Genomic DNA, 72,089 nt, shown 5'->3' with positions numbered 1-72,089 from the left:
ACAAAACGTGTTTTAAAATGAGTCTTATCTTAACAAAAAAAATCAAAGAAAATAAATGATTGGTTGGCTATAACCAGTCCATAACTAAACTTAAATAACACTTCCTCAGGTGCTCGTCATTCCAGTAATTTTTTATCAGCTCTCCATTCAGTCGAGAAAGTTTGTAAGTGCTTGGAGGTAAAACTTGCTCTATCTAATATGGACCTTCCCAATTTGGTCCTAGCACTCTAGCAGTTGGGTCTTTGATGAACACTTTTTTGAGGACCAAATCTCCGACCTAGAACTTCCGATCTTTAACTCTGGAATTAAAGTAGTGGGGCACTTTTTGTTGATAGGCAGCAACTCTCAAATTTGCCTTTTCTCGTTTTTCTCCAATAAAGTCCAAGGATTCTGTTAGCAATCGGTGGTTCTCTTCCTGGTCGTATGTGCTTCTTTGATGGGATGGGGGTCAATCTCGACCATCAACATAGCTTCATATCCATACGCCAAGGAAAAAGGAGTATGACCAGTTGTTGTCCGAGCAGTGGTTCTATACGACCAGAGGACTTCTGATAATTCTTTTGCCTAAGAACCTTTAGCTTTTTAAAGGCGCTTCTTTAGAGTATCCTTCAACGTTTTGTTGACCGCTTCAACTTGCCCATTCGCTTGGGGTGAGCTACCAAGGAGAAATGTTTTGCTATGCCATGCCTAGCACAAAAATCAATAAACAAGTCATTATCAAACTGAGTGTCGTTGTCAGACACTATTTTATGCAGTAGACCATAGCGACATATAATGTTTTTCACTACAAAGTTTAATACTTTACTCGAGGTGATTGTTGCTAGTAGTTCAGCATCAGTCCACTTGGTGAAATAATCCACTACAGCTACCGCAATCGATCAGATCAACTCCCCACACTGCGAAATGCCATGGACTTTGCATCTGTTTCAAAACATTTGGCGGTGCTCTAGGTATCTTCAAAAATCTCTGAAATTTATCATATTTTTTCACATACTCCATGGAATCTTTGTTCATTGTAGGCCAGAAAAATCCTTGTCGCAAAATCTTTTTAGAAAGACTTTGCCCCCCAACATGGTCTCCGCAAAATCCTTCATGCACTTCAGCTAGCAAGTGTTTTGACTGGTAAGCGTTACACATCTTAGTAGCGGTAGAGAGTACCCTCTTCTGTATAACACTCCATCCATCATAACATACCGAGTAGCTTGTCTCATCATCTTCTTTGCCTCATTACGATTGTCTTGTAAAGTGCCTTGTTTGAGGTATGCAGTGATGGGTGTCATCCAAGTGTTAGCGATTGTGATGGGCATTGCTTCCTGCTCAGTAATACTTGGTTCAGCAAAGTATTCGAATGGTACAATGTTTAGAGTGTCAACATCTTTTGCACTGGCCAATTTTTCCAAGGCATCTGCATTGGAGTTCTGCTCTCATGGTACTTGCTTGATTTAGTACTTTTCAAACTGTGCTAATAGGTCCTTGGCTTTATTCAGATAGGCCATCATTCACAAACCTCTTTCCTAGTATTCCCCCAAGATTTGGTTCACAACCAGTTGGGAATCGCTGTTTATTTCGACCGACTGGGCATGAACGTCTCTAGTCAGTCGTAATCCTGTAAGGAAGGCTTCATACTCTGCCTTGTTATTGGAAGAATTGAATCCGAACCTTAATTCACAATGGATTCGATGTTGCTCGAGTGTGATTAATATAAGCCCAACCCTCGAATAATGTTCATTCAAGGATCCATCCACAAAAATTTTCCAAACAAGAATATCTTCTCTCTGCCGAGCTGCATCCCAATTTTCTTATTGTTCGGGAATATCTAGGATTCTAGTACATTCAGCAATGAAGTCCGCCAAAGCTTATCCCTTAATGGCTGACCTGGGTTGATACTTGATTTCAAATTGGCCTAATTCTACTGCCCATTTAAGTAACCGACCAGAGGTTTCAGGTTTTTGCAAAACTGGTCATAAGGGTTGGTCGGTAAGCACTTTAATGGGATGAGCTTGGAAGTATGGGCGTAATTTTGGCAAAGCGTGCACTAAACAGTATGCCAACTTCTCGATCGGTGGGTACCTCAACTCTGCTCCTATCAACCACTTGTTGACATACTAGACCGGATGATGCACTTTAGTTTCTTCTCGTATTAGAGCAGCACTGATAGCATGCTCTGTGACTGCTAAGTAAATGAAGAGGTCCTCTCTATCTATTGGTTTTGAGAGAACTGGAGGTTGGGCCAAATGTTTCTTTATGGCTTGGAAAGCTTGCTTACACTCCTCTATCCATTCAAATTTCTTGCTTCCTCTAAGTAAGTTAAAAAGCGGGACACACTTGTCCATTGATTTGGAAATAAACCTACTTAGAGCAGCAATCCACCAAGTCAAAATCTGCACGTCTTTAGTTCTTGTTGGCGACTTCATTTCTATCAGCGCCTTAATCTTCTTAGGACTGGCTTCTATCCCACATGAGTTAACAATAAACCCAAGAAACTTTCCAGAACTTACTCCAAATGATCATTTCAAGGGGTTCAATTTCATGCAATACTATCTAAGTATGGTAAAGCACTCCCCTGGGTCTTGTACATGCCCCCCCAGCTTCTTTCAACTTGACTAGCATGTCATCGACATATACCTCCATATTTTTGTCGATCAAGTCAAGAAACATGCCATTCACTAAACACTGGTAGGTGGCACCTGCATTCTTCAAGCTTAATGGCATGACCTTATAATTGTATAACCCTATATCTGCACGGAAGCTGGTATGCTCCTCATCGGGAGGGTGCATACTTATTTGATTATACCCAGAATAAGTGTCCATAAAAGACAAAATTTCATGACCAAAGGTTGCATCAACCAACTGGTCTATCCTGGGCAGAGGAAAACAGTCTTTGGGACATGCTTTATTCAAATCAGTAAAGTCCATGCAGGTCCTCCATTTTCCATTGGGTTTGGGTACTAACACGGGGTTGGAAACCCATGCTGGGTAGTAAGCTTCCCTAATGAAGTTGTTTTCCTTCAAGCACTCGACTTCTTCTTTTAGAGAATTTGATCGCTCCTTGACAAGCAACCTTCTCTTCTATAGCATTGTTGGGTAGTTTTCATCCATGTTAAGCACATGGTTGATCACAGTTGGTGAGATACCCACCATGTCCTTGTGAGACCATGCGAAAACGTCTTGATTCCTTCACAAGAATTCTACCAGCTGTGCTCTCACTTCCACCTTTAGATTCTTTCCAACCTTGATCACTCTGGTTGGGTCATTCTTATCTATTTAGACCTCATCTAAGTCTTCCACAGGTCCCACTCCAATATCCAAATCCCCAAAGCGAGGATCAATGTCTACTCGCTCACTTTGGGCAACACCCTATTTGGTGACTTCATCACCGGATGGGGTTTGCTGCTAAATAATAACAGGAGTCATTTCCTTGTCGATAAATTCCAAAATTCCTTCCTAGTCGGTCATTTCTGAAATATCTGCCTGGTCGGTCATATTTGCATTACCCCTCTGGTCGGTAAATTTCACAATGTCATCTTGGTCGACATCCATCTCCTCAACTACTTCTTCTTTCTCTCCACACACAATCATATTGAATCCCTTCTGTGCCTTAACCACTAAAGCATTGTAACACACCCTAGCTTCCCTTTGGTTTCCTTGGACACATCCCATGCCTGCACTGGTCGGGGATATCATAGAAAACTGCCATATGGACACCGCTGCATGTAGAGCCATGAGTAGTGGCCGACAAATCACCACATTGTACGCCGATGAGCAGTCTACTATCAAAACTCTGTCATTATTGTTTCATGCTTAGGAGCATCTCCAGCTGTGACTGCTAACTTGATTGTTCCAGTCAGTGATAAACATTTTTCGGTGAACCCATAAATAACTTGAGAACAAGGCTTCAAGTCATTGACGGACAACTTCATCTTTTCGAAAGATGACTTGTAGATAATGTCCACCGAGGTTCCCATATCAACCAAAAACCTTTTTACTTTCATGTTTACGATTTGTACTGTAATTATGAGTGGGTCATTGTGAGGATACCTGATGTGCCTAGTATCATCCTCTGTGAAAGTGAGAGCCTCACTTTTATACCGAGGATTCTTTGGAGATCGCTCCTCAACATTCATGACCTTTGATGATGCATCTAACTCATGTCGAAGTGTCCAGGCATACCTCTCCCTTGCTTTGTTACTATCATCAGCCAGGTGTGGACCTCCACATATAGTGTCTAAGGTAAAGTCCGCAGGCTCAGGTTGTAAGGGAGGAGATCGTTGTCGTTTGAACCCAAGATTATTGTTGCTTCCTCCTCCTTGGGTTTTCTCTGCCCGGAAATTTTTTAACTTGCTCGACCAGAGAAGAATTCAATCTCATATTTAAGGTGATTGCATTTGTTTGTGTCGCGACCATAATATCCATGGAAACAAAAAAGCTTACTCATATCCCCCTCACTCATTTCTTATTTTATAGGTGGAGGTTTCTGGTAGGGAACTTTTTGGTGAGTGGTGAGATAAATTTTTGCCAGGCTGGCTGACATAGTTGTGTGATTTGTGAACCGAGGTTCATACTTGGTTGGCTTGTTGTTTGGTCCCGACTTGGCCTTTTTCTCATCATGGCGGTCAGACATGCTATTCCCACATTTCTTTCCACCATTTTGGCCATTCCCACCAGCCTTGGGGGGATCAGATGATCCGCCTGGATTATTTATGTCTTTCTCCTCTTTCTCGATATCATCATCCAATTTCATATACTTGTCCACCCAGTCAAGAAATTGTTGAAGTGTTGAAATTGGGTTTCAATGAATACTATCCCACAAGGGGCTTCGGTAAGTGATTCTAGAGGAGATGGCAACCATCTTTCCCTCATCTCCTATGGCCATCGCACTGTATGTAATTCTTCAAAGATTCATCATTTCCTTGCTTGATGTCTTCCAGGTGATTTGCGTAGATTGGTGGGGTCCGGGTAGCGCTAAATTGTCGACAAAACTCTTTCCTAAATGTTTCCCGTAATGTAATGGAATCTGGTTTAAACTTCCAATATCATTCCTGGGAAGTATCCGATAGCGTAGTCGGGAAGAATCTGCACCGATAATCATCGTTTACTCCGAGCAGCTCCATCTGATCCTTGAGTTTCCTGATGTGTCTAATTGGATCTTCTTTTTTTGTATACACTGGTAGCACCGGTGCTTTATATTTTGTTGGCGGCTAGGCCGATCTGATCCAAGCACAAAAGAGACTGCCACTCCTATGATCTACTTCATCTAGCCCGGAAGATCGTTTAGATAATCCTTGCATTGCGGCTGCTAGTGCGCCAAGCTGGGCTTGGATGATTGGTGCAACTGATGAAGTTCCAGTATTTTGACCTTCTGGTCGGGCATTTTCGTCTGGTGCACTGCTATTAAGTATTTCTACTAGATCACCAGGGTTGGTAAGATCTTGCCCTTTGACCTGGACTGTCTTCCTCTTATTGCTGATGACATCTCTTAAATCCTTCTGGGTGGCATGTCCTCCTAGCCGGTCGAAGACTGTACTTTTCAAATATTCCTTCTCATATGGTTTATTGTGCGGGACCAACTCTTTTCCACTACGCTGCTAGCCGGGATGAAGCAGCGACTTTTAGTGGCGAATTGGGTGGTCTTTTCCTCCTTCCTGTTAGTCATTACCCTCTCGATCTTTTGATTGGTTGGTTTGATGATTGTCAACCATGTCCTTCTTTGTACTGGGGAGTTTTCTTATCTCAAGGAGCTTTGATCTGGTTTTTCCCAAGCGGGGTTTGCTAACTACTCGATCGGTGACTTCCTGATCGGGAAGTTTCTGACCGGTGGTTTCTCGTAGGGGTTCTAGAATTCTGTCTTTGCATTGATGCAGAACTAGAGTGGGTGTCATCATCTGTCTGACCAGTCTGATTACTTCGACGCTGATCAGGTCCTCAAGAGTTCATAATCCCAACAGGGGACTTTCGACCAGCATTGTCATTTTGTGCTCCCTGGACAGCAGTTCATGCTACGGCTTGAGCATTGGCTTGGGCCAACTAGGTAGCCGCTTCTAGAGCAAGTGCTACCTCATGATGTTGTCAGTTGGCCTCCTCTTGTCGTTGTCTGGTTTCTTCACTTCTGGCATCCATATCCCATTTTTGCTGCTCGAATGCAGCCTTCTGCGTGGCCATTTCTTCAGCGAAAGACTCCTGTCAGGCATTGAATTGCATCATTGTTAGGAACAGTTCCTAGTGAGCAGTAGAAACTGCAGTAATGGTAGTATTGTATTGTAATGCCCTAGATAACCAAGACCATTACACTCTGTATTTGAAATAGTGCAAGACTTGCTAATAAAGTCATTTGAATAAAAATATGTTCTTAAAGTCAACCATCAGGTTAGGGTTAAAATATTTTGAACATAAACAGTTCATTTTCATTAAAACGGATGTTTAATACATGGGATCTCAAAAAAACAGGGTATAAGTGATAATTTACAACCCTCAAAAGTTTTATGCAACCAAAAGCCACTCTAATGGAAAAATATAAATTTTAAGGCTCTGTTCCTGTACTTTCCCTTCACCGTGGTGGACGAGCAGCTGAAAAAGTACACCTCGCCCCTAGAGTTCTCCAACTCATGGATGGTCCAACTTCCCTTTACCTTTACCTGCACCATGTCGCACCTGTGTGCCAAGGCTCAGCAAGAAAATCAAATAAAGCAGCAGATACATGTAGCAATAATGGTATTCGATCAAGCTTAACTCAGTCAATTCAACCACAAAATAGAGTACGAACATTCAACTAATCAATGGTAAACACATAATTTCAAGTCCGCAAATATCCAGGGTTAGCACACTTAGGTCGAGCCTCCTGTTGATCTTACTGACCCCGGCTCGCTTAGGCCGAGTTGCGTTCAGTACGCTTACCGTCAACCCCATCTTTCTTAGGTCGTTCATTCTCGTATATCACATCAATCTTACAAACACACAGTACATGAAATCAATAATTAGGAACTTCAGTCCCGTTCTCAACCACACAAGGGTGCAGTTTTCTTACCTCAAATCCCGAGCGAAGAATACAGAACGATCCCGAGCACGATCCTCAGTCCTGAGCCTTAACATAAAAAATTATAATTAAAACACTTTTAATTGTATTGGGTTTAAATAGGCCTAAATGGATAATTACAAGTCCATTAGGGTTTGTATGACACAAACCCTAATGGGTGTGTCAATGGTGGGCCGCGGCTGGCAGCCATGAGTGGCTGGCAAGGGTGCGAAGTGCGGGCAAAGAGGCGCGCATGGGCACTGGATGCAAGCGCGCAGGTGCGCAGGGACGCTACGCGCAGGCGGTGGCTCGACATGGTATGGGGCAGCGGCTCAGGCCCAGGATTCATGCTCGGGGCTCAGGCCATTACAAAATTTTATCCATAACTTAAATAAATAAATTACAAAATTCCTATGCCCCAAAATGGCTTACAATTTTTGTATATTTAGAAAAAATTAAGAACTTTTCCTAACCCAAAAACACCATAAAAAACAACCCTTAAGAACATAAACATCCATTCATTCATACATTACACATAATATAAAAAAAAAATGCATATGATACCCACACAGTAATTAACATATGCAGGGATTAAAGATGGCTCTGGTACCAATTGTTAGGAACAATTCCTAGTGCGCAACGGAAATTACAGTGATGGTAGTATTGTATACAACAAAAAAACTTCATATAAACAACTTTATATGAGGATCCTTTAATATGCAATATGTTAATCAATATATAATATGTATATGGAAAAATACTACGAAATAATTTACCTCTTGTAGCCTATCAAAAATCCCTGAATCTCTTCAGATATATTTCAATCTTTATATCCTCACTAGAGTACTCACACCTAGATCTTCCGAGACGTTCTCTACATCTCAAGATGTGGGTGGGCACATAGAGAACAAGAATCAATTTTGTGAATCAAAAGTATTCTCAACACATGAGACTCTTGATTATAGGCTAGAGAGAAAGATTTTTCTTTTGTAAAAAATACGATAGTTTTTCTTCTCTGTAAAAACTTGTAGTTTCTATTTTCTATCATATAGAATATGCATTATTATCATAATAATAATAATAATAAAATCATTTTTAATAATAATAATAATGATAAAAGACAAAGTCTTACATTCCATTTTAAAACTCCTTTTAAAATGTATTATTAATTAATTAAAAATAAAATAACTAATAACTGATCACATTAGTAGTGCTACACGCATAGAGCAGTCCAAGCCCTATGCGTGTGGCACTATCCCTAAAAAATGGGATTTGATTTTTCTTTATTATTTTAATTAATTAATAATTAAAATTTCAAATAAGGCATCATCTTTTTAAGGAAAAGATAACAACTTAAATTTTAAAATTCAAAATTTGAATTTCCATTATCATCTTATTATTAATTAAATAAATATAATAATCAAAATCAATTTTGACTATCCATATTTATCTATTCACACTTAAATAAAATAATTAAATAAAATCAACTTCTTCTATTTCTACACAATTTCAAAAATTTCACAAATGCAATAATAAATTGTGCAACTTGAATTATCACATAATTGCACATTTATCCCGAAAAATAAACATTCTCTCAAATAACTCATTCATAGTTTGACCATTGTATCAACTCTTACCTTGATTTGTGTTGATAGAGCCGCCCCGGGGACCTATGAGTCAATAATTCCAAGCTCCAATAAATAAAATATTATAACCAAAACTCTTTAATTCAATAGTCATATTTATTAATCTCATGATTATTCCAATATAGATATGAGACTGAACTCTTGAGAATTAAAGACATTTTTTTTTGAGTGCTTTATTGTAACCATAAAGTGTCCATTGATATAATCATTATATAAAAATTAATCCTCTATTGATGTTTCATAATTAAGTGGGAAAAAAATTACCTGTTGTACCCTAATTTTAGCCCAAGTTCATTCACTCAGCTCGGGTACAGCTGACAAACAAATATACGGAGAAATAGCCAAGGGAATGATATATGTTTATTATCCACGTGGACAACACGAGCGGGGGCTACGAAGGCTGTGAACCACGAACTTAGAGGAGATATCCAGCTTGTGGTAATTCTAGCACATTGCCTACTCAAGGATCCCCGGAGACTCGGAATTCCCTTATACGTTTATTTATGACCAGGTTGTCATATTTAATATCCCAGCTATTAGGAGTACATTTACTTTGAGATCAAATCATATCCCAATATAAATGAGAATTATTTGTATTAAATGTAATAATTATGTAAATGTGTGATTGACTCATGCGGTTACCCAAACCTATCCATGGGATTCCCTTATAAATACTGGGAATATTGGACAGGAAAGAGGATGATTCTGTAATACCGATACTCTGCCACAATAGAGAGAGAGAAACAACAATAATATAGACTCGTGGACTAGGTGGATTTCAACCACTGAACCATATAAAAATTCTATGTTCTTGAGTGAATTCATTTATTTTTCATTACGGTTTATTAAGCACTAATCTACCTTAATATTTCTTAATACACTGTTGGTGAAAAAATGCGTCAATAGTTTGGTGCTTTCATTGAGAGGGAAATCAGTGCTTCATCAAGATCTCAGTCGATTCTCATCATGGTGCTCACTCGCTCAATGCATGATGATGGGATAGAATAGCTTGGTAGGCAGGAGGTCCATCATGCCGCTGTTTCGAACGAACATGGCCCTGAGATCCAGCAGCGTACAGGAAAACAACCGGCGGGTCATGATGACACTGGGAGTTCGGCGTCATTGCCACCGAATCCAAAACCCGACTACTTAACTACCGTCGAATTGGAAAACATGTAATTGAGAAGCCATCTTGCTAAGGAAAATAGGCAAATTGAGGAAGTTTTGGCTCGGTTACCCCCTCTTGCAACAGACGTTAATGTCGGAAAGAGGCTAAGTGAGTCTCACAAGTCCCACGGGAATAATCAATCCAAACCAAGTCGATCAGTCAGAACTGCCACTCCAAGTTCTGTACCTACAGGGCGTGATCGCCAGAATGCTCAACCTAGTGGCCCTCATAGGGGTCATCAGCATGTCAATCGGTCAGTTACAACCGCAACCCCAAGTTCGGTGCCTCCTTCACAGGTCCCTAGAAATGCCCCTGGAAATCTACGAGAAGGGACTGGGACAGGCTCACAAAGACAAAATATTCCCAAAAACCCTCCTGCGTCACGATCGAACTGTCAGGCGCAGAGAGCTAGAGACAATGGAGTAGAACATAGGTGGGCTAATTTAGTTCGCCCTGATGGAACAAGGATTGCCTCACCAATAAGGCATCCCTCATCACCTATAAGACATCTGACGGCACCTCGTCCTACATGGAACATTCCAGCTTATGGAGACAGTAGGAGAAATCCTCCCCCATCTGCCAATACTCACATCCCACAGACACGTGTTGAAAATCCAGATCCTCGGCCCCAACTGCGAGCTGTAAGTTTCACAAATGGGAGTTATTGGACCAAAATTCGTCGTAGTGGTAGGTCCGAGGGCGACCTAAGAAATCAATTGAGTTCAGCACAAAGCCCTCGGTACGATCCACAACCCAATTTACGTGATCGTCTGAATTCGTAAAGGAGGAATCCAGCTCGGAATGAAGGTGTTAGTTATACTCGACAAGAAGGAGGTCCATCCATAGTACGCGATAATGGGAATAGTGTCCCACAAAACCAAGCTCAAGCTTGGAGGGACAATAACCCATCAAACGCATACGATAGGATGAGAGTTGTTGAACAGCCCCCAGGTAACCTAGGGACCAGAGACCAAACCCTCGAGAGACTAGCTTTAATGGAAGAGCAAATGAAGAAGCTTTTATCTGGAAAAGACAAAGACAATTGCGACTCAGAGGATGAGCTTGAGCCTTTCACTCTGAATATTGCGGCAGCCACATATCTGGTAGGCTTCAGAATGCCACACTTATTAAAATTTGATGGAGATGGAGATCCGTCAGACCACCTCGGAATGTTTTACACCATGATGATGGCCCACAATTTTGGACTCGATCTATGGTGTATTTTATTCCCGGAAACCTTGGTCGAGCCAGTCACGCAGTGGTTTAAGAAATATAAGAAGCATTCCATAAGCTCGTGGAAGAAGTTTTCTTTTGATTTCAAAAAAGCATTTTGGGCTTCATACGCAGATCGGGTTAATTCCGATTCACTGGCCAATGTAAAGTAGCAACCTAGAGAGACGTTGAAGGCATATCTAAGTCGGTTTTCCAATGTCGCTGGACGAGCTAGGGATGCTGATGATAACTCCAAGCTCATGGCACTTAGGATAGGAATCCTCGTCGGGGGCGACCTATGGCAAGAACTCCAAAGGAAAGGAGTTAAGAGTGTTGACGAATTCTTGGCCTGAGCTCAAGAGTGGATTAACCTAGAAGAGGCATGAGCTTCCATCGCGGGAACCAGCCAGCCCCTGTCTAGCCCGTTGGAGCGGTAACGGACGTTGTAGCTGCGACTCAAACCGTTACCCAGAATAACCAAGGGGGAAATAACAAAAGGAAGGGAAATGGCGAGGGCGACCAAAGCGGGACGAAGAAAAACAAGTCTGGGGAGAAATTCAAGTCTGTTTACGCCACTTACACAGACCTAATGGATACTAGGGAGTGCATCTTCTTGGAAAATTCTACTCGCCTTCCGTGGAAGAACCGTTGAAGAACTAGAGGGCGAAGAGAGATTCTTCAAAGTTCTGCTGATTCCATAATGATATCGGTCATAACACTGATGACTATCGACAGCTGAAGGATGAGATCGAAACTCTCATTAGAGCGGGACCTTTGGCCCAGTACGCCCGAAATCGGGTGGTCCCTAATCAGCCCGCTAGACCAAACCCTCTGTCAGTCCCCGAAGCTCCAGTAAGTCAAACTAGAGCTCAAGCGAATCAGGAAGACCCTCCTTCGATAATAGGGGGAGATATAGCCACCATTTCGGGAGGACCTCATCTGGCAGGCACGAGCAGTGGGGCCTAGAAGAGGTACATTAACGAACTGAAATCCCATAACGGAGTGGAGCTCATCCCAGAATAGCGATTATCGAAACAACAATGATTGGAAAAACAACCAATCATTTTTACAGAAGAGGATGCTAGCCACGTCCAACTCCCACATAACGATCCCTTGGTCATAACCGTTCAGCTCGCCAACCGAAGGGTCCGGAGGACACTAGTAGATAACGGGAGTTTTGTGAATCTACTTTTTAGGTCCACCTTGGAAAAAATGGGGTTGTTTGTAACTGACTTGAAGGCAACCTCAATGACTCTGTATGCATTTTCTAGCGAAGTGTCCGCAGCCATCGGGACGATCGAATTAGTGGTAACATTGGGAGAAGATTCTCGAATTATTTCCAAGTTACTTGAGTTCATGCTAATCAACTGTCCAGCTGCATACAATGCGATTTTGGGTCGGCTTGCGCTGATGGCGCTTGAAGCTATAACCTCTATCTGCCACTTAGCTATAACCTCAGCTGCATACAATGCGATCAGAGGTGATCAGCTCGCTGCCAGAGAATTCTATAGCATTTCTATGAAGGGAAAATCACAACTCGAGCAGCAAGCTATGGTCATAAATGACGGAGGTGAGGAGTCCCGGGAAGTAGAAGTTCTTGTGGGACGAAAGAAACTCAGCCAAAAGAGGACAATAACGACGCCCAATGCGATGACATTGACCCACGGATAGGCGAAGACAGGTCAAAACTCCAGGCCATATAAGAGCTCAAGGAAGTAAACATTGACCCTAAAGAAGCTTCAAGAGTCGTAAAGATTGGGAAGAACCTGGATGATAAAAGGAAGAAGGAGCTGGTCAATTTCTTACAGGAGAATATGGACGTTTTCGCCTGGTCACATGAAGATATGGTGGGAACAAGCCCGAGTGTAATCATGCACACTTAAAATTTGGACAAGAACGTGCCTGCAAAATCCCAAAAATGGAGATGCTTGGGAACAGTCCGAGCTAAAGCTCTTGAGGAAGAAGTAGCTCGACTATTAAAGTGCGGGTTTATCTGTGAAGAAAAATACCCGATCTAGGTCGCCAATCCCATGCTGGTCCTGAAGCCATATGGGAAATGGAGGACCTGCATCGACTTCTCCGATCTTAACAAATCTTGTCCCAAAGATTGTTTCCCATTGCCAAGGATTGATCAGTTGGTAGATGCCACGACTGGTCACGAGCTCATGTCCTTCATGGATGTGTATTCTGGATATAACCAGATCGCTATGAATCCTGTGGACCAGGAACACACTAGCTTCATGACCCTAAATAACGTATATTGTTATAAAGTTATGCCCTTCGGGCTAAAGAATGTCAGAGCTACATATCAACGCTTGATCAACAAGATGTTCGCTAGTCAGATCGGGCGAAATATGGAAGTGTATGTCGATGATATGCTTGTTAAATCAAAGACTGTCGATAACCATGTGTCTGGTCTAGAAGAATGTTTTGGAATATTGGGAGGTATGACATGAAGCTGAATCCTCAAAAGTGCACTTTCGGAGTGGCATCTGGAAAATTTCTGGGATTCATAGTCAACATAAGGGGGATAGAGGTGAATCCTGATAAAATCAAATCATTATTAGAAATGCCCTTGCCCAGGTCGCGTAAAGAAGTTCAAAACCTAACTGGAAAGGTGGCAGCTTTGAATCATTTCATTTCAAAATCTACTGACAAGTGCCGGCCATTCTATAACTTGCTCAGGGGAAGTAAAAAATTTGAATGGACTGAGGAGTGCGATCAGGCATTCCTCGACCTAAAAACACACCTAGGCGAGCCCCTAGTGTTATCTAAGCCTAAGTCTAGAGAACCTCTATTCCTTTATTTGGTCGTGACAGAAAATGCAGTCAATGCCATGTTAGTTCGAGAAGAAGACCGTGTTCAAAAACCAGTATATTATATAAGCAAGAGACTTCTCGGAGCTGAGTCACGATACCCACTGATAGAGAAGCTGGCATTTTTTCTGATGTTGGCTTCCAAGAAGCTCCGGCCATATTTCCAGTCCCATTCAATCAACGTCATGACCGACCAACCTTTAAGGTAGGTTTTGCAAAAACCTGAAACGTTGGGACATTTATTAAAATGGGCTATCGAACTTAGCCAGTTTGAGATATTGTACGTACCATGGACCTCAATCAAAATTCAGGCCCTTGCTGATTTTATGGTTGAATGCACCAGATTTCAAGAGGAGCTCTCGAAGGAGCCGGTACAGAAGTTATGGAAAATCTTCGTGGATGGATCATCAAACGAGAATGGATCAGGAGCTGGAATCATCTTAATCTCCCCAGAAGGGCATCAATTTCATACAACTCTGAGATTCGGATTCGAGGCATCCAACAACGAAGCCGAATATGAGGCTTTACTAGCTGGGCTGAGAGTGGCGAGGGAGCTCAAGGCAAAAGCCGTCCAATGCTATAGTGATTCTCAACTCGTGATCAATCAAGTATTGGGAGAATATCAAGCTCGAGGTACCAAGATGGTGGCTTACCTAGCTAAGGTGAAGGGAGAACTATCTGAGTTTGAGTACAGTTCTGTTGAACAGATACCTCGCGAGCAAAATTCAAATGTTGACGCCTTAGCATGACTTTCCACCACAAAAGAAGCTGAGACATTGAATGTAGTGCCAGTGGAGTTCTTGGAGAATCCGAGTGTAACAGAAATGATAGAAGTCGAAATGATCGACACAAGACCGACCTGGATGAGTCCCATAATGGAATACCTCACAACAGGAAGGCTACCTCACAATAGAAAGGACGTAAGAAAAATACTTTATCAAGCTCTGCAGTATGTAATAGTGGATGGGACCTTGTACCGACGTGGTCATTCAATGCCTCTCCTATGATGTGTTCTGCCCGAGGAAGCTAAAATCATTTTACAAGAAGTGCACGAAGGCTTTTGTGGAGATCATGCTGGGGGGCAAAACTTAGCACTGAAAATATTGAGGCAATGCTATTTTTGGCCTACTTTAACAAAAGACTCAATCTCGTATGTTCAGAAGTGCGACAAATGCCAGTGTTTCGCCATAGTTGTCCAGGCTGCTCCAGTCGAGCTAACGATGATCTCATCCCCATGCCCATTCGCGGTATGGGGAATCGACCTAATAGGGTCCCTACCTTTGGGAAAGGGAGGAGTTCGTTACGCGGTGGTGGCGATCGACTATTTCACAAAGTGGATAGAAGCCGAACCCCTGGCAACCATCACTTAAAAAATAATCCTAGACTTCATGGTGAAGAGTAGTATATGTCAATTTGGGCTTCCAAAAAATATCGTGTTAGTCAATGGGACACAATTCGACAGCGATCTCTTTACTGGTTTCTCTGAAAATATGGCATTATGAAGAGTTTCTCCTCAATAGGATATCCGCAGGCCAACAGGCAGGTTGAGGCTGTGAACAAAACCTTATAGGCAAGCCTGAAGAAGAGGTTAGATGAAGCTAAAGGGTTGTGGCTCGAACAACTCTCGCAAGTACTGTGGGCCTACCGAACTTCTCACAGAACCTCCATGGGGAATACTCCTTTTTCCTTAACTTTTGGAAGTGAGGTCATGCTTCCAGTCAAAGCCATGGTAGCCACTCACAGGCAAAGGACATTCAACCAAGAGAATAATGATGGACTACTTAACGCATCCCTCGATCTGATTGAAGAAAAACGAGAAGAGTCGCAGTTATAGCTCGCCCATTATCAACAAAAAATCACTCGCTATTTTAATTCTAAAGTTAAGACATGTAGATTTGGATTGGGCGATCTGTTTCTCCGAAGGGTATTTCTAGAAAATAAGGATCCCAAGGACGGTGTTTTAGGCCCGAATTGGGAGGGACCATATCAGGTCGTTGAGGTTTTGCATGAAGGAACTTTCAAGATAGCTCGGCTGAATGGGAAAATAGTCCCATGGACTTGGAACGCCCTACATCTGAAAAAATATTATCAGTAGTACCACCATCAATGTAAGGATTATTTATAAAAGTCATTTGATTAAATAATAGATGGATTATTAAATAATTTACTTTTTAGATTGTATTAGTTCGTGTTCTAGATCGGGTTCCCGGACTAATGTTTGTAAAAGCAACCAAAAAGTTTCTACATTCTGGTTACTTGGGGGCACATAACCCGAGGTTGATAAAATTAAGCCTGCTTGATAAGATTTGGAAACTTAGAAGCTTGGAAAATTGAATATTCAACAGCTTTTTAAGCTCGAATGTTCAATAAACCTAGCGTGAACTAAGTTTAAAATCATTTAAAATTCTGGACGTAACCAGGTCCAATTTTTAGAAGCATGGAAATATTGATTATTCAATGGCTTTTTAAAGTTCGAATTTTTAATAAACCTAGCGCGAACTAAATTTAAAATTATTTAAAACCATGGACGTAACTAGGTCAAAAACTTGGAAAGTTGGGGAAATTGTTATATCAAGGGCTTGTTAAAGCTCGAGTTATCAATAAACCTAGCACGAACTAAGTTTAAATTAATAAAAACCTTGGATATAACCGGGTTCAAGGCTTGATTTTTAACAGGTATGATACAAATCAACACACAAAACTTGGATATAACCAAGCGCAATAAAATCTATCCTGATCTAAAAATCAATTCCTAAAATCTCGAATGTACAAGTTTAAGGATTCATAAACATGAGAGGAAGTAAAGGAAAGATAAATGGGTCAAAAAGATGTATATTGAAATAAAGCAAGCAAATTATCCCGAGGAGAAAAATCTCGAACTGAGCCCGAAGGCAATTGTTTAATACAAAAAAAATTGACTACAAACGAAAAGAAAATACAGAGGAAATATCATTGAGCTCCATCAGCTCGCCCCGAAGATGTGACCTCCTCGCCATCTCCCACCGCCATTCTGGATGCATAGCCAGTCTCTGACGGTTCTTGTGAGAGCCGAGCCTTCAATTTTGCAAGGGACGAATCCCACAGCTCAAGTTCCATGAAAGAGAAGTTCCCATCCGAGTTGAAGGCCCAGCAGTGGTACATCATCTCTTCCATGGCTGATGATGAGGTCGCCTTCTCTTCTTTGGATGTGGCCTCTGCCTCGAGCAGATTTGCTTTGACCTCATCAACCTCACCCTGAAGTTGTGCAGTTTGAGCCTGGGAGGCAGATAATGTAGTCTTTACAGCCTGCTCGCTTTCTTGGGATGAGACTAGAGCAGCCTTGGCATCATGCTCATTCTTCTAAGCAGCCGCCAAGGTAGCTTTGGCGCTCTGTTCGCCTGCTTGAGCTCCAGTCAGGGCAGTTTGGGCAGCGTTCAGTTCAGCTCGGAGCTCATCATTTTTAGCCCTGGCACGGGCTATGCTGCGATACTGGGCTAGGGCAGACTGCCAAAGAACAAAACAAGTCAGAGATATACCCTTGATCATGACAAACAGAAAATGAGTGCAAAGTAAAAATATTTACTACACAGTGAAAAATTTTCTTTGAGAAGAGAAATCAATTTTCCCCAAGATTGATTGAGAGAAATCAATCTCTCAAAATACTTTTGAGAGATTCGAACAAGGTGTTTTAATGGTGTTCGGAGGGATAAGTTTTAGGCATATGCTTAAGTAGCTATGCCATATGCCCTAGCGACTGTGCTGCATGTCCGAAAGACTCGACAGGCACACCGAGGAGCTCCATGTCCGAGCGGCTGCGTGCGTCCGAGCGGCTACATGTGTCCGAGCAGCAGGGTGCGTATTCGAGCGATTGGGTGGTGTCCAAGTGTTGGGGTGCATGTCCGAGGAGCTGCTGGCGCGTGCACATCAGAGGAGCTCCATGTCCGAGCGGCTGCATGCGTCCGAGCGGCTGTGTGTGTCCGAGCAGCAGAGTGCGCATCTGAGCAGTTGGGTGGTGTCCAAGTGTTGGGGTGCATGTCTGAGGAGCTGCTAGCACGTGCGCATCCGAGGATCTCCATGTCTGAGCAGCTACGTGCATCCGAGTGGTTGCGTGTGTCCAAGCAGCAAAGTCCGCATCCGAGCGGCTGCGTGCGTCTGAGCGGCTAGGTGGCATCCAAGTGTTGGGGTCCATATCCGAGGAGCTTCGTGTCCGAGCAGTTTGAGGAGGACATCACAAGGCTTCTTTCCGAAGAGATTGAATGCCGTAGAGCTGGGCACATCCGAGGCTGCATGTCCGAGAGGCTAGGGACTGAGGAGGCAAAACACCCAAGGAGCTACTTGGGTCCGAGGGCCAAAAGGAGTTTGGTTGGCTAGGTATTTGCTTGGTGGTCTGATTGTTTTAGTGGAATCCGAGCAATTAAAACCTCAAAAGGGGATGGCTAAAATGGAATTTGAAGAATTCAAAAGAAAAGTTCAATCGTGGGTTTACTACAAAAGTGAAAGTTACTGACCGGATGGAAGCTTTTGGATGACCTCAAAAACATTTTGCTAGAGAAAAAGTTTATCATACGAATAAATCATATAATAAACACGGGGGGCAAATGTTATCCCCAAAATTTCAGTTCGATAACGTGGCAATCAGAAGTGACAAGTGGCAATGCATGGTCAGTAAATGACACATTAATAGTCAATAAATGTATTGGTCATGGAGGGAAAGGTTTGAGATTAATCTTCGGAGTTGTGATATTACTGGTCATGAAAATTATTTATCTAGTTTGGAAGTGATTTGACCGACCAGGTAGAATTTTTGTTCGACCGGTAAAGAATTTTGACTGACCAGTAAAATGTTTTGGCCGACCAGTAAAATGTTCTGGCTGATCAGTAAAATGTTCTGGGCGACCAATGGAGTATTTTGGCCGACCAGTCATTTGTTTTGCTAGACCAGTAAAGTGTCATGCTAGTCCAGAGATGTGTCATGCTAGACCAGAGATGTGTCATGTTAGACCAGAGGTGTGCTAGAGGAGTGCTTGCCTATGTCGACCGGTGAGTTGTCTTGGTCGACCAATCACTTCGGGGATGGATTTGGTCGGTCCATGGATCAGAATCTCACAAGTTACCATCTAGTAACTCTTTAGTAAAGCTTCAGTAACGGCTTCAACCCGAATCATTTGCAACTACCGCATGAATCTCTCAGATATCCCAAAATAATAGCTATATTATTGTAATTTGAATTTATTTATATTTTAGTTAATTAAAGTTGGTTGGAAGAACCAAAGACCTAGTCAAAGGGATATTTCTGATGTACGATCCATGAGCCTATAAATAAATAGCTCATGGCATCATTTAAGGGGATCTGGTCTTTTGAAAGAAAAAAGAGCTCTCTGGTTTGGAGAACTTGGGACTGTTACTTAGGGCATTCTTGGGGCATTTTCTAAGAGAGCTTAGAGAGAGAAAGCTTGTATTCTTTAGAGAGAGAAATTCTGTATTTTTCTACTTACACTTGAGAAACTCAGTTGACATAGGTTCATCTGATCTTAAGTGTAGATCTATATATCACAACTCCAAGTGGATTAAGCTATTACCAATAAATTGGGGCTGAACCACTATAAAATTATCAGTGTCGTATTTTCTCTTGAATGTTTACTGTAGTTTTGACGTCTATTCGTTGTTGGCCAAAATCGTGGTCAACAGTCATGTATTTTTTTTACCAAAATAAAATAATTCAAAGCAACGTGCCAATATTCAAAAGCGTAATTGTTGAATTATTTTTTGTTAGACAAGTGTTTTATTTCACAAAAAAATTATAAAAACATAATTTCGGATTCCCTTTTAGGTTTCAGGTTTATCCTGAACCCGCACACCATTAAAATACTAAACTCGAACTCGAACTCGATTGGATTTGGATTGGTTCGGATTCACCCGAAATATTCGATTTTTTTGAAAAATTGGGTTTCTCAGGCTCGGATCAGTTGGGTTTCTCGGGTTTTGGGACTTAAATGTTCACTCCTAGTTCTTGATATAATAAGAGACGTATTTTTGGTAGACATGGAATATCTAGTACCAAATTGAAAAAGTGAATAGTGCTAGTATTTTTTTTAACTAAGAGACCTATTAGGCATAGAAACTGAAATTAGACCTACTCCTTTTGACAATCTGTCTTTCTCAAGAAAAAAAAAAAAAGACAATACGACACCATATATTATTGTTGTCTTTATTATTTATTTATTTTTTTCCTTCGACAGATAAAAACTAGGACATTCAGTCCCACCATTTCTTCTAAAGCTTAAAAATAAATAAAGTAAATTACTTTTTTTTTTCTATGCACATTAGAATCAAAGGTTTCACCAGAAGCAACTAGTGGGCAAAAATTTTGAGAGACAGATGCAGGGAGGTGTCAAAAGAGATCGATGGGGTTACGACGTGAGGAGCTCTTCAGACGCTTGCATCTCGGCCATCAACGACTACTACGACCAGGTTTATCCATTTCTTTTGAAGTGTCGTTTCGCTCTTTCTAGCTTTCCCTATCAATACCCTTGAATATGCATATGCTGAATTGGGTTTGTGTTTTTTTACCGGAAAAATCAAAGGTGTTAATTTATGGGAGAGAGAGGTCTGTGATTTTGAAAGCGACCTTACATGACCGAGACTGCGTTTTGGCCAACATTTTGGTTGCTCATTACCTTTCCTCCTCGGACCCTTCTCAAGCTCTCTTCTATCTTCATGCTGCGGCATCTCGACTCGTACGTTCATTGTTCTTTTTCTTTGGGTGGGTGAGGATTTTTCTTTCTTGCCTCATTTGGGGTAGCGCGCCAATTTGTTTTTGCATAGGAACAAGCTACATCGTACGAGAAAGCAGTTTTCGATGCTGTCAATAGTTTGATTTCTGAGAACAGAGACGACGATGTTGCTCTTGAGATGCATTTCAAGGTAAACCAGCACAGCACGCATCGATGTTTATCTACTTTGTTTATCCAAGTCTTAATATGCCTATTCATCTGGCTTGTGTGTTTAACTTTTTCTTTTAATCTGCAAATCATATTAAAGCATCTGTAGATGCAAATCATCTTTGAACTACGATAATCTAATCTTATATACTCTGATCGAAATTACATTTATAGATGAAGTATAATACTGCTGAAGATTTTTTTTCTTTCTAAATTTCATTTTTTTTCCACTAGTAGTTGGAAGATTATGAGTTATTCATGTAAGCTTCTATGTGTCTTTGTTCAATTTATAAAATGTTTTTGTATTGCAGCTCCTGGATGATTTTCCAAAAGATTTGGCCTCTTTGAAAAGGGCCCAAGTGATCTGCTTCTACATGGGACGAGCCGATTTGTCGCTGACTCTAGTTCAGCAGGTTCACTTTTCCACTTTTTATCTTCGGCTATACAAGATTACCTTTTTGTGTTTCTTTATTTCTATTTTTGCATTTGCACATTCTTGCATAACATTAAGCATTTTGTATGTGAATTTAATTGGTCTATTTACAATTCCCACGAACAGGTGCTTCCTCAAAATCAACTAGAAAATTACATATACGGTTTGCTTGCTTTTCCTTTGTTGGAGCTAGGCCAAATGGAAGAGGCTGAAAAAGCTGCAAGAAAAGCATTAGAGATTAACAAGGTCGATTGCTGGGCCCAGCATAATGTGAGTTATTATTAATTACTGTTGTTTTCCATTTGTACCACCTAATAATGCTAAATCTTTAAATAATTATACTCGATGTAATGTTTCACTATTTTGAAATTGTTATATCAAATGAGATATATGCTAAGAAGAGGCTTATAACATTTATACATAGCACTTGGTACCAGTTTCTGGACACGGACCTAATAACAAATATGTGTTTCAGGCCTTGGCTGGTTCTCTAATATTTTGATTCTTTGCAGTTCTGCCATGTTCTTCAGTATGAATGTCGTTTTAAAGAAGCTGTACAATTCATGGAAGATTGCTCATCTTCGTGGGCTTCTTTGTCATCATTTATGTATGCATACTAAATGAGTTAAACTGAACTTTTTTCGTGTGAAATTAAAACTTTTACAATGCAATTTAGATTAATTTTACGATCTCAGGATCACACACAACTGGTGGCATGTAGCACTTTGTTACATGGAGGGTCATTCGGCTATCGAAAGAATTGTAGAGGTCTATGATCAACATATTTGGAAGGAGTTAGAAAGAGCTGATGCATCAGTTCCAGAGGTAAGTTATCCTAATTCTACCTTTTGACATAGCGAAGTTGCGTTTTCTTTATATATATGTAATATATATATACATATTTATAATAATAGTAGTGATTTGTATCTTATATTTAATTTCTTGTGTGATAGGTTTACTTGAATGCCGTGGGATTGTTATTGCGAGTGCATGTTCGTGGTGAAATTGATGTTTTTAGGGACCATCTAAAATCTTTAGCAAGTTGCCTTACAGATCAAGTGAGTTGCTAAATGTGTGCCCCCAATAGTTATTTTTATTAAATGTTTTCTTATTTTTTAAGCTATTTGTATATGTGGCACAATGTTCAGCGAAACTGGTTTATGGAGTGGCACTTTGATGTGTTGATACTGTGGGCACTGGCCTATTCTAACGAGCTTTCTAAAGCTGAAGATTTACTCAAAGGCTTAAGATCCAGGTTAGAAGAAAACTTTAGTACCGTAATTTTACTTGACTGTGCATTTAGTAAGAAGAAATTTTTCTCTGGTGTAGATTTTTGAAGATGAATAGCAAGAAACAACAATTGATGCAGAGAGGAATGTGGGTTAGTATGATCAAAACTTCATTTGGTCCTTTTCCTAGGTTTTTGTACTTTAATAGTCTCTTTACAAGCTGATAGCTTTCCTAATTATCAGTGTTTTTGGGCTCCTATGGCATAGCTTTTTCTTTTACTATTATTAAATAGTAGAAGATAAGTGGAAGTAAAAGTTTTTTTTTAATTTCGGTTAGGATATTATAATTTAAAAGAGTTTTTCAAATAAGAAAAATATATTTTAATATATTTATTAATTGCAATAAAGATAAAACAAGGAATCTATGTATGGATGAATAAAATAGGGGATATATAATTTCATTATAACTCAAAACAAAACTATTCTTATTTTTTAAAAGAGTTTCACAGAGAAACAAGTAGATATTTACTTCTATAAAAAAGAGTTTGTAAACATAAAATATTTTTGGAAGTTTATCTATACACTTTGCGTCACGTTACATTGTTTCTAGGCCTTCTTTATGCAAAGGTTACTACATTGAAATATTTACGGAGGCAAAATTTAAAACCGTTTTTGTTAATGCATTATCAAGGGACTGCCCAAGACTAGTCCTGCAGAGAGGATATTAAAAGTCAATATTAGTTTGGGTTAAAGTTGACATAGAAAAACGTCTAACATGCCTTTGGTGATACTTTGCATTTTAAAACTATATCATTCTCAAGCCAGAACTACTCTCTTACATGTGAATTTATGTTTATATATCAGCTAGCAGAAGCCATGTATGAGTACGGGAAAGGTAATTACAAACAAGCACTGGATTTTCTGGAGCCTGACTTCGATGCTGTTGACTACAAGGTATTAGCATTATGTTATGTACCATTTCCATCATCCTAGCAGCATTTTCTCGTATAGTAACCATACCACCCATCAAAAATTAAAACTTGGAACAATTTTGTGCAAGATTATTGGGGCCTCTGATGAGCAAGTTGATGTGTTCAATGAAGTCTGGTACTCAATGTTGTTGAATACTGGACAAGCTTTGAAAGGTAGGCTGTTCACTTTCTATCTCCTTAAAAGGTCATCTCCATTTTTTTCCTTCTAATAACCTTTGAAATGTAGTGATTGAAGTACTTGGAGCAAGAATTAAAAAGAGGCAAGGAGTCCCTTTCTTGTGGAGGCTTCTGGTAAAATATCTGAACTTAGCATATGAGCATTTAATTATTTGTGTACGAGTGTTTAGTTTTCAGCTTGTAGGACCGTTCATTAAATATTTCTGTGAACAATGCTTATGCATAAAGCATAGTCCCTTATTATTATTATTATTATTATTATTATTATTTCAGGAAAGAGCGTACACCATAGTTGGTAGCAAAGAAGCGACTATTGTAGGTGAGAAGGCCAAAGTTTTGGAGACTGCATATTTCAAATAGTTGTGAAATCTCTTTTTGGCTTTCCCATCTTTGGATGATCACTGCTGTAATATTGGCCACTCAGTAATCAGTATGTACATATAACAAATGAATGGACATTTCATTTTCCACTAGTTCAAACTAGGGTAATTCCCATTTGATACACAGATGCACACATCATTTGAAAGTAGGTTATTATATATAGGGAAATTTCATATTTTATGCATAATAACTTTGTAAATTTTTTTAATATGTCACCATAATTTGCTATTCCAAACATATGACAATTTCAAATTTTTAGACAAAAATACCCCTAATATCGAAATGCATCGAAATTGCATCGAAAAAGCATCGTTTGGGATAATAATCAAGTTTTCATGATTGCATCGAAATAGCATCGATGTAGCATCGATTTGGCATCGATGTAGCATCGAAACACCATCGGCATCGATGTAGTATCGATGTAGCATCGAAATGGCATCGAAAAAGCATCGTTTGGAATAATAATCAAGTTTTCATGATTGCATCGAAATAGCATCGATATAACATCGATTTGGCATCGAAACACCATCGGCATCGATGTAGCATCGAAATGGCATCGAAAAAGTATGGTTTGGGATAATAATCAAGTTTTCATTATTGAATCGAAATAGCATCGATGTGTCATCGAATTTGAATCGAAATTGCATCAAAAAAACATCGTTTGAGATAATAATCAAGTTTTCATGATAGCATCGATGTAGCATCGATTTGGCATCGAAACACCATCGGCATCGATGCCAAATCGATGCTACATCGATGCCGATGGTGTTTTGATGCCAAATCAATGCTACATCGATGCTATTTCGATGCAATCATGAAAACTTGATTATTATCCCAAACGATGCTTTTTCGATGCTATTTCGATGCTACATCGATGCTACATCGATGCCGATGGTGCTTCGATGCCAAATCAATGCTACATCGATGCAATCATGAAAACTTGATTATTATCCCAAACGATGCTTTTTCGATGCCATTTCGATGCTACATCGATACTACATCGATGCCGATGGTGTTTCGATGCTACATCGATGCCAAATCGATGCTACATCGATGCTACATCGATGCTATTTCGATACAATCATGAAAACTTGATTATTATCTCAAACGATACTTTTTCGATGCAATTGCGATGCAATTTCGATGTTAGGGGTATTTTTGTCTAAAAAATTGAAATTGTCATATATTTGGGATAGTAAGTTATGGTGGCATTTAAAAAAAATTAAGTATGTTATTACACATACTGTCTAAAATTTCCCTATATATATCCCCTATAATAATCATTGCTATTATCATTTTGTCAGTGTAAAAACTAAAAAGTGAAACCCATTATTCAATTATGTTGACTATGCCAAGTAAAAGAATTAATTAAAGGCAGGGAATCACCAAAGTTGAAAGAAAGAAAGAGCCGAGCTTTTGTTTTTTGGACAGCAAATTCAAACAATTAATGGATCGATCAAGCAAATGGTGTGAAAAATATTCTTGGATGGTTCAACAACCCAATTTCATTAACAGTAACGGAGATGCGGAAAAAACAATATTACCTATCTTTTAGAATTTAGATACGAATCACTGATACCTGACCTCAGGTCCATAAAATTATGTTACTAAAGATATTTTATTTGTTTTGGCAGGGGATTTACTTGCCCTTAAAATATTAGTTTGAATTTTGAAAGGCGTAGTAAAAGTTAAATACGAGACCGACACGAAAAAGAAAGAGAAATTTGATTAATCATGCTTATATTAGCTTAATAATTAAAATTTGAACCAAAATTAACCATCATATGAAATCAATGCTCATCTTTAATTTAATACCAAAAATACCCCTCTCATAACACATTTCCTCTCTATTCTCCCTCTTCCTCTCAACCTCTCTTCACCATACATTCTCTCTCTCTCACTTCACCATACGTTTTACACACAAGATTTCCATACTAAAATCTTGCAAGAAAGATACACATTCGGACATTGTGGATTGTTTGAGGAGAAACACTACGCTTTGTGTTATTTTTGCTCATTGTGAAGAGATTAAATGGGTAAGTGATTTTTCTTTGACTCTTGTTGTTGTTGGTTGTTTTTATGGTTTAGAATGCTATTTGGATGTTGGATCTGTAGTTTGTTGGTATTTTCTGGGTGAAAATCGTGTTCTGTGAAAATCTGCGTTTTTTTTTGTTCCCTGAGTTTTTTTCTAAATGCCCGATAGTGTCCGATATAGGCCCGATTCGGGCACGATAGTTGTTGAGTTTCAAGGTTAGGGATGAAGGTCCGATGGCAACCCGATGGTTACCCGATAGGTTTTGTTACCCGATGGTCATTCAGGTCCGATGGCTACCCGATTATTATTTTGAATCTATACACCCTTTTAAGTACGATAATGGATCAATAGTAGTCCGATATATGCCCGATTGTTGTTATTAAGTTACTACGGACCTAATAGTACGATGGTACATGATAGTACCCGATACATGCCCGATATTAGTGTTTTAAGTGATCAAAAACATAAATAAAACTTTGCCCGATACCGCCCGATATGGCCCGATACTGGTACGATGATAAAAAATGCTGAACTAAATTTCGACATTTTGTTGCCATTTACTGATTTTTTTTTTCTTTGTACATGATAGGGTCAACTTTGTTCGCATACTTGATGTATAATGGTGTTTGGGAGCGTGAAGGTAGAGATTGAGTTTTTAATGGAGCCGAAAATTTAACGTTCGAGTTGGAGAAGGACATAACTTACTCACAACTTGTTGAACTTTTGTACTCAGAGCTGGAGGTTGACAGAGTGCAGTATGACCTGAAATTAGAAGTGAATTATAAGTACATAAAAGGGTTAATGTATCGGCCTGAACTTATAAGGAATGACAAGGGTGTAAGCTTATATTTGTCAATGCTTTTGAAGAAGCCAGATGAATTTGTTCCCCTTTTTGTGACTTTGGTGGAGAAGAATATCATTGTTGATCGTAATCCTCCACCAAGTACTGTTAAGGATACTCGTAGTGAGTTTGGGACTTATGTTCCAGAAACAAATCCGGAGGTGCTGGTAGCCACTGCTGTACCTGAATCAAACCCTTTCATACCGAAAGTTGATCATGTAGCACAGATAACATTTCATGATGATTTTCCTGATTGTCCTGACCCTGAAGATAATTTTGAGGGCAATGACGATTTTCCTGATTATCTTGAACCTGATGCTGATTTTGATTGCAATGATGATGTAAGAGACAACCAAGAAACAGAGGTCCGTTCTCAAGCTTTGAGCCTGAGTCCATTGTCGTACCAAATACCGAGGCAAACAACATGTAGAAGTAGACCCCGTAGAGAAGATCGCCAAACACCTGGTACTAGTAGTAGTCGTCCAGACGGAACAAATGATGCTAGAGAATTTAGTGATCCACTCTCTTCTTCGACATATTATAGTAAATTCAAAGCTCAGATGTTTACAAGAGAAGACATTGAGGATAATAGTCACTATATATCTATGGGTGGCACATCGGGCGGGGAGATTCATTTAGGAAAGTTTTTCAGAGACAAGGAACATTTAAAGAAGGTTGCTGGCTTGTTTGCAATGAAGAAGGGATTTGACTTTATAGTTAAGAAGTCTGGTACTGATGTTTGGTACATTACATGTAAGGATCCTGATTGTGGGTGGAGGTTAAGAGGAAAGAAGAAGCAACTTTCTAACATGTTCGAGGTGACAACATTTGAAAATGTACACACATGTTCCCTCGATGTTCGAAAAAAAGATAACCGTCAAGCATCACCTTTGGTAGTTGCCGAATTGATCAAGGATAAATTCTCAGCTAACGGTTCAGATTATTTAGCCTCCAAAATAAGAGAAGATATGAAGAATTCTTTCGGGATCGAAATGAGTTATGAGAAGGCTTGGAGATGCAGAGAGAAGGCACTCCACATAGTTAGGGGTACGCCTGAAGCTTCATATTCGAAGTTACCTGGGTACTTGCACATGCTGCAGTTGAACAATCCCGATTCCATTACTGATTTCAAGGTAGACGAGGGTCGCTTCAAGTATTCCTTTTTTTCTCTGGGTGCTTGTAGGCGAGGATTCAAGTTTTGTCGACCTGTTATATGTATTGATGGGTCCTTCTTGAAAACTAGGTATGGTGGCCAAATGTTGTGTGCCGTGGCATTGGATTCAGACAGCCACATATTTCCGATTGCTTTCGCAATAGTTGACAGTGAGAACCACGACTCTTGGACCTATTTCATGAGGAAGTTGAAACAAGCGATTGGTGATGTTGAGAACTTAGCATTCGTATCGGATAGGCATCAAAGCATTGTTCATGCTTTGGAACTTGTCTTCCCTGATGCACCCCACGGCACATGCTACCACCACATTATTATGAACGTGGCTAGCAAGTTCAAGACTGATTGCTTCACGGATCATATTTACAGTTGTGCATACTCGTATAAGAAGACAGATTTTGAAAGAGAATTTGAGAAGATAAAAGCAATGGATGTTCGAGTTGCACTATATCTTGAGGGCATTGGATTTGAAAGATGGGTTCGTGCGTACTTTCCAGGGGACCGTTACAATGTAATGACAAGTAATTGGGCTGAAAGTTTCAACAGCAAAACTAAGGACGCAAGAGCCTTCCCGATCACTGCTTTTGTTGAATTCATCAGGTTTACTATTCAAACATGGTTTGCTACTCGAAAGGAAAACGCTGAAAAGTGTAGCATGTCTCTATCACCAGTTATGGAGGGGGACTTGTCATGTCAATTTGAGAAATCTCGGTTCTTAAGCGTCGACAGAGCTGGACCTTAAACATTTAATGTCCACCCCGGAGGAACAGTTCAGAGCGGTGGTATAGTTGATTTGGAGGCACGAACATGCAGTTGCGGCCTATTCCAAATCATGAAGATTTCTTGTCCACATGCATGTGCTGCTGCTCAAGAACGAAATATTAGCATGTACGCATTGTGCTCTCAATATTACACAAGAGAGTGTTGGAAGAGCACATATGAGGGGACAATTATGCCAGTTGGTGATGAGGATGATTGGGAATTGCCTGAAGACATTAAGAACATCCAAGTTGGAGTACCAATTGAGAAGAAACCTGTAGGCCGACCGAAGAAGCAAAAGGTCGGACGAATTAGGAAAAATCGATATCCTTCTAATGGAGACAATATTGTGATACAACGATGTTGTAGCAAGTGTGGTGGTAAAGGGCACAACAAAGCGTCTTGCAAGTACCGAGGTTAAATTGTTTTGTTTGTATTCTAGTTGACCTATTATGTTTTATTTCTGCTTGAACTAGTAATATTTGTTATGTGCTGGATTTTGCAGGTTTTTTTCTTTTTTTTTCTCCATTATGAAACTCTTAAATATGTAATGATCCAGTGTTGGTCCGATAGTGCACGATGTCGGTACGACAATGCACGATATCATTTGTTGTATGATTATTTAAATGCATCTTACAATATGCTACGACGTTGCTCGATGTAGTACGATAGTTAATGTACGACATTAGGGTACGATAATGTATGATATTGGTCCGATAGTGGTACAATGATATGGTTTCAGTCCAATTTTGTGAAATTTGTGAGACATGTGAGGGTACGATAGAGTACGATAGTGATCGATGATAGTACGATTGCAAAGAACTGTTTGAAAGGCGATTCCTTCACCCTATCCAATAAACCACACTGTATAAATTTTGCTTTAATCTTTGGAAAGTACCAACTGCCGTGCCAAGTGATACGTCCTGTAAAATGTTCCTCTACTGGAACTATCAGTTGTGGAGGTCTTAAGTTCTGCATAAAACAAATAAATACCCAATTAAATAGAATAACAAAAAAAAACATCAAATTTTATATTCTGCAATCTACTATCGAGCAACTATCAGACACTATCGCACCATATTGGACACCAATGAAAAAAAAATTAAAAACTGGAACTATAACATTATCGTGCACCATCGTACCTCACATCGTACACCATCGGAATATAACAACACAACAATTTGTTCCCAATATCAGGCACACATCGTACCCAATATCGTACCCTATCGTACCTTCACCCTCAACCTCAAGTTATCAGAAAACACAAACTATCGTACCAACGTCGAACCACTATCGTACCCCTATCGACCTACTATCGTACCCTATCGTACCTCTCAAAAAACCCAACAAAAAATTCAAAATTTTACGGTTTATCAGATTTCACACAGTCAGATTTCAAACAGTCAAATTCAACAATACATACTATAACATTTTCCAATGGAAAAGAAATTGAAAAAAACACATACCCTAGACATTTTTGCGTAATGGGGTGTCGGTTTTTCTTCGGGGTTTGAGTTTTCCTTCGTCTCCGATGGGGGTTGGGGTTTGGGTAAGGCTTGGTCTCCGGTGGACTGGGTTTTCCTTCGTCTGGTGGTGGGGGTTTTTCTGACCGTCGGGTGAGGGGAGAGATGCGTCGGGTGAGGGTGGGTGAGGGAGAGAGATGCATCGGGTGAGGGTAGTTATGGGTTGCTCGATGGTTTTGTAGGAGTGAAGAGTTTTGGCAGAGAGAGGGAACGGGAAATGGGCAGGGGAAAAGTTACAGTTTTTATTTATGTTTTTTTTATCACTATCGTGTACCATCGTACTTTAGTTCGACATTTTTTATCATCGTACCAGTATCGGGGCATATCGGTCGGTATCGGACAAAGTTTTATTTATGTTTTTTATCACTTAAAACACTAATATCGGGCACGTATCGGGTACCATCGTACTATTAGGTCCGCAGTAACTTAATAACAACAATTGGGCATATATCGGACTACTATCGATCCATTATCGTACTTAAAAGGGTGTAGATTTAAAATAATAATCGGGCAACCATCGGGTAGCCATCAAACCTGAATGACCATCGGGTAACCAAACCTATTGGGCAACCATTGGGTTGCCATCGGACCTTCATCCCTAACCTTGAAACTCAACAACTATCGTGCCCGAATCGGGCCTCTATCGGGCATTTACTCAAGGAACAAAAAAAAAACGCAGATTTTCACAGAACACGATTTTCACCTAAAAAAACAGCAAAAAATATCAACAAACTACAGATCCAACATCTAAACAGCATTCTAAATCATAAAAACAACCAACAACAACAAGAATAAAAGAAAATCACTTACCCATGTGTATCTTTCTTGCAAGATTTTAGAGAGGAAAGGTATGAGATTTTGTTATGAGATGGATATTTTTGGTATTAAATGAAAGATGAGCATTGGTTTTATATGGTGGTTAACTTTGGTTCAAATTTTAATTATTAAGCTAATTTTTAATTATTAAGCTAATATAAGCATGATTTATCAAATTCCCCAAAAGAAAATGAACCACTGCTAATACTATGGGAAAGGAAAGTTGTAATGAGATTCTATAAACATATCTATATTATATATATTGAAGGAGTCCAAAAACACTTTACTGACATAAATGTCCAGTCATCAGTCAATGCCCACACACGTGCATTTGACCACTCACCCACCCACCAATCAAAATCAAATCAACCCTTTGCCACGTCACCATCACCAGCATCATTCGAGTTCGTCCCTCGTTGGACCCCACGTGTACGGCTCCTGATCTGCCTAAGTTCCTCCACCACCTCCTTCGAATCGGGACGGTCGTCTTTGTCGGCCGCCACGCACCGGAACGCCAGCTCAGCTACCGCCTCAACGCCGTTGACGGCGTCGCCATCGATTGCTAAAACTGGGTCAACCACCTGGTGAAGCTGACCCGTATGTATCTTGGATACCACCAAATCGGCTAAGGCCATTTCCCTCTTGTCCCTTCTCTGATCGACCGCTTTCATACCGGTTATCAGCTCCAACAAAACGACGCCGAAGCTGTACACGTCACTCTTCTCCGTCAATCGGAAAGACCGGTGATAATCCGGGTCCAAGTAACCCGGAGTCCCCTGGGGACCGGTCCAGACAAACCCGGCTGACGAGGAAGAGTTTTCTGGGAGTACCAGAAGCCTTGAAAGCCCAAAATCTCCAACCTTGATCCTCATGTCTTTCTCTACAAAAATATTTGTTGAGGTAATGTCTCTGTGAACAACTGGTGGTACAACTGAGAAGTGTAGATACTCCATAGCCATAGCTGTTTGCAGAGCTATGTCGATCCTCACCTGCCATGTCAGAGACCCTTTCCGGTACAAGCTTTTCGGGCCATGGAGGTGTTCAGAGAGTGTTCCATTTGGAACATAATCATAAACCAGAAGAAGTCCTCTTGGGTCGCTGCAGTATCCATGGAGCTTGACCAGATTCGGGTGATCGATGGAAGAAAGGATCAGTATTTCGTTACAGAAGGACTTGGTGGAGAAGGCTCGGCCTGCAGAAGCGATTTGGTTGTGCCTGTGAAGGTATTTCACAGCAACGATCCGGGAGTCGTAGATCTGACCGAGATAGACCGACCCAAACCCGCCATCGCCGATTTTCCGTTTCTGGTCGAACCGGTTGGTCGAGGCTTCCAGCTCTTCGTAGGTAAAAACCGGGGGAAGAAGACTAGCTGAGCGATGACGATGGAGGAAGAGAGTCGTAGGGTCTTCCCCAATTTCCGACGACTTGAACCGTTTGGACCGGAGAATTGCTAAACCAATCAGAGCTAAAAGAAGAATACTAGTCAAAACAAAAACGGAGCTCAAAATAGCGATTCGATTCGGGTTGTCTTCACTAATAAATGGTGGCGAAAATCGAGGTCGAGATCGAAAACAGACAAAATCTTTATTCGGGTTGGAAGAGTTGAATCCGCATACTCCATTTTTGGCACGACAAGCTCTGCAACGCGAGAAGTAAGCATCTTGAACTTCGTCCCACTCGAGCTCGATCCCCCATTTCAAAAAATTGTCAAGATACCCTAAAACATCGCTATGGCAACCCTGCTGAGAAACTCGATGGTGGACCGATCCACAGTCGTGCAGAAGCCGAGCTGGGTTTTTAATGAGCTTGCATTCCCAAGGACAACGGCTGCAGTTTGGGAGAACAGGATCGGCGCAAGGCCTAAGGAAGGAAAGCCGGGAACATGAAACGTCAGAAACCCGAAACGGCGACCCGGAAAGGTTTATGGATCGGTAGGGGATCGAAAGAAATTGTAGAAAAGATGAGCAGTTCTTTGTAGCAGATTCAGGAGATGATCCAGTTGAGTTAATGGGGTGAGGGGAGAGAAGAAGAGAAGAAGAGTTGGGTTCGTAACGGAGGACTGAAAAAGTGAGGTCGTTAATGGAGATGAGGGAGTGAGGAGTTGAACACTTCACTTGGAAAAATGGGTGACCACAACCTGGTGAGGAAGAGAACGGGAACGAAGGAGTTGAAGTGAACGGAGGGCACGGAGATGGAGATCTACAGGCCTCTGATTTCGAAGAACAAACCTCTGTAGGTATAGAAGAAACTAGAGCTAGAGAAAAGCAGAGTAGCAGGAGAACAATTGGGGCAACGGCGAGAGACATAGATGTAAAACGACAATGCGTTTTCGTTGTCATCACTCATAGTGAAATAGTAGCAGAGAGCGGAGAATCCATCGGCCAAATCTGAAATAGAGACTTGAAACAGCGGGCCTAAGCTTCCTCGAGTTGCGCATGGAAGGGCGAGCGAGGGATCGAGAGACAAAGGAAAAGGACCTCGTGGTTAGGGAATGGACTTAGGAGGACTAAAGAAGGGTCACGTGAAGCGAAATAAAGACAAGAAAAGAAAGACTTTGAAAGTGAAGTGGGTCCCTTACATATATTTTTTTTTTAGGATCGAGAGTTTTGTATTTGTAGGGATATTTGTGATATGAGTACACAATATTTACATTTTTTTTTTTTTTTTTTTTTGAAAGAAATGATTTCTCATTACCAAGGCAACTGCCAAAAAAGAGCACAAAAGAGCACAGCTCAAATACAATATAGAAGACCTGGCCACCAAATCATAGCATCATCTAAAGTTAGAGCAAGCTTTGCCAAAGTATGAGCTAAAGAATTGGCAGTCCTATTACAGCGGGAAAAACTAATAACATCAATGCTATTACAAAGAGAGAGACAATCCAAAATAAGAGTACCAAATTCTGCAACCAAGGGTGTTTTACTTGAGAGAGCTTGATAAACTCTCTTGCAGTCCGTTTCAACCTCCACATGATGGTAACCCAGCCGAGAACAAAGAAGAAGCCCTTGAAGGACTGCCATTGCTTCAGCTACAGGGGCAGACATCGAGGAAGAGAAAGGAACAGCAGTAGACGCAAGGGAAGAACCACTAGAGTCATGGACAACAGCACCACACCCAATTTTCATACCCACCGCATCAAGGCTGGCATCGCAATTAAGTTTGACTCTGCCCATCGATGGAGGCCGCCACGGATTAGCCGCCGGAATCGAATTTGGCCCCCTGCCCAACTTAACTTCACGCACAGGCGGCCCATTGGCATCAAAATATCGCTGGTAAAAATCAAGGGACCAACCCAGGATGCCTTCATCGTTGAGAACCTGATTGTCATGGATAATCTTATTTCTTCGATACCAAATCCTCCAAAGAAGGACTAGGAACTTCTCCATATCTCGTTTATTCAACAACAGACCACAGTGACGAAGGAAAACATAGAAGTCTCCATCAGGAGGAAAGTCCAAAGATACATCAACATAAAAGTTGCCAGTGATAGATTTCAGATTGCGACAGCCCCAAAGTGCATGGAACGTAGTTTCGGGCCTTCATTACAAACCGGGCAGCAAGGAGAGGCAGGGATGCCATGCTTAATCAGATTGGTCATGGTAGGGATCCAATGCAAGCTCGCCCTCCAAGCGAAGTGTTTCACTTTCGGAGGAAGGGTCAAGGCCCATAATTCTTTCCACCAAGATGACTGGTCTTCGGACCCCGAAACCTGCCCACGACCCAAGCAACGAATAGCATTCCAGTACCCACTTTTGACTGAATATTCACTAGACACATTATAATGCCAAATAAAATGGTCCTTGCGCGGTAGCAAAGGCAACGAAATTGAGAGAATCGCCCGAGCCTCCCCTTCATCAAAGAGATTACAAATAAGGTTCTTATTCCAAATACCACCATCCATTATAAGATCCTGAACCGAATTGTAAAGATTGTGCCCAAAGAAGGAGTGAGAGCGAGAAGCGTCTTTTTTGGGGATCCACACATCAGAGTTCAGATTGATGGATCTCCCATCGCCAACAAGCCAGCGCCCCCCTTTAACAAACAACTCACGACCCCAAAGGATACTTTTCCACAGATAAGATCCCCGATACGTGTCCTTAGCCCCAAGAAAACCCCCATGAGGATAATACACGCCTTTCATAACACGAGCCGCAAGAGAACTAGGAAAGTTGTATAACCGCCAAGCCTGTTTGGCAATAGAGCCTTATTAAACACAAAGAGGTCTCGAAAGCCCATACCACCGTCCGTCTTATGCCAACAGAGGCGCTCCCATGTGCACCAATGCATTTTCCTAGCATTATGGTCACCACCCCACCAAAAACGAGCACAAAGCCGATGAATTTCCTCAATCAACTTAACTGGCAACCGAAAAAAATTCATTGCATAAGTAGGAATAGCTTGAATGACAGACTTAAGAAGCACTTCTTTACCACCCGCAGAGAATTGTTTAGACTTCCACCCAAAAAGCTTGTTCCAAACACGATCTCTGATGGATTGGAACAAGCTAGACTTACTACGACCAGCAAAACATGGGAGTCCCAGGTATTTATCATGACAAGGCACCCTAGGGACGCCCAAAGCACTAGCCAAATACTCCTCCTCAGCAACAGGAATCCTTGGAGAAAAACAGACAGCTGATTTACAAAGATTCACAAGTTGACCCGAAGCTTGTTCATACCAACCCAAAACCTCTTTGAACCTCTCGCAACTATGACGAGAAGCTTCAAGAAAGAAGAAACTGTCATCCGCAAATAATAAGTGGGAGACCACTGGGCCACCCCTCCCACAAGGTAGACCCCGGATCCCACCCCTCAAACATTCACTTTTAATAATAGCGGAGAGACCTTCCGCACAAATGAGAAACAAGAATGGAGAGAGAGGGTCACCTTGTCGAATACCACGAGATGGAACAATGTTATCCACAAGCTTACCATTAACATTGACTGAATAATTAACAGTGGAAATGCAATGGCGGACCAAGCGAACCCAATCCGAATGGAAACCCAACTTCAGAAGCATCCCACAAATAAAGTCCCACTCCACCCGATCGTAAGCCTTAGCCATATCGGCTTTCAGAGCTAAGAAGCCTTTTTTCCCCTTCTTGTGCCGCTTAATCAAATTTAAGCACTCAAAGCCAATCATAGCATTATCAGTAATAAGCCTACCAGGAATGAACGCACTTTGTTCCTCAGAAATGACCTCACCAAGGATCTCTCTCATGCGATTCGTCATCATCTTTGCAATAATCTTGTACACCACGTTACATAAACTAATGGGCCTATAGTCTATAGTTAACTTAGGTTCCTTATTTTTTGGAATGAGACAAATAGAAGTCCCATTCACACTGTCCAAAGAACCACGCCCAACAAGAAACTCAAGAGAGACACGACACACATCAGGCCCGATAGAATCCCAAAACTTTTGGTAGAACCCGGCACCCATACCATCCATCCCCGGGCTTTTATAAGGATTCATCTGGAAAAGAGCATGCTTCACATCATCATTAGAAAAAGGACGCATAAGTTGAGCATTCATGAGAGGCGATACCTTATTCGGAACCAGATCAAGAACACGATTCATACAGTCCGCCGTAGGGGAGTCCGAAGTGAACAACGAAGTAAAATAATCAATGAACTGACCTTCAACAGTAGGAGGATCCATAATCCAAAGACCTGAATGACACAATATACCTGGAATAGCATTTTTCTTCTTCCGACTCGACGCAGCTTTATGAAAATAGGAAGTATTTTTATCCCCCACTTTTAGCCAAGAAGTTTTAGCACGGGACGCCTAGTATTTTTCATCTTTATAAACCAAAGTATCCAACTCCTTCTCTACAATTTGGTATTTTTTCCAAGAGGTCTCATTATTAAAGTTCTCCAAAGAAGAAAGCATCATTTTCTTATTTTTTATGGCCTTCTTAGTACGCTTAAAGACATTATGATTCCAGGAGGATAACTTCCCAGCCACCTTATTCAAACGGCCAGCGATATCGGACATATCGAGGGCCTCTGACGAGCCCCACTCTTGGGAGATAATTTCACCACAACCCTCTTCTTTAGCCCAAGCCATCTCAAAAAAGAAGCGACGCTTCGAACAAAGATTATCACTCAGCAAACTATCAGGATGAAAGGAGGTGAGCAAGGGCCTATGATCTGAACCCCAAAAGGCCAAATGAGTCACCTTCGAACTAGGGAATAAGTCAAGCCAACGCTGGTTACAGAGCATCCGGTCTAGACATTCCCGAATCAACCCTTGGTCCCCATTACGTTTAAACCAAGTGAAGGGAGAACCAACATACCCCAAATCGACAAGATTTGTTTTTGCAAGGGCATTCCGAAAGTTATCCATGAAGTGCTGAGGTCTGGCAAGCCCTCCTTCTTTCTCATAAGGGAAGAGAATTTCATTAAGATCACCACCACACAACCAAGGCCAGCTATACCCATCCGCCAACCGCCCAAAAAACTTCCAAAAGTTCTTACGAAGAGAGTGATCGGGCTGACCATAGATACCCGTGAACCTCCATTTCAAGCCATCATGAGAGGAAATCAATACATCAATATGGAAACGAGAGAATTCAAGTAAATCAACATCAACACCTGCTACCCAAAATAAACATAGACCACCACTACGACCCACTTTATCCACCACTAACTTACCAACAAACCCGAGCTTAACACGAACGATCTCCAAAAACGAGTGAGTACATAACGTTTCCGACAGAAAAACAATATCCGGACGAAACTCAACAACATGGGACCGTAAAATATGAAACGTTCGGTCGTTCCCGATACCCCGAACGTTCCACACTAAGGAATTCATAACGCTCGGTGGTCCTGAGTTCCAGGAACCACCGCAACATTCAAATTAAGCTCTTCCCGTCCAACCACCACCGGTAAAGACGGAGAAGAAAGATGCCCATCACCACCAACACTCCTATCCACCACGTCGGACCGTCGAGATTCAGAGATCTCCAACCCCGATTTTTTACCAACCTTCTTAGGACTCTTAGTAGATACAGCTAAGGAATTAAGGAATAAAGGTTTTCCTCGATCAAACTTAGTCTTTGCAGAACCCTTTGATCGTTTGGCTATGGACTTGGCACGTTCAGATTCCATTGAGTCTGCATGAGGGAAAGGACCATGCAATATAGCACCTTTAGAAGATGAAGACACGTGATCAACTAAGTGACTCACGTGCAAATGATCATCAATCTTAGTAACACAATTTGATTCAAGGCCCAAGTCAACAATTGGCCCACTAGAGGAGTCCAAACCAATATCATCATCCATCATAAAATGAGAGGCATTCTTACCAGATTTATCCTTATTTAATGCACAAGGAGTGCTAAAATCCCCACCACTTGACTCAAGGTCAGGAATAATGGGTCTACTTAAATGATTGGATAAATTTGGGAAAGTTGGAGAGCCTAGATTATTATCCCCAATGCAAGGATCAGAAATGGAGCCAGCCACCAAATCTCTATCATCAAATGCCTTAGATTTAGGGTGCCATTTAACATTCGCCCCCGAATCACGTTCCCTGACATGCTCTTTTCCTTTTTTATCACCACCTTGAACCAAAGAGCGACCCCCACCGGCGCCGCCGTGACTAGAGCCACCAAACCCAGACCCCTCCGCACCATCATCACCCTTAATAGGGTCACGCAAGCGTCCTCTCATAGCTATCGGGCTGGTCATTTTAGCAGGAGGTTGTGTACGAATCCAATCTCCATATTTCAAAACGGCATCCTTTCTAACCCCGGAGGGCTTCGTCAGACATTCGTTAAACGGGTGGCCAAGCACCCCACAATAATAACAAAGATCCGGTAGTTTCTCATACCGAAGCGGAAAAACGAACGGATCGAGGTCTTTCTGAAGTCGTTGTTTAATGAAGCGAGTAAGCGGCCGAGTAATATCGACAAGTACCCGGATACGAAGGTATTTGCCAAGACAATCACCCGAAGAATTATTATCGACGTCCAAAACTTCACCCACGGAACGCCCGAGATCAAAACCCCATTGTTGACTCATACAGAACATCGGGATTTTATGAACTTGAACCCAGAAACCAGCCGTATCAAAGTTCATGGATCCTGGATCCGCAAATGGAACAGCCTCCTTCAACACCAACAGTTTGTTATCAAAAAGCCACGGACCCCCTTCAAGTAAGCTTTTCCTATCCGTAAGCAGTTTAAAGCGAAACATAAACACATTATTTCCATACGCTTCGATCTCATACGAACCCAGCGTTTTCCAGTAAAAACGAGCCATGCCAATAATCGCATCCCGCGAAACCGATTTCGTACAAATAATACGTCCAACCAAAGATCGAGCCGTAAGATCCATACCCTTATCAAGCAAGCTTTGGTCAACATCCTCACAGAACTCATCCTCGGTGTCCTCTTCAACCACAAGTGATTCGTACAAAGCCGAGAAATCGTTCATCTTGATCAAAGGAAAGTCACCGGAGAACTAGAAAAAGATCCCGGAATCACACCCTACCCCACCGTGAAAAGGCAACCTTTATACCGTGGAGAGAGAATTAATAATAAATTAATAAAGGGAAGTAGTACACAATATTTACATTGAGCTTTACAACTTAATTTTTTTTAATTAAAAGTTTTTGTTTTAGTTTCGATTTTGTTTTTTGTTTAATCTTTTTTTAGTTTTTAATTATTTAATTTAAATCATTTAAATATTAAAATTGTATTTTTTAATTAGTCTTTTATTTTAAAATATTTATGATTGGACAAAGTGACCCATGTTAGTCCAAATTATCACCAAACACACCTAAATAGACAGAAATTAATAAAATCATTAATTTTTTAATTTTGGATATTTTCCCTCCTAAATAAAAGGATTAGATCTATACTTATTGCAAAACTCAAATATTAAACACTTATACAGCAAATATCTCTTACTTTTACAACCATTCGTTAATTATTTTTACTTTCTTTCCAAATTGAATTTGTGTGGGAAGTGGGTACATCAACGGTGAGGTGAGATTTGCTTTCTTAAAATTCACAATATATCATTCATATGATTCCGAATCTAGAAATAAATTGAGTGACAAAAAGCTTAAAATAAATATATTATACTAGAAGAGTGTTGCTATTTTAACACTGTAAAATCTGTCAATATTTAATTAGTTAGCAATACTTTATATAATAATAATTAAATTAAATTACGAGATATTAAATTTTACTAATGATATATCACTTTTTTTTAATAGTAGACACTTACTCCTTAGCAATTCTCATTCTAGAAAAGTAAACATCAAATCAAAACACTAAAATTAGGTGACAAAACACAACTAGAGAATATTACAAAAAAAATTATTTGTAAAATGTGGATAGTAATAAATAACGATTTTTGGGAGTCTGGCAGTGGCGTTCATGTTGATACAAAACAATGAAACGTTGTTTGTTTTGTTTGCTGAATGAAATAATTTTGTGAGTTTTTTTTTTCTTTTGAAATTGGAGAAGAAAGGATTCAAATTTGGGATATTGTTTTTGTGAGCAGAGATATAATATTATTAGACTATGTTTATTATAATTTTGTGATTTTTAATAGAAAATAATATATTTTAAAAGACTAATAAATATATATATTTAGGAATTTTTTTTTAGTAGGGGTGTCATTTTTTATTCTATAAATAGGAGTAGGGGGAGTCTTTGATTTTGGCACATAGAAAAATTATAATTCAAATTTATAATCGATTTAAATTTTTTTTTGAATAATTTATAAGGTCGAAAATAGAGTTAAAATAGACAGTATATATACATATGTAAAATAAACTGTTAACATATTTTTGATAGGATAAATTATTCAGAATTTCTCTAAAACTAGTAAGATATATATTATAACTACAATGTATATTGTTATATAAAAAAAATTGTGTAATAATTTTTCAATGTAGCAAAATTAAAAATGGCTCAACGAGTAGGGTTATTTTCAGAGAATTATACATGAACATTTTCCATATATATAGGATTGTTTTAGGGCACAAATCCTGATTCGAATATATAAATATATAAAATGTCTTTTTTAGTTTTCTTGAGCACCCCATCCCATTCACTGTTGACAGTCTTAATCTTCTGTGCTGCGCTGAGTGGGGGTGGGGGAAGCCTTGTGGGGGAGTCATCTCTTTTTTAATCCATTGGGTAACCTAACCTCTCATTCATGTTGAGAAATATGGACTAAACTATGTTGGTGTGATTTATTATTATTGCCAAATTGCAGATTTTCAATGAGTAAATGATTCATTATTTTGATTTTTAATAAAGTAATTAACTAACAATTTTTTAATTCATGTCAGAAAATTTATCTTCATGATTTGATTTGATTTGAAAATAACGATATCACTATTGTCCCATAATCTTAGTATTTTTTTTTTTTGTGGAAGTGACAATGTTTGATTCTTTTTCTTTTTAATTTTATAAATTGATATGATTCCCAGACTATCTCCATTGCAAGCTTCCTAACGTGGTTTAATACACATTGTATATAGATATATGTATATAAACTAAAAGTATTGTTAATAGTTACGTAAATATGGGTGGTTACATTTTTAATAACCTAGGTTCTATAAGAACGAAAATCGTATCCCATTTCTCTATTTCATTCTTGTTCCTTCAATAAATAGCTACCACTTATTTATTTTTATTTTTATTTTTCTGAATTTATTTACTTTGTAACTCATATTCTTTCTAGATCTTCTCAAAATCTTTTCATCATTAATTAATTTCTACTCACTTTCTTTACATAATAATATATGTCAATATCTATATCTATATATCTAAAACATTCTAATAATTTATATATATATATATATATTTAGGGTGCATCTTCTCATTAAAGTTAATTTTCATTTGCTTTTTTTCTCACATTTCATCGATGATCACGAGGCTATAGGATTCATTTATAGAGCTTCTCACATTCAAATGCAAGATTTTTCTTGTCACGTTCAAATGCAAAATTGTTGGTTTATGTATGTTTTGTTTATTGTTTGAATTACTAGGTTTGTATTCTAACTGACATAATATATATATATATATATATATTTATATAATAGATTGTGGTTATTTAGTTTAGTGCAGACGTGAGTTGTTGTAGTGAAATATATTTCAAAGATGTTAATGTTTGTTCCTAGAAACTTTTTTAATTTAGATAATAAATGAAAATTCAAAGCTTATAATATAAATTGTGCACTTTTGGTTTCTCTCTACTAATTTTGTTTTATGTTGGCAACAAGGCATAGACATAGGACTGAGAAATAATGATATAGGGAGTTTCTGATGGTGGAGATAGTGATATCTATAGCCTAAAGGTAGATTTTTCTTTTTTTCTTTTGCTAAAGACCGTATACAAAGTACCTTTATAATTTATAAGAATATTGCTTGAAGCATATTTCTCTTTTCAAAATAATTGTATGACGGTCGCTCTCCTTAATTTTTTGTTACTTTTGTATTTTTTATATTAAGTCAGTAAAATATAATAATAATAATAATAATAATAATAATAATAATAATAATACAACCTTCCGAAATTCTTTTATACACAATTAACTCTTGTAAAAAAAAAATTCACAATATTTTAAAGGATTTAACAATTTTTAAGAAGCAGAAATTCATAAAAAAAATTATATTTGACTTTATCATGTGTCTAGAATTTTGAAAATATTGGTATAGTTGGTAGCTATGGCTAATGCCAACAATTTTATTAAGGCCACCCATAACCAGTTAAGCTGTGAATTTATTTTAGAAGGATCTTTCCTTATTTTTTTTGTGGTAATGTTAAATACACAAAATTATAATTTGTAAAATATAAAAATGGGTTTTTAAAATAGATTGTACCCACAGTTTACAATCTATTAATAATGATATAAAAATAGTTAATAAATAATAATGACACCATTTATATCATATAATTAACACATTTTTATAACACCTCCTATCATCCTAAATAAGTTTGAAATTTTTTTCTACAATTTATAATAATTAACAGTAATAATATTAATATTAATTACTAACCTTTAAAATTAATTACATATACATGAAAACATTTACAAACAATTGATAATAATAGTAATGAATACAATAATAACAATTTAACTTGTGTCATAACAATTAATATTAATTATTTATATTCAATCAGTTTACAATCTATTGGTAATAATAATAACACTATTTATATCATAATGTTAACACATTTTTACAAGATCGCCTATTATCTTAATTTATTACTATAACCCGTTATATATTTAATGATTGTTTTGTTTGCTTTATAATAATAATAATAATGATAATAATAATAAATAATTTATATATTTATATTTTTAACAACATATATAATTTAAATTTAATTTATTTAAATAATATATAATTTGAATTCAAATTTAATTAGATATTTAATTGGGATAACTGTTTAATTAAATTATAATAATAAATGTCATTTGTTTATTATTTTTTATTCTACTTTTCTAATTTATGGCTATCAATTAATTTTGGGGAAAAACTCTATCTATTTTTTCTTTTTTATTTTAATAATAATTATAATAGATGTTAGTTAAAAATAAATAATAATAATAAATAAATAAGTAAGTAATCAATCTATTTATATTTTTAACATTTTGACAAAACACGGGGTCAAAAGTTAGTTTTTAACAATAAAAGGTACAAACGAGTAATCGACCAAAATAAACGTGGTTCAAATTATCTATCTATTTATTTCTATTTTTAACATTTTGACAAAACACGAGATCCACAAGTTAATTTTTGAAAATAAACAGTCCAAATAGATAATCGGCTAAAATACAAAGTTCAAAATGGTGTGAACACTTTTAGAAATTATTTATTTTATAAATATATATTAATTTTTATAAAAAAATTTTAACCTTTTGAATAAATAAATGGTCCAAATGTTAGTTTTTAAAAATAAAGGGTCCAAACGGATAATCGGCCAAAATACAGTGTTCAAATAATCGATCTATCTATTCCTATTTTTAACATTTTGACAAAACACGAGGTCTAAAAATTATTTATAAAAAATAAATGGTCTAAATGGGTAATCGACCAAAATAACTCTATGAACACCGCAGATTGGACATGATCCTGAAAGACCCAGACCTCACGCAAGGCCTTCGCGAGATTAACCTGCCTTACCCCATGCGAGGCCCAAGCTCACTTCACCTTGCTTACCTCGCTGAAGGTCCCATGGACCCGCACCTAGGTGCCCAGGCCCACGCACCATCTAATCTCGCGAGGCCACATCTCGCGAGGTCGTGCCTCTGCTGTGCCCAGGTGCGAGGCCACGCCTCTACCGTGCCCAGGTGCGAGGCCCCATCTCGCGAGGCCACGCCTCTACCGCGCCCAGGTGCGAGGCCCCATCTTGTGAGGCACCATCTTATCTCACGAGGCCACATCTCGCGAGGCCGCGCCCAGGTGCGAGGCACCATCACACTTCGTGAGGCTGTTGGGGTTTTATGCCCTAATTAAAACCCAAATTATTTGTAACTTGGTTAATCACTTTGCTCACATGTTTTATTTTCATGATTATTTGTTTAATATAAACTTCTATTAAATCCCGAGCATATAGCTAATCTTATTTATAGTGACGTAATCACAGTGGAATATAAATATGATTATATGTTCAAAATAAGTTAGTCCTATGATTAGTCAGTGCACCGGATTTACACTGACTTGCCAATCTACGATATGATCTACTTACACATTACAGTGTTATGTTCTTTCCAGAACATTAGCAAAGTAGATAAGATCGGATGTATTTATTACATCGGACAGGACCGATATTGACAGTTGATAAGATAAGTAAACATATCGTTATTATCTATTCTAGTCATATCATATAGTTGACTATAGCTCAATTCAATCTCAATTCTGAGTGGTTAGTATTCTAATTGATTGTATTATTTGAGTTCTTTGACTTGTTCGTTACCAGCTTACCCTACGGACTAGCCCATACTTTCATCTTGGGAACTCGGTAGTATAATTGAGTGGGAGTGTTAATCATAGATATGAACATCTATAGCTTCTGATGAAGAAGTGAAACAATGGTTTCCTTTTAGTTTGGTTCAAGGTGTTAAATGATAGAGATCTCATTTCAGTAATTAAATTAGTTTACTGAAATATCATTTACAAGGAACTAAGTGTTTTAAGGATAAAATACAATGAGGGGTAAAACGGTATTTTAGTCCTATCTCATTGTAGACCGTCTATAGAGGATTGAGTGACAATTATGGTTGTAACAATGGATAATTAATAGTGTATCTATATTTGTTATAGAGCATTCTATGAATTCAAGAGTGCAATTCCGAGTCTATAGTGGATTTACGAGGAATTAATAAGTTAGTAAATTTATTTGTTAGATTTATGATAACTTATTGGAGCTTGATTTCATAGGCTCATGGTCCCCATTGTACCTTGGATAAAATTATCTAGATAGTCTCAATTAATTGATTTAATTATCAATTAGAATTATCAAAGTTGACCAGGTCAATTTTGGATAGTTTCACAAAGTTATGTAATTTTGAGAAAAAAAGAAAAATTATGGAAAATTTATTAATTAAGATAAATTGGTATCTAAATTAATAAATAAGTTTAAATCAAGGTTCAAATTATAAATAATTAATTTGATAAATGATTTAAATAATTATTTAATTAATTAAATCAATAGAAAATAATACATGCCTTGATTTTAAGTCCAATGGGCTTATAATCAAATGGGAAATTTCACGGGCCTAAAGCCCATGATAATTTCGACCTAGGGCTTTAAAATGACTATTATTTTATTTATTTTTTAATTAAATTAAATGGCCTAATTGAGTCTATAAAAGGAGTGCTTAGAGAGAAGTCATCAGTTAAGATTTCTAAGACGACAGACAAGTTTAATCACTGGTTTTCTGATAGTTTTAGATTCTCTCTAAACACAAGTCATTTTCTAAGCCTCCTTGTTATTTTATCTTCTTCTCTCTATATCTATCTCATGTGTTGAGAATTGCTGTAGCGACCCAAATTCGCTATTAAGGCTTAAGGGCCCTGAGTAGTGTGCCTGGAGGGCATAATGGGATTTTGTGTGTGACTTTAATGAGTTTAATGCATGATTATGATTTAATGCACGTTATATGACTATTTGATTATTTGAGATGCATGACTATGTGAATTAGTATGCATGTAGACCTGATTGTCTTAGAAAGAGCATAATTGTAATTTGGCCATTTTGGGCATGACTGTGTTGATATCTGTGATCTATGACTCGAGACGATCCTAGAATGAGCGGGTTAGCAGAAAAGTCAAAGCGGGAATCTATACCCGGCTTGGGTTAAGCCTGGGGAGTTTAAATGAGAATTTGGAAAATATACTGAGGTTAATCTTGATGATGAGGAATGTATAATTGGTGATTAATCAGGTATTGGGTAGCAAGCGGGAATTATTAGGAACACTTGAGGAATTAGTGGGAATTTGGGTAATATGACTAAAATGTTCCTTTATGGGCATAAAGGTTTAGAATTATTAAGGGAGGGCATTTTGGTCTTTAGGCTTGTAAGAGATGAGTTAAGGGGGGACTTTATACTTAGTGGATTTTGTAGAAAAAGAGTTATAGGCTGAAAAGAAAGAAAGAAGGAAGAGAAAAGAAAAGAGGGAAAACAGAAGGGTTTGGCTTTAAAGAATCGGTTTGTGGCTCTCCCAACCATTTTCCTTCAATTTTCTTGGAGTTAAGCTCAGTGGAGAGCTAGGGTAGGCTGAGCATCAAGGATCCTAAGCTAGACTTGAGGATTGGCAAGGAATTAGCAAGATCACATCAGAAATTTGAGGTAAGTTCTTGGGGATTTCAGTTTTAGGGCTTGACTGGTTTGAACTGTGTATTTGAACTAAATGGATGGGATTTTTGGGGAAATCAGGTCAAGGTTGTGAAGGTGCAAGCTAAGGAGGTCTAGGGTTCAACTCAAGGTCGAATTTCCATCCATGGTATGATTTCTAAGACCTTATCTTTGTTGTTTGAGTGGATTTCTGGTTTTTGGGTTCATTATGATAGATTTTGAGTTTTGGGTTGCTTGAGCTTGGGGTTGAGTTCTTGGGATGCTTGGGATGAGTGTGAGGTGTGGATAAGTGTGTTTTTGGGCTTGGGAAAGATTTGGGCAAGTTTGGGGTTGAAATGGTAGAAGAAAATCGCAAGAAGCGATTTTTGGGTTTGGGTGGTCTGCAACTAGCGCTACAGCGCTAGTCAGGGGGCGCTGTAGCGCTAGCCCTTGTTTCTCATGGGGTGGTTCTGCTTGTAGCGCTACAGGGCCCTCTTTAGAGCGCTGTAGCGCTGCATTGTTCACAGAAGGGGATTTTTGGGTTTTTGATGAGGGATTTTGACCTAGGGTTTGGGGCTCAATTCCACCACTTTGTTTTGGGGATCTAGGACTTCCCGGGGGCTCGGGATTGGTCCCGAGGCTAGGTTTTGGACTCGAGGTTTGGTAATGACTTTGACTTATGAATTTTGCTTAGGTAAGCGCTAGGGCTCGAGTAGGATCATGCTCAAGGAGTCAGGTTGATCAAGGCCATCGAATTTAAAGGTAAGAAAACCGTAACACCCGGGATTAGGGCATGGGCCCACAGTGTTATTGCATGGCATGGCCCTAGATTGTGTTTCCTTGCAAATGTATGACCTTGGATGAATTATTATATGTTTTAATGATTATTTCGAAATGTATTATGCGTGCGATTATAATGAAATGAACGGCTAAGGCCGAGAGCGGCAAAGGCCGGGTACGGCCTTGGGGCCGGAAGTAACACTCAGCACATGGGGTGCTTATAGCCAGGGTGGGATCCAAGGGATACACGAGTTATCCTGACGGTGAGGACCGAGACCCCAGGCTTTGGTAAGGCCTCTGGGGCGGCATGGCCGTGCTTGTTTAGTCTGATGGTTTTCCTATTTATCAGTGGATTATGTCAGCTATATACTATGCATATGTTATGTACTATTTGGGTTTTCTTGCTGGGCTTCGGCTCACGGGTGCTCTGTGTGGCAGGTAAAAGCAAGGAGTCAGTCAACCGGCCATGAGTATGGAGAGCGTGGGGGCGGCGCGTACATGTTCGGCCTGCCCGACTGCTTTGGTTGGGGGCATTTTGTATATGGCTGTATTAACTCATTCTTTTGATAGTTAACCTGGTGTAAATCTATTTTTGAGTTGTAAATATTTTGTAAACCTTATTTTTGGGATCCCAGATGTTTGATACTTAATGTTTTCAATGAAATTAAACATTTTCAAAGAGTACAGCCTTAAGTTCTGGTTTATTCACACTTTTGGTTTTAGAAACCACGTAGAGTCAGTCAAAAGCACGATTTCTGTTTTAAACTCACTAAGTAACAGCTCTAAGGTAGTAGGGCGTTACAATTGCCCACACTAGTCTAGGTGGTTCTAAGGATACATTGGAAGATTGTGAAGAAAATAGAAGATCGGTTCAGTTTCTTGATAATACTTCGCGACAGAGAGGATACAAGAGTTAGAGAAACTGAAGGAAGGACTGTTTCATTTCGCTGCGTATACTGTAAGTATTCTATTCTTTGTTTCTCTTTGAATTCAATTTTAGAAACATGAATTAGGCTATCTCGTATTAATTTGTTTAATATTAGATACATATGAAAACAAATAAAGATCCTGTATAATTTTTCCCAACAGAGGCCACATCATCTCGCGAGGGGGTTCAGGAACTAGGGGGTTTACCCTATTTTTGCCGCTTAGGTCGGCGGGTTGTAAATTTCAAACTGCAATAACCATTTTGGATTGTAAATAACTTAGGGGGTTTACCCTATTTTTGCCGCTTAGGTCGACGGGTTGTAAATTTCAAACTGTAATGACCATTTTGGATTGTAAATAACTTGTAAACGTTTTTATGGGCCCATGAACATTTTTATGTTTTCAATAAAATATATCCTTTCCTTTTGATTGGTTTTACATCTTAACCTATTAATAACACCTAGATGCACGTTTATAGCCAAAGAACTCGATTAGCGAGTTAAGCACGGTTCAAAGTTCATAGTAACTGTCTTGGAGTAACCAAGGCGTTACAATGCATGACAATGAGATGGAGCACCTTGGTGGGCAGGAGGCCCATCATACTGCTGTTTATGCTGAGAGGGGCCCAGATGTTCAACAACATCCGGGAAATCAACCGGTAGGCCAGGACGACGCTGGGAATTTAGTGTCACTCCCACCAAATCCTAACCCAGGATATTTGACTGCCGCTGAGATGGAAAATGCTCAATTAAGAAGCCATCTCGCTAGGGCACACAGGCAAATCGAGGAGGTCTTGGCTCAATTACCCCCTCTTGCAACTGACATTAATGTCGGAAAGAGGCAAAGTGGGTCTCATAAGTCACACAGAAATAACCAGTCTAAACCTAGTCATTCTGTTAGAACCGCGACTCCGAGTTCTATGCCTTTAGAGCGAAACCACTGGAGTGCTTAGCTCACTAGTCATCACAGGGGTCATCACCAACATGTCAGTCGGTCAGTCAGAACTGCGACCCCCAGCTTCGTGCCTTCTTTGTAGACTCCCAGGGGTGCTCGCAACAACCCACCAGGGCGGGCTAGGACAAGCTCACGGAGGCAAAGTGCTCCAGCGAATCCTCTTGTGCCACGATTAGAACCCTAGTCATAGAGAACTAGGGACATTGGAGTAGAGCCGATGCGGGCTAATTTAGTTCGTCTTGATGGAACGAGGATAGCCTTGCCAATAAGGCATCCTTTGTCACCAAAAAGAAATCCTACACCACCTCGCCCACAAAGAGATGCTTCAGCTCGTGGGAACAGTAGGAGAAATTCTTCCCCATCGGTAGATACATATGCCCCACAGGAACGTGCTAAGAATCCAGGTCCTCGTTCTCAATTGTGGGCCGTAAGTTTTGTAAATGAAAGTTACTGGACGGGGAGCCAGCGTGGAGGCAGGTCCGAGAGTGACCCGAGGAATCATCTGAGCTCAGCCCAAAGTCCGTGATATGATCCACAGCTCGACCTGGGCGATCATTTGAACTCACAAAGAAGGTATCCAGCTTGGAATGAGGATGTTAGTTATACTCAACATGAGGGAGGTTCGTCTATCGTACGCAACAATGGGAATTTCCCACCTAACCAAGCTCGAACTTGGAGGGACAATAACCCAAAAAATGCGTACAATAGGATGGGAGTTTTTGAACAACCCCCAGCTAACCTAGAGACCAAGGACCTAACCCCTGAGCGATTGGCCTTGATGTAGGAATAGATGAAGAGGCTCTTATCTGGAAAGGGAGCAGATGATTGCGACTCAGACGAAGAGCTCGAACCTTTTGCTACAAACATTTCCACAGCTATGTATCCTATTGGCTTTAGGATGCCAAACATGCCGACATTTGACAGAAATACAAATCCATCCGATCACCTCGGGATGTTCAACACAATGATGATGGCCCACAATGTCGGGATCGACCTAAATCCTGTTCCCCACAACTCTGGTCAGACTTGCCAGAAAATGGTTTAAACAATACAAGAAGCATTCAATAAGCTCCTGGAAGAAATTTTTTTCCAAGTTTAAGAGAGCATTCCGAGCTTCACATGCAACTCGTGTAGAGGCCAACCCACTGGCTAAAATAAAATAGCAACCTAGTGAATCACTGAAGTCATACTTGAGCAGATTTGCCAATGTTGCAGCATGAGCTAGGGATGTTGATGATAGCTCCAAACTCATGGCAATGAGGACAGGAATCCTGGTGGGAGGTGACTTGTGGCAAGAACTCCAACGAAAAAGAGTTAAAGTGTAGACATATTTTTGGCCCGAGCTCAAGTGTGGATAAACCTGGAAGAGGCGCGATCTGCTATCGCAGGAACCAGCCAGACCCCTATCCAGCCCGCTGGAGCAGTGGCAGATGTTGTAGCTACAGCTCAGCCTGTTAGCTAGAATAACCAAGCGGGAACAAAACAAGAGGAAGGGGAATGGCAAGGGTGACCAGAATGGGACGAAGAAGAACAAGTCTGTGGAGAAATTCAAGCCCGTTTATGCCACCTACACCGACCTAACAGACACTTGAGAACATATCTTCCTTACTAATTCTAATTGCCTATCGTGGAAGAAGCCAGAACCTTTAAGGCATCAAAGGGCGAAGAGAGATCCTTCAAAGTTTTGTCGATTCCACAATGACATCGGTAATAACACCAATGATTTTTGACAACTGAAGGATGAAATTGAAACTCTCATTCAGATTGGTCCATTAGCTCAATTCGCCTGAAATCGGATAGTCCCTAATCAACCGGCTAGGAAAAATCCTTAGTCAGCTCAGGAAGCCACGACAGGTCAGCCTGGAGCTCAGATGAATCAGGTCGACCCTCCCCTGATAGTAGGAGGAGATATAACTACTATTGCCAGAGGACCTCATTTGGAGGGCACGAGCAACGTGGCACAAAAGAGGTATATTAACGAACTGAAAACCCATAATTGTGTATAGTTTGTCCTGGAGCAGCAGTTATCAAAACAACAGTGGTTGGAAAAACAACCAATCATTTTCACGGAAGATGATGCTAGCCACGTTCAATTCCCACATAATGACTCGCTGGTGGTCATCGCGCAGCTCGCTAACCAGAGGGTACAGAGAATACTGGTGGATAATAGAAGTTCCATAAATGTGCTCTTCAAGTCTACCCTAGAAAAGATGGGGTTGTCCGTAACTGATTTGAAGGCGACCTCAATGACTCTGTACGGGTTTTCAGGTGAAGGAACAGTGGCCATAAGAATGATCAGATTGGTAGTTACATTAGGAGAAGAGCCACGAATTGTCTCCAAGATACTTGAGTTTGTGGTAATCGATTATCTGGCCACATGTAACGCAATTTTGGGATGACCCGCGCTGAGCCATCACATTGATCCGACACCTGGCAATGAAGTTCCCCTCGACCTCAGGAATATGCGCAGTAAGAGGAGACCAGCTCACCGCTAGAGAATGCTACAACATTTCTATGAAGGGAAAATCACAACTCGGGTAGCAAGCGATGGTTACAGGTGAAGGAAATGAGGAGTCTCGGGAAATGGAAATTACCCGTAGGATGGAAGAACGTCGAGAAGGAAACGATGAGGTCGCCCAATGGGATGACATTGATCCGCGGGTAGGTGAAGGCAAGTCTGAGCTTAAAGCAGTAGAAGAGCTCGAGGAAATAAACATTGACCCAGAAGAACCTTCAAGAGTTATCAAAATTGGAAAAAATCTTGAAGTTGAAAGGAAGAAGGAGATGGTCGAGTTTCTAAGGAAAAACATGGATGTTTTTTCCTGGTCGCACGAGGATATGGTGGGAATCAGTTTGAGTATAATAATGCACACTTTAAACTTGGACAAGAATGTGCCTGCAAAGTCCCAAAAATGGAGGCTCTTGGGGATAGTACGATCTGAAGCGTTAGAAGAAGAAGTAGCTCACCTACTTAAATGCAGGTTTATTAGGGAAGCAAAATACCCAATCTGGTTTGCTAACCCCGTGCTGGTCCTGAAGCCAAACGGGAAGTGGAGAACTTGTATCGATTTCTCCGACCTCAACAAGGCTTGCCCCAAGGATTATTTTCCACTACCAAGAACGGATCAGTTGGTAGACACTACGGCCGGTCACGAGCTCATGTATTTCATGGACACGTACTCTGGATATAACCAGATAGCGATGAACCCTGCAAACCAAGAGCATACTAGTTTTATGACCGAGCATAACGTATATTGCCACAAAGTTATGCCATTCGGGCTGAAAAACGTTGGAGCTACATACCAATGGTTGGTCAACAAAATGTTTGCTCACCAGATCAGGAGAAACATGGAGGTGTATGTCGATGATATGCTCGTCAAGTCAAAGACTACCAATAACCATGTATCCGACCTGGAAGAATGTTTTGGCATATTAAGGAAGTACGACATGAAGTTGAATCCCCAGAAGTGCACTTTTGGAGTTGCGTCAGGAAAGTTTCTGGGGTTCATAGTCAACATAAGGGGGATAGAGGCGAATCCGAACAAAATCAGGTCCTTGTTAGAAATTCCTTCTCCCAGGTCACGTAAGGAAGAACAAAACCTAACTAGAAAGGTGGCAGCCCTAAACCGGTTCGTTTCAAAATCCACTAACAAGTGTCTACCATTTTACAACTTGCTCAGGGGAAACAAGAAATTTGAATGGATCGAAGAATGCGAACAAACATTTCGCGATCTAAAAACGCATCTAGCTGAACCCCCCGTACTATCAATATTGACGAATGGAGAGTGTCTGTTTCTTTAACTGGTCATGACAAAAAATGCAGTCAGTGCCGTATTAGTTCAAGAAGAAAACTGGGCGTAGAAACCCGTGTATTACGTGAGTAAGAGGCTTCTCGGAGCTGAATCACGGTACCCACTGATAGAGAAGCTTGCTTTCTGTCTCATTTTGGCTTCAAGGAAGCTTAGGCCATACTTCCAGTCCCATTCTATTCACGTCTTAACCAACCAACCTTTAAGGCATGTTTTGCAAAAACCTGAAACGTCAGGGCGTCTATTAAAATGGCCCATCGAACTCAGCCAATTTGAAATATTATACATGCCACGAACTGCAATCAAGAACAAAACCCTTGCTGATTTTGTTGTTGAGTGCACAGGCTTTCAGGACGAGCTGATAAGGGAACCGGTGAAAGAATTATGGAAAATCTTCATTGATGGATCATCTAACAAAAAATGGGTTGGGAGCTGGGATAATCTTAATCTCACCTGAAGGACATCGGTTCCATACAACTCTCAAGTTCAGGTTTGAAGCATCCAACAACGAAGCGGATTATGAGGCCTTGTTGGTAGGGCTAAGGGTGGTGAAAGAGCTGAAGGCAAAAGCCATCCAATGTTATAGTGATTCTCAGCTCGTGGTCAATTAGATATTGGGAGAGCACCAAGCTTGAGGCATCAAGATGGCGGCCTACCTAGCTAAGGTAAATGGCAAATTGTCTGAGTTCGAGTTTAGCTCCGTTGAGCAGGTACCCCGTGAGCAGAATTCCAACACTAATGCTCTGGCTCGACTCACTACCACCAAAGAGGCCGATACATTGAATGTAGTTCCGGTGGAGTTCTTGGAAAACTCGAGTATAACGACAGAAACGGTGGAGGTCGGAATGATTGACATAAAACCGACCTGGATGACTCCTATAATGGAGTACCTCACGACCAGAAGGCAACCTAATGACAGGAAAGACGCGAGAAAGCTGCTGTATCAAGCTCCATGGTATGTAATTGTTGAGGGAATCCTATATCGGCGAGGGCATTTGTTGCCCCTCCTGCGATGTGTTCTGCCCGAGGAAGCAAAAACTATTTTACAAGAAATACACGAAGGCTTCTGCAGAGATCATGCTGGGGGGGAAAAACCTAGCTCTAAAGGTACCGAGACACGACTATTTTTGGTCCACTTTAATAAAGGACTCGATCTCTTATGTGCAAAAGTGCGACAAAATCCAGCATTTCGCCATAGTTTCCCGAGCTGCTCCAGTCGAGCTAACCATGATCTCATCCCCTTGGCCATTTGCAGCATGGGGAATTGACTTGATAGGTTCCCTGCCAATGGGAAAAGGAGGGGTTCGTTATGCAGTAGTGGCGATCGATTATTCCACGAAGTGCGTAGAGGCTGAACCTTTGGCAACCATCACCTCAAAGAGAGTCCTGGATTTTGTTGTGAAGAATATCATACGTCGATTTGGACTCCCTAAGAAGATCGTGTTAGACAACGGAACTCAGTTCGATAGTGATCTCTTGACAAACTTTTGTGAAAAATATGGCATAACCAAGAGTTTCTCGTCGATAGCATTGTTAGGAACGAGTTTCCTAATATGCAGCAGAATGGTGGTGGGTTGGCCCAGTGTACAACAAAATTTTTTGTAACATATTTAAACTAACTTTAAATATGCGAATCCATTAATATAAATACATTAATCATAAGCAAGAAAATAATGGAAAACATACCTCTTGATGCCTATCAAGTGTCCTTGCTATCTTTTCGTAATTTGAACGAACTTCCTGTCCAAGATGCTCCTAGGTACTCACACCAAGATCTTCCACAACGTTTGCTACACCTCAAGAAGTGTGTGGGCACTTAGAGAATAAATGATGGTTAATTTCTTATTCAATTTAATGTACTCAACACATGAGATCAAGTGAATAGGCCTGAGATTGGTTCTTTATCTTTTTTAGGGAGAGATAGAAAAATATTGTTCTTTTTCACAGAGCGAATTTTTGAGTATCTTGAATGTATCTCTTTTATTATTTTCTGATAAGTCTTACTTAAAAATAAAATATTAAAATTTAAAAAATAAATCTGTAACCAGCTTACAATTTATCTTTTAATTAATTAATTATCTTATTAATGAAAATATCCAAACACTAGTGAATTAATTAAATGAATAAAATTGAAAAATCTATCCCTGAAAATTATGCAGTACACGCCAACTGTGTGTGGTCGTGTACCACCCTATATTTTAGGGATATTTGATTTTTCTATTTTTATTTAATTATTTATTCAAACTATTTTGTGAGATAAAAATCTAACAACCCGATAATTAATTCAAATTTGAATTAAATATCTTTTTAACTAATTATCAAATATAATTAATTATTTGAATAAATATCAATCTTTTAAATTCAAATCCAATTTGAACTTATTAGATTATTATCTCCCACTCAAATAAATATATTTAATTAATTCTACTAATTAATTAAAACTAATATAAAATTTGAAATTAAATATTTAATTCATTATAATTTTAAAAATTATAATTAATTAATTATTTAATATAATTTCAAAAATTAAATTAATTATTTAATATAATTTCAAAAATTACAAAATAATTAAATATTAATTAATTTTTTTAATTACAATTAATTAATTAATCATTATTATCACATAATTGCATATTTGGCCCGAAAAACAAATTTCTTCTTAAATATGTCTTTCAACCATTTTCCCCTTTATATCAACTCTTGCCTTGAATAGTGTTGATAGAGCCGCTGTGGGGACCTATGGACCTATAATTCAAAGCTCCAATAAATTTGAGATTTTTTTTTTATCAAGAAGGAAAAGAACTTCATTAATCAACCAACCAATACAACAAATCCGAAACTATACAAACAAAGAGATCACTAGCTCCCCACCCAACCGAATTACATATTAATTTTGTCTATAAATCTTTGTTCTTGTATTGTCATCTTCCTATTCTTGACAATGAATAATCTGTAATGAACTATAATCTTTATATCATTAGCTATACAATCAGCAGTCCAAGAAAAGCTATAAAAAATGCATCTATTTCGGTTCCTCCAGAGATTATAAACAACAGCAGCAAGAATCATATAGGTGATAGAAGGAATGATCCTTGTTCTTCTACTAGCAAGCCAATTAGTCCACCCAGTAAACTCAAAAGGCCAAGCTGTAAACCCCATCTAGTTGAAGATTAAATCTGTCACCTTCTGGGAAAGATAACACTCAAAGAAGAGATGAGTGTGACTTTCATTATAGAGACCACAAACAGGACATAACATTGAATCAAGTGGAACACAAAACCTGATCATGATATCTCTAGTAAGAAGGTGAGAGTTCACAACTTGCCAAAGTAAAAATCTATGCTTAGGGAGAGATATCTTGCACCAAACTGCTTGATGATAGTCAACTTGTTGTTGGCAAAGAGAGCTGTTATAGAGTTTAGAAGCTCTAAATGTCCCTGTTAAACCAGCTGCTCTCACTTCAAATTGGCTAAATTTTCCCCTCAAGTGACAAAGTTTTCTCCAATACCAACTTGAATTTGATTTTAGCTTGTAATCCCAGAAGTTGGAGTCTTTCAAATAAACAGAGTTGATCCACTTGACCCAAAGCTAATCATGCTTCTCAAAAATGGCCCAAATATATTTAGCTAGAATAGCACGGTTCCAATTGGAACCATCCCTGAAACCGAGACCACCATAGGCCTTTGGGAGACATACTTTCTTCCAAGAGGCTATGTGAATCTTATTTCTATTACCATTGAGACCCCAAAGAAAGCCACGACAAAGCTTCTCAACTTCCTTAACAGCACTTTGGAGAAGAACAAATATGCTCATCCAGTAATTTCGAAGACCAAACAACACTGAATGAATAAGTTGAACTCTGCCCGCATAAGAAAGATGCCTACTCGCCCAAGTATGTAACCTCAGTTTGATATTTTTAATAATAATGCCACAATCCTCAAGTTTCCACATAGTAGGCCGCATAGGAACTCCCAAGTACTTGAGAGGAAAAGACCCTTTAGTAAGTTGAATCTCATGAGCAATGGTCTCTCTAGTCGATGTAGTCACTCCCCCAAAATAAATGTGAGACTTGCTAGGATTAACTTGGAGCCCTGTAGCAGAACTAAACTCCTCTAGAGCTATTTTAAGCACCCTAACAGAAGATTGAGTCCCTTTGCACAATAAAATCAAGTCATCAACAAAGCAAAGACTCAGAAGTTTAAGGCTTTTGCACATAGGGTGATCTCTGAATGTAGAACTTTGAGCTGCCAGTTGAAGTCTCCAAGTTAGATACTCCATTATTAGGACAAACAGAAGAGGAGATATAGGATCTCCTTGTCACAGCCCTTTCTCACCTTTGAATCTACCTTGAACTCTTCCATTCATAAGCAAGGAGTAAGTTGTGTTTTTTAGACAGGTCATAATCCAACCGATAAACCTCATAGGGAAACATAAGGACTTCAAAAGGTCTTCAAGGAACCACCAATCAATTGTATCATAAGCTTTTCTTAAGTCAATCTTGATGGCACATCTAGGAGAGGTAGTTTTCCGTCCATAATGCTTGATTAGATCTTGAAACATCAAGATATTATGAGCAATCGATTTACCCTGAATAAAGGCACCTTAGTTCTGTTGAACTAAACCAGGAAGGGCCTTGGCCAAACGGGAACACAATAGTTTATAAATACACTTGTATATTGTGGAACAACAAGCAATGGGCCTGTAGTCCACTGCCCTTGCAGGAGTATCTGTTTTAGGGACCAAAGAAATGGTTGTATTATGAAGCTTGGCTGGAAAATGCCCCATCTCAAAGAAATGACCAACTTCTCTACATATATCTCCTCCAATGTCCATCCATAACACTTTGAAGAAAGCAGAATCAAACCCATCAGGTCTCGGGAACTTGTTGATGGGAATACTAAAAAAAGCAGTTTTAATTTCCTTAGGAGAGAACGGTTTCAAGAGAGCAAGCTACTGCTCAACCGAGAGTTTGTGACCCATCTCAATACACTGTAAGTTGATCTTCGTAGTGGTGGAGCTGGGGCTGTCCATAAAACTTCTAAAATGGTCCAAGAAATAAGACACAACATCAGGAAAATTATCAATGAATCTACCTTGCTCAGTTAGATATGTGGCTATTCTATTTTCTTCTTTACGCTTTTTCAAGCAAGCATGAAAATATGAGGTATTTGCATCTCCCTTCCTTAACCAAGTAATTTTACTTCTTTGAGCCAAAAAACTGTGATACATTTGCTCCTGAACATTGAAAGCTACAGCAGCAGCCGCTTCTACCTCTTGGAAAACAGGGTCCCTGGGATGTTTTTGAGCTTAGAGTTGAGCTTCCTGGTAACAATCCTTAGCTTTCTGATAGCTCAAACCGATATCCCCAATATTATCCCTATTGAACTTCTTCAAACTGTGTTTAAGCCTAATGGTTTTCAAGTAAATAGCCTTCAAACCAGTACCACTGATCGACTTCTTCCAACTTTCCAGCACCACCTTTTTGAACTCTTTATGATCTATCCAAAAATTGTAGAACTGAACAAGTTTAATACCCATATTATCGAAAGAAGTGGAAGAAATAATACAAGAAAAATGGTCAGAAACTGTTTCCCAGCGAAAAACAGCTGTAGAATTTGGAAAAAATTCTAGCCATTCCTCATTAGTAAAGACATGATCTATCTTGGAGTATATGCGAGCTTGATCATCTTGGTTATTTGTCCAAGTAAAAAATGAGCCTGTACTTTTAAGCGAATCCACTTGATTCAGAGCAAGCCATTGAGAGGAGTCCATCAACTTCGAAGTGGAAACAAGTTTACCACCACTTCTATCCTTCACATTAAAAATGGCATTAAAATAACCCAGAATTGCCCAAGGTTTTGGAGGGAATTTAAGTTTGGTTAAGCCCTGCCATTGACTCTTCTGTTCCTCCACTGTATTAAGCCCATACAAAAATGTAGCACAGAAAGCATGTCTCTGACCAGCCATTTTAACAAAACAGTGAACGTATTGTGTAACGTCCTACTACCTTAGAGCCGTTACTAAGTGAGTTTTAAAAACGTGCAGTCACTCGCTAATCGAGGCTTTAAAAGCAAAAGTGTAATTAAACCATAATCAGAGTAAAAACTTTAGAAACAACTCTATTCCATTGAACATCATAAAAGTTTAACACTTGGGATCCCAAAATACTGTTTAGAAGTATTTACAACATATAAATACAACCAAGTCGGCTAAACGACAAAACCTAGGTTTTATTACATTCATCTCCCAAAATCCACTGGCTGTGGCAGCCAGGTAGGCCAAACATGTACACGCCACCTCATACTTGCTACACTCATGGTTGATTGGCTTTCTCCTTGCCCTTACCTGCACCACAGAGCACCCGTGAGCCGAAGCCCAGCAAGAGAACCCACAAACAGATAACATATGCAAAACAAACACTTAGCATATAACAGGCCATTAATAAGTTAAACATACACGGCCAAGCCGTCCCAGGCGCTTTACCAGGCCGTGGGCTCGCGGCCCACGCCGTGAGGATATCCCAGATATCCTTTAAGGTCTCGCCCTGGCAACTCGTACTCCATGTGCTCAACGCTGCTCCCGGCCCCTTGCTGTACTCGGCCTTGCACTCAACGTGCCCAACGCCATTCCCGACCCTTTGCCGTTCCCGGCCCCTGCCGACCTCGGCCTGCGCCGTTCCCGGCTCTTGCCGAACATTTACACAATAGCATTCATAGCATAGTAAACAAATACTGAACACTAGCAAATTCAACCAAAGGGCTACACCCTGCAATTCAAACGTATTGGGCTCAGCCCCGCATACAAGCTCTATGGGAACAAGGGTTTTCTTACCTGCGTCCCGAGCTTCCCGAGAACTGTTATCCCGAGCACAGTCCCTTAACTTGAGCCTTGCCAAACCCTAGTCACAACACATCAACAATACTCATCCATCAAGTTCTAGTCCATTAAGTAACTTTGAATCACAACTCTAATCTCCGGAACCTAGGATTCTATCAATCCGGGTGATAAAATCCATCCCGAGCCTTAACCTTTGAGTTCCCAAGCCTAAACACACATTAATACACAAACTGGCACTAAGAGTCGTGACCCTACCCACAAGCGCCGCGGCTAGCCTCGAAACAGAGGCTAGCACTTCACAGGAAAACACACGGGTCGCGGCGCACATGGCCAAGCGCCGCGGCGCGCATCACACTTCACGGCCTCTCATGCCCGCGCGCGCACACGGGCCGCAACATGCCCCTCCTAGGGCCGCGACCCTCACCTCCAAACCCAGAATTCCTCATCTTTTCCTGCATTTTCTTCAAATCAACTCATCTAACAATCAAGCTAAAAATTTCAGATAATCAACACAAAGATTCTAGCCCAGTTTCAACATCAAAACCCATCACAACCTGCTCCAAAAACTCAACTAAAACACTTATGAACATATCAAATTCTACTCACATGCATATCCTAAGAACACAGCTGAAATTTAAACATAATTCCCATAGCTAAAGCCTACCCTTGCTGAGCTATGCTTCTGAACTGATTTACCCAAATGCCCAGCTTTAGCTCCTTAACTCCAACAACCCAAAATCCTTAATTCTTGACTAGTTCCACCAAAGCTTCTTGACTGGTTTTTCACTAACTTGCCTCCTTGAGTTGCCTTAGAGAAGAGACGATGAGAGAGGGTATAGAGTTAACTTCAGCTGAGAATGAGAGAAGAGTGTCAGTTTCTACAAGTCTCTAAATGATTCTCTCTTTTTGTTTTATTTAACTTAATCTATGTGGTTACCTCAAGGCTCGGGGTACCAAAACGTCCCTGAGGGAAAAATGGTAAATTTCCCAAACTTTCCCTCCTAGACATTCTAACCTCAAATATATCTCCAAATATTTATTTCCATAACCCGATAACCCCATAATACATCTAATACCCAAAGTACCCCTTGACTCGCCCTGAGTCGGATTCTTAACCCCGTTGTGACTTTCTGGCTAACCGCTCCCTAGGACTATCTCAGATCGCGCTAAGCAGAAATACATATCACATGCATATCATATTTATCACATTTACACCCTCAACGGGCTAAAATCACAAACATACCCCTAACATCCAAACGGGGCCCACATGCATATTTAATTCAGCTAAACATGCATCTTTATCACGCATTCACATAAATTCACATATTAACATATTAAATCATTTATTGCCCTCCAGGCACGCTAATCAAGGCCCTAAGCCCTATTAGCAAATTCGGGTCGTTACAACTATCCCCTCCTTACAGAAATTTCGTCCTCGAAATTACCTGAACAACTCAGGATACCGCTCCCTCATCTTTGACTCAAGTTCCCACGTCGCCTCCTCAACCTTGCTGTTCCTCCAAAGCACTTTCACCAAGGCGATGGTCTTGCTCCGCAAGACTTTATCTTTTCGGTCAAGAACCTGAACCGGCTTCTCCTCATATCCTGATCAAGCTCCAGATTCTCATAACTTAGAACGTGCGTCGAATCTGACACATTTTTCCGGAGCATGGATACATGGAAAACATTATGAACCCCTGATAAAGCTGGAGGCATCACTAGTCTGTAAGCTACCTCTCCAACCCGTTCCAGAACCTCGAAGGGGCCAACAAACCTAGGGTTCAACTTGCCCCGAACACCAAACCGTTTCACTCCCCTCAAAGGTGAAACCCTAAGAAACACATGGTTACCAACCTGAAATTCCATGCCCCTGCGTTTCAGGTCTGAATAACTCTTTTGATGACTCTGGGAGGCGAGCATACGCACTCTAATCTTCTCAATCGCCTCATGGGTCCTCTGAACCATCTCTGGTCCCAGATATCTCCTCTCACCTGTCTCATCCCAATGAACAGGTGATCTACACTTCCTTCCATAAAGCATCTTGTACGGAGCCACTCCGATGGTCACCTGATAACTGTTGTTATATGAGAACTCAATCAAAGGAAGATACTTACTACATGAGCCCCCAAAATCTAGCACACAGGCTCGCAACATGTCCTCTAGTATCTGAATCGTCCTCTCAGACTTTCCATCTGTTTGAGGATGATAAGCGGTACTAAACCGTAACTGCGTGCCCATGGCCTTCTGCAGACTCTCCCAAAACTTGGAAGTGAAGGTGGGGTCTCTGTCAGATACTATCGATCTCGGAGCCTCATGAAGTCGAACAATCTCCTTCACATACAGCTCCGCATACTGCTCCACAGTGTAAGTTGTCCTAACAGGCAAAAAGTGGGCGGACCTGGTATACCTATCCATAATTACCCACACTGAGTCATGCTGTCCCACGGTCCTCAGTAAACCAACCACAAAGTCCATGATGATATCCTCCCACTTCCATTCTAAGATCCCAGAGGCTGCAGCAACCCCGCTGGCCTCTGATGCTCAGCCTTGACCTGCTGACACGTTAAGCACTTGACCACATAATCCACCACATCCCTCTTCATGCCCGACCACCAATACAAAGCTCTCAAGTCCTGGTACATCTTCGTCGTACCCGGGTGCAAAGAATAGGGAGTGGTATGCGATTCATCTAAGATCTCTCGCCGGATGCCAGAATCCATCGGAACGCAGATCCGACCCTTGTACTTCAGTAACCCCATCTCTGAAATGGAAAAGTCCTTAGTCGCTCCGACTAAGACACTCTCTCTGTGATCTCTCAACTGGGAATCTTTCCCTTGCGCTTCCTTGATCCTCTCAAGGAGTGTAGACTGAAGGGTGATGTTGGCCAACTAACCAACCACCAACTCTATACCTGCTCTGGTCATCTCCTCAGCTAACTTATCAGATATCTGCCTCGAACTAAACAACTGTCCTGGGCCTTTCTGACTCAATGCATCAGCCATCCCAGGATGGTATAGGATATCACAATCATAATCCTTAACCAACTCCAGCCACCGCCTCTGGCACATATTCAGGTCCTTCTGAGTAAAGAAATAATTTAGGCTCTTATGGTCGGTGTATATCTCGCACTTCTCCCCATAAAGATAATGTCTCCAAATCTTAAGTGCGAACACCACCGCAGCTAACTCCAAATCATGCGTGGGATATCTCTGCTCAAATTCCTTTAACTGTCTCGTACATAGGCTATCACCTTACCAGCTTGCATCAACACGCACCCCAAACCCTGTCTGGATGCATCACAATAAACCACAAACTTTTCATTATCTGTTGGCAAACTTAACACTGACGCGGTGATCAATCGCCGCTTCAACTCCTTGAAACTGTTCTCACATCTGTCTGTCCAGACATACCTTGTCTTCTTCTTTGTCAGTTCTGTCAATGGCATAGCTATTCTGGAGAACCCCTCAACGAACCACCGATAATACCCTGCTAAACCCAGAAAGCTTCTTACCGCTGGAACACTGCTTGGTCTAGGCCAATCTCTGACCGCCTCAATCTTACTTGGGTCAACCAGAATCCCCTCCTTACTGACAATATGGCCAAGAAATGTAACTTGTGGTAACCAAAACTCACACTTACTGAACTTAGCATATAACGTATGCTCCCTCAATCGCTGTAGAACCAACCGCAGATGTTGCTCGTGCTCTGTCTCTGATTGAGAATACACCAGGATGTCGTCGATGAACACAATCACAAACTTGTCCAGATAATCCTTGAAAACCCTAATCATCATGTCCATAAAGGCTGCTGGGGCATTAGTTAATCCAAAGGACATAACCAGGAATTCATAGTGTCCATACCTCGTTCGAAAAGCGGTCTTAGGTATGTCCTCCTCTTTAATCCTTAACTGATGGTAACCTGATCGGAGGTCTATCTTGGAAAACACTGTTCTTCCCTGTAACTAATCAAATAAATCGTCGATCCTAGGCAATGGATACTTGTTCTTAATGGTTAGCTTGTTTAGCTCCCGGTAATCAATACACATCCTAAGGGATCCATCCTTCTTTTTAACAAACAACACTGGAGCACCCCATGGCGAGAAACTCGGTCTGATGAACCCCAAATCAAGTAACTCCTGCAGCTGAATGTTCAACTCCTTTAACTCCACTGGGGCCATTCTATAAGGTGTCCTAGATACTAGCTCCACTCCTGGTACCAACTCTATAACAAAGTCAATCTCCCGCTGCAGCGGCAACCCTGACAAATCTGCCGGAAACAAATCCGGAAACTCACACACCAATCTAGTTTCACCCGGTCCAACCGACGCCACCCTAGCGGTATCCACAACGCTCGCTAAAAATCCCATGCAACCTTCCTGCATCAGGTCCCTAGCCTTCAATGCTGAAATCATTGGTACCCGCGGTCCACTAACTATCCCCACAAACACAAATGGTACCTCCCCTTCCAGTTCAAAAGTCACCATTCTGCGCTTGCAGTCAATCCTTGCCCCATACTTCGATAACCAATCCATCCCTAGAATCATATCAAAGTCATCCATCTCTAACTCAATCAAATCCACAGACAGTTCCCTACCATCTATCTCTACTGGCAATGCTCAAATCCATTTCCTAGAGACTACCAGTTCTCCCGGTGGCAACAAAGTCTGAAATCCCCTAGCATACACACCCCTAGGTCTACAAAGTTGATCTATCACTCTAGCAGATACAAATGAATGGGTAGCCCCTGAATCAAACAATGCAGTATACAAAGAACCAGCACTAGAGATCTGACCTGTCACAACTGAGGGGCTAGCCTCCGCCTCAGTCTGTGGCAAAGTAAATACCCTGGCAGGAGCAAGACTGTCACTCTGCTTCTGCTCCTCTTTCTTGACTTGAGGGCAATCCCTCTTTAGATGACTGGCAATCCCACAAACAAAACAGGCCTTGATCCTGCACTCACCCTGGTGTCGTCGCCTGCACCGCGGACACACTGGAAAACTCCTCTAGTTGTCACTGCCTCCCTGACGGCCAATGGAAGCACCCCGTGCCCTTCTATCTGAATTGGGAGGAACAAAGAAATCTGGAGCCTTCCTCTTTTGCTCACTAGAACCACCACCTCGACTGAATCCAACAAAAGGAGGCATTGTCCTCCTGGCATCGCACCTAACAGCGCTTTCCTTCCAGATCTGATCTTCGACCCTCTCAGCAGTAAGGGCCTTGTCCACTACCTGGGCATAAGTAGTAGTCTCTGGATCCAAAGTAATATTGTCATCGCGGGCGATCATAACGTTCAACCCCCGCACAATCCTGTCCCTTCTGGCCGCATCAGTCGGCACTAAATCTAGTGCAAACTTCGCCAACCTGTCAAACTTTAAAGCATACTTTGTCACTGTCGATCGATTCTGGGTCAGGTTGATGAACTCATCAACCTTTGCAGCTCGAACCGCCACACTATAATACTTCTCATTAAATAAGTTTCTGAACTCTTCCCAAGTCATAATAGTTACATCCCTTCTCTGAACTACCACGTCCCACCAGATGCGGGCATCCTCTCTAAACATGTAGCTAGCACAAGCTACCCTCTCGTTTCCCTAAACCATCATAAAATCCAGAATTGAGGAGATCATATTCATCCACTGCTCTGCCTGCAGTGGGTCTGGTCCACCCTCGAAGGTGGGAGGATGCTGTTTCCTGAACCTCTCATACAACGGTTCCTACTTATTCTCCATAGCAGACTGAACTGGCACTGGCGCGCACAACCTGCTGAACTGGCAGCCCAGTAACCTGAGGTGAGGCCTGCTGCCTTAACTGTCGAAGCTCCTCCTCTGTTCGCTGCAGTCTTGCTTCCATCTCAGCAAACATCTCTTGCCAATTCTGTGGGGTAGGTGGAGGGTCCTGACCCTGGTTGTCTTACTCGGCCCTACTGCCGCAGAGTCTAGCAGATTGTTGAGGCATCTCAACAAATATGCCTGCAACCAATGACGCCGCTCATCAGGCATGATAACAACATCCCAAAACCACCTCCCAAACACGTTAGCCATCCACAAGCAATAACTCATATAACATACAGATAACATATAGCACACAACGGGCCATGCCTTGGCATCATGCATATATTAACTCATTCAACATGCTCTGTATAAGATAAGCATGCAAACATGACATTCAAGCACGTATTCAAGCATATTAGTCAATCATACCAACCAACCGTGAGTCGAGCTTGTCACTGACAGCGAGCGTACATGTTCGGTCAATCTCTAGAACCAATAACCTTGGCTCACTCTGATACCAAGTTGTAACGCCCTACTACCTTAGAGTCGTTACTAAGTGAGTTTTAAAAACGTGCAGTCACTCGCTAATCGAGGCTTTAAAAGCAAAAGTGTAATTAAACCATAATCAGAGTAAAACCTTTAGAAATAACTCTATTCCATTGAAAATCATAAAAGTTTAACACTTGGGATCCCAAAATACTATTTAGAAGTATTTACAACATATAAATACAACTAAGTCGGCTAAACGACAAAATCTATGTTTTATTACATTCATCTCCCAAAATCCACTGGCTGTGGCAGCCAAGCAGGCCAAACATGTACACGCCGCCTCATACTTGCTACACTCATGGTTGATTGGCTTTCTCCTTGCCCTTACTTGCACCACAGAGCACCCGTGAGCCGAAGCCCAGCAAGAGAACCCACAAACAGATAACATATGAAAAACAAACACTTAGCATAAAACAGGCCATTAATAAGTTAAACATACATGGCCAAGCCGTCCCAGGTGCTTTACCAGGCCTTAGGCTCGCGGCCCACGTCGTGAGGATATCCCAGGTATCCTTTAGGGTCTCGTCCTGGCAACTCGCACTCCATGTGCTCAACGCTGCTCCCGGCCCCTTGCCATACTCGGCCTTGCACTCAACGTGCCCAACGCCATTCCCGGCCCCTGCCGACCTCGGCTTGCGCCATTCCCGGCTCTTGCCGAACATTTACACAATAACATTCATAAATACTAAACACCAGCAAATTCAATCAAAGGGCTATGCCCTGCAATTCAGACATATTGGGCTCAGCCCCACGTACAAGCTCTATGGGAACAAGGGTTCTCTTACCTACGTCCCGAGCTTCCCGAGCACCGTAATCCTGAGCACAGTCCCTTAACTTGAGCCTTGCCGAACCCTAGTCACAACACATCAACAATACTCATCCATCAAGTTCTAGTCCATTAAGTAACTTTGAATCACAACCCTAATCTTCGGAACCTTGGATTCTATCAATCCAGGTGATAAAATCCATCCTGAGCCTTAACCTTTGAGTTCCTAAGCCTAAACACACATTAATACACAAATTGGCACTAAGAGCCGCAGTCCTACCTACAAGCGCCGCGGCTAGCCTCGAAATAGAGGCTAGCACTTCACTGGAACACACATGGGCCGTGGCGCACATGGCCAAGCGCCGTGACGCGCATCACACTTCACGGCCTCCCATGGCCGCGCGCGCACACGGGCTGCGACATGCCCCTCCTAGGGTCGCGACCCTCACCTCCAAACCCAGAATTCCTCATCTTTTCCTACATTTTCTTCAGACCAACTCATCTAACAATCAAGCTAACAATTTCAGATAATCAACACAAAGATTCTAGCCCAGTTTTAACATCAAAACCCATCACAACTAGCTCCAAAAACTCAACTAAAACACCTAAGAACAGATCAAATTCTACTCACATGCATATCCTAACAACACAACTGAAATTTAAACATAATTCCCATAGTTAGAGCTTACCCTTGCTGAGCTATGCTTCTGAACTGATTTCCCCAAATGCCCAGCTTTAGCTCCTTAACTCCAACAGCCCAAAATCCTCAATTCTTGACTAGTTCCACCAAAGCTTCTTGACTGGTTTTTCACTAACTTGCCTCCTTGAGTTGCCTTAGAGAAGAGAAGGTGAGAGAGGGTATAGAGTTAACTTCTGCTGAGAATGAGAGAAGAGTGTCAGTTTCTACATGTCTCTAAATGATTCTCTCTTTTTGTTTTATTTAACTTAATCTATGTGGTTACCTCAAGGCTCGGGGCACCAAAACGTCCCCGAGGGCAAAATGGTAAATTTCCCCAACTTTCCCTCCTAGACATTCTAACCTCAAATATATCTCCAAATATTTATTTCCATAACCCGATAACCCCATAATACATATAATACCCAAAGTACCCCTCGACTCGCCCTGAGTCGGATTCTTAACCCCGTTGTGACTTTCTGGCTAACCGCTCCTCAGGACTATCTCAGATCTCACTAAGCAGAAATACATATCACATGCATATCATATTTATCACATTTACGCCCTCAATGGGCTAAAATCACAAACATACCCCTAACATCCAAACGGAGCCCACATGCATATTTAATTCAGTTAAACATGCATCTTTATCACGTATTCACATAAATTCACATATTAAATCATTTATTGCCCTCTAGGCACGCTAATCAAGGCCCTAAGCCCTATTAGCACATTTGGGTCGTTACATACTGATTGGTCTCCTCTATAACAATAACCCTCACAAAGACCTTCCTCCAAATGATCAATATCCTGCCTTTAAACAGAGCTGGAAATAAAAATCCCAGCTTGTAAATTTATGAATCATCAGCTTAGTGACTTTATTCCCCCTCATTTTTGTTTCCAACAGAGCGCCAACACCCACTTTATTACTACTACAAATATCTAAAACATCAGCCTGTTTATTAGTACCATTCAACCCCCTCACATTCCAATTTAAAATGCTGCAATTATCCATAAGAAGAGTTGGTAGCAACATTACCTCCTTTCTCACCCTCCACTTGCCCTTGAAGCATTTCAAATGTATTTTTGCTGTTCTGTCCTTGTCCAATCAGAACCTTAGCAGCCGAAACATTATGAGTATCAAATTGTCCCTGTTTGGAATTATGAACCACTTTGTTTGGGGATTTCCAAGTATCTCCACTAATTTTTTTGCTATCAGTGGCACCACTAGATCCCTTAATTGTATCATGAGCATCAACTGTGAGTTGGTTTCCCTTGTCACTCCCCTCATTAGCAATCTTGTGCTGACCTTCCTTCTTGACCCACTGAGTCTTTGTCCCTTTCCTATAGTCTGCCATGGGATGACCATATCCAGAGCAAGTCTTACACTTAATAGGAAGCCATTCATAATCCACCCCCTGTTCAACAAGCTGACCAAACTCATTAATGTATTGTATAATCCGAGGAGGAATATTTGTTATGTCCATCTCCACAAGAACCCTTGCAAATTGAACTCTAGATCGCTCTCGAGTAAATTTATCCACCTTAATCGGTTCCTCTATCGTGCTCACAAGAGCACTAAGGCATTTTCTTCCCTAATACTGAAGGCCTAAATCATGTAGTCGAATCCACAGAGGTACGGACCGGATTAGTCTAACCGCATTGAGATCTGTAGTCCAAGGACGGATGATAACTGGTTTTCTGTCAAACTGAAGCATTCCATTTTCAAGCACATGATCTCGAGTTGCATCATCATTAAACTTGACCATAGTCAGTCCCATAGTCATTCTAGCTATTTGAGCAATCCCTAGATGACCCCAAACTCTTTTGATGAACCCTCCGAACACATCCATTGGGGGATTAGCACCAATAACTATACAAATAACTATAGAGCTCCAATTAGCAGATTGGCATTTGACCTCTTCAACATCCACTTGAGAAATTTTCTTACCATCTCTTATCATTGGTTCAACAAACTCCAGTTTTTGTTCACTAAATGAGAGCTTACCTGCCGTGAATTGTTGCCAGTGATTATGAGCCGAGGCATGATAGCCTCCTTTCTCCACCTTATCCGCCTAGCTATGAGGATTCAAAGAAGGAGTTGCCAAACTAGTAATCTGATGCACATCAACCTGCATTTCACTCTCTACATTTTCCCTTGAATGAATCGCTTCAGCAATTAGGTTCAGACCCTCAATCAGGACATCAGCTTCAAGGATCGCATCACCAGCATTAGAGCCTTCCTGTTCATTCGCATCATGAATTGACAGAGAACCCCTAGCAACCGATCTAGTCATCGGCTTCCTAATCGATTTCTTTTTCTCTGCCATGGAAGAGAGAGAAACGAGATCGTGAGCCTCGGTTTTTATTTTTTGGTTACATAATAAATTTGAGATTATTAATTAAATAATCTTAATTTATTAATCTCATGATTACTCCACTATAAATATGAGACTGCACTTTTGTAATTATGGACATTTCATTTACTGAGTACTTTATAAAATAAAGAATTCATTGATATAATCATTACATACAAATTATCCCTCTAATAATGGTTCATAATTAATCGAGAATAAAATTACCATTTTACCCTTTTAATTATATCTTGATTCCTTAAGTACCATTGACTTTACTAGTGAAGGTTAAGTCATAACTAAATTATGAAGTTGAGCTCAATAACCTTTTTAGTCCCAAAAGTCAACCCTTAAGAGAACCATTATTCAATCTCTTATGATAAGGTATAGATTCCATATCTGTATACTATGTCCCCAGTCATTTACATTAATGAGTTCCCAAAACAAAAGTTTCTAGCATGATCATTCTGACAGACCCTAACGAGTGAATCAAAGAACTCATATAACATAAATAGGAGTTCATAGTAACTTCAGGATTAAGATCTATTTGTATATGATCATCAGTTGATATATTTAATTAATACTTCAAAACGGTATTTAACTAAGTATTAATAAATATATCTGGTCCAGTTCTATATATTCTCTAATATATAAAGTACATCCACTAAAGTGTCCTACTACACTAGTGATCCGTATCTAGATCACATCTATTCATAATACTAGTGGACCGTACTTGCAGTAATTAATCTAAAGATTCCTTAACTTTATTTTACTGCGAACTTTTCAAGTTCATTTATCTCAAACACAATCCTTCCATACCAATACGTGTTTGAGATCACATATATGAACTTAGGAATTTTTCTGATATTCACTTAATATTATCACAAAATAATATAGTCCATAAAATATATGCATAACTAATTCAATTTATTTATTTATTTCTTAAAACAATGTCTACTACATATGCTTTCATGGCACAATTCCCAACAATCTCCCACTTTCCCTAAAGAAAATGAGGCATCTATCTAATTCCCATGTTTCTTACATGCTCCTTAAAAGATTTTATGGATAAAGTCTTTGTGAAAGGATCTGCAAGATTATGCTCTGAAGCTATCTTCATAGCTGCAACTTCTCCTCGATGAACTATCTCTCTTACCAAGTGATACTTCCTCTCGATGTGCTTTCCCCTCTTGTGACTCCGTGGTTCCTTTGAGTTAGCTACTGCCCCATTGTTGTCATAGTATAGGACTAGTGACTTATCCACATCTGGCACTACTTCCAGATCAGAATAGAACTTTTTGAGCCACACAACCTCCTTAGCTGCTTCACAAGCTGCTATATACTCGGCTTCCATGGTGGAGTCTGCAATGCTAGTTTGTTTAATACTTCGCCAGACTACTGCTCCTCCAAGAGTAAACATTGATCCAGAAGTCAATTTCTGACTATCTTTGTCTGATTGAAAATTAGAATAAGTGTATCCAGTGGGGTTTAGGTCTCCACCTGAATATACAAGCATATAATCTCTAGTATTTCTAAGATACTTGAGAATATTCTTCACTGCAATCCAATGACTCAATCCAGGATTGGATTGATAACGGCTGACTATCCCTACTGCATAACAAATGTTAGGTCCTGTACACAACATGACGCACATTAGACTGCCTACCACTGAGGCATAGGGATACTGTCTCATATCTTCCTCTTCCTGAGGTGTTTTGGG

General features: G+C 40.3%; 5 protein-coding genes across 5 annotated transcripts; 1 reads left to right on the top strand and 4 right to left on the bottom strand.

Annotated features, from left to right (window-relative positions):
• The first annotated feature begins 20,090 nt into the window (after positions 1-20,090).
• Positions 20,091-24,104, top strand: LOC133823146 (uncharacterized). The gene is made up of 14 exons (XM_062255752.1): positions 20,091-20,301; positions 20,415-20,567; positions 20,656-20,754; positions 21,083-21,184; positions 21,331-21,474; positions 21,717-21,811; positions 21,900-22,029; positions 22,158-22,262; positions 22,353-22,459; positions 22,534-22,585; positions 23,298-23,387; positions 23,494-23,578; positions 23,652-23,716; positions 23,876-24,104. The coding sequence occupies exons 1-14, from the start codon at positions 20,209-20,211 to the stop codon at positions 23,960-23,962; spliced, it is 1,407 nt and encodes a 468-aa protein (XP_062111736.1). The 5' UTR covers positions 20,091-20,208; the 3' UTR covers positions 23,963-24,104.
• Positions 24,105-31,357: 7,253 nt separating this feature from the next.
• On the bottom strand, positions 31,358-33,775 carry LOC133823145 (LEAF RUST 10 DISEASE-RESISTANCE LOCUS RECEPTOR-LIKE PROTEIN KINASE-like 1.5). Its single transcript, XM_062255751.1, has one exon. The coding sequence runs from the start codon at positions 33,465-33,467 to the stop codon at positions 31,494-31,496; it is 1,974 nt and encodes a 657-aa protein (XP_062111735.1). The 5' UTR covers positions 33,468-33,775; the 3' UTR covers positions 31,358-31,493.
• Positions 33,776-33,860: 85 nt separating this feature from the next.
• LOC133825048 (uncharacterized) lies at positions 33,861-34,514 on the bottom strand. The gene has a single exon (XM_062258046.1). It carries the CDS (start codon positions 34,512-34,514, stop codon positions 33,861-33,863), a length of 654 nt encoding a protein of 217 aa, XP_062114030.1.
• A 2,404-nt stretch (positions 34,515-36,918) lies between these two features.
• Positions 36,919-37,950, bottom strand: LOC133825047 (uncharacterized). Its single transcript, XM_062258045.1, has one exon. The coding sequence runs from the start codon at positions 37,948-37,950 to the stop codon at positions 36,919-36,921; it is 1,032 nt and encodes a 343-aa protein (XP_062114029.1).
• Positions 37,951-57,005: 19,055 nt separating this feature from the next.
• LOC133825046 (uncharacterized) lies at positions 57,006-57,695 on the bottom strand. Its single transcript, XM_062258043.1, has one exon. It carries the CDS (start codon positions 57,693-57,695, stop codon positions 57,006-57,008), a length of 690 nt encoding a protein of 229 aa, XP_062114027.1.
• Between the last annotated feature and the right edge of the window lie 14,394 nt (positions 57,696-72,089).

Source organism: Humulus lupulus, chromosome 3, assembly GCF_963169125.1.
Source record: "Humulus lupulus chromosome 3, drHumLupu1.1, whole genome shotgun sequence".
Lineage (NCBI taxonomy): Eukaryota > Viridiplantae > Streptophyta > Magnoliopsida > Rosales > Cannabaceae > Humulus > Humulus lupulus.
The sequence above is the reverse complement of the archived record's forward strand: the minus strand, read 5'-3'. Positions and strand labels throughout refer to the sequence as shown.

Excerpts from the sequence above, each read along its gene's own strand:
- LOC133823146 (XM_062255752.1), top strand. The coding sequence starts at position 20,209 with ATGCAGGGAGGTGTCAAAAGAGATCGATGGGGTTACGACGTGAGGAGC. Across the intron at positions 21,475-21,716 it reads ATTGCTGGGCCCAGCATAAT|TTCTGCCATGTTCTTCAGTA; the intron begins GTGAGTTATTAT and ends GATTCTTTGCAG. Across the intron at positions 23,579-23,651 it reads TACTGGACAAGCTTTGAAAG|TGATTGAAGTACTTGGAGCA; the intron begins GTAGGCTGTTCA and ends TTTGAAATGTAG.
- LOC133823145 (XM_062255751.1), bottom strand. The coding sequence starts at position 33,467 with ATGACAACGAAAACGCATTGTCGTTTTACATCTATGTCTCTCGCCGTT.
- LOC133825048 (XM_062258046.1), bottom strand. The coding sequence starts at position 34,514 with ATGGAGAAGTTCCTAGTCCTTCTTTGGAGGATTTGGTATCGAAGAAAT.
- LOC133825047 (XM_062258045.1), bottom strand. The coding sequence starts at position 37,950 with ATGAATTCCTTAGTGTGGAACGTTCGGGGTATCGGGAACGACCGAACG.
- LOC133825046 (XM_062258043.1), bottom strand. The coding sequence starts at position 57,695 with ATGGAGTATCTAACTTGGAGACTTCAACTGGCAGCTCAAAGTTCTACA.